This window comes from Suncus etruscus, chromosome 13, assembly GCF_024139225.1.
Source record: "Suncus etruscus isolate mSunEtr1 chromosome 13, mSunEtr1.pri.cur, whole genome shotgun sequence".
NCBI lineage: Eukaryota > Metazoa > Chordata > Mammalia > Eulipotyphla > Soricidae > Suncus > Suncus etruscus.
The window spans coordinates 92,584,972-92,639,186 of NC_064860.1; the positions used below are offsets into that span (position 1 = coordinate 92,584,972).

General features: G+C 38.1%; 1 protein-coding gene across 2 annotated transcripts; it reads left to right on the forward strand.

The window, feature by feature from the left end:
• The first annotated feature begins 5,851 nt into the window (after positions 1 to 5,851).
• Positions 5,852 to 48,668, forward strand: TMPRSS7 (transmembrane serine protease 7). Of its 2 annotated transcripts, XM_049785391.1 has the most exons (18): positions 5,852 to 5,905; positions 8,522 to 8,729; positions 10,568 to 10,698; positions 14,747 to 14,814; positions 15,482 to 15,675; positions 17,505 to 17,543; positions 18,282 to 18,510; positions 20,399 to 20,529; positions 22,590 to 22,702; positions 25,311 to 25,417; positions 33,284 to 33,420; positions 35,147 to 35,254; positions 37,926 to 38,036; positions 39,000 to 39,116; positions 40,297 to 40,468; positions 42,674 to 42,942; positions 44,945 to 45,081; positions 48,366 to 48,668. In XM_049785391.1, the coding sequence occupies exons 1-18, from the start codon at positions 5,858 to 5,860 to the stop codon at positions 48,534 to 48,536; spliced, it is 2,490 nt and encodes an 829-aa protein (XP_049641348.1). In that variant the 5' UTR covers positions 5,852 to 5,857; the 3' UTR covers positions 48,537 to 48,668. The 2 variants fall into 2 exon arrangements, with proteins under 2 accessions (XP_049641348.1, XP_049641347.1); XM_049785390.1 differs by lacking the exons at positions 5,852 to 5,905; positions 8,522 to 8,729; positions 17,505 to 17,543 and having other exon boundaries at positions 10,606 to 10,698; positions 15,485 to 15,675.
• The last annotated feature ends 5,547 nt before the right edge of the window (positions 48,669 to 54,215 follow it).

Here is a 54,215-nt window from a genome sequence, read left to right on the forward strand (position 1 = left end):
ACATATTCTAGCCGCCCTGGGGGTGAGGGAAGAGGAAATGGGAGGTAGGACAAAAACGGATGGGTAGGGAGGACAATTTGGAGATGGGAATCCCCCCTGATTTTATGTAAATATGTACCTAAAATACTATTGTCAACAATATGTAAGCCACTATGATCAAAATAAAAATTATATTAAAAAGAAATATGCAGCATGGAGAGATGAGAGACAGGTTGGGTGCAGAGAGGCTGCTTAGCTTAGAAGTCATGTGAGATATGGACATGGCAGTTAGGGCCTTATTAATAAAACTTCATGTCTCCTAAAAAAAAAGAAGAATGGCAACACAGGATAGAGTCCTTTGTGACTAAAAGGACAGAGACTAAAGTGGTGTAACTAGAGCCACGGAATCTTGATGACCACCAGGAGTCAAGAAGAGGAAAAGAAAGATTCAGCCTGATGTATTTCAGGAAGAGCATGGCCTTGCCAACAATTTTTGATATCTAGAATCTAGAACTGTGATATAATAAATATTTATTGTTTAAAGGCCACCAGTTTGTGGTAGTTTGTCACTAAAGCCCCAGAAAAATCAAAACATTGAGAATGCCAGGAAGGCAATGTCCCAGTTACTCTCTCTGGTCAATTCTCTTAAGTGTCTTTGGGAAAAAACTTGGAGGCTAATGTTATGTCTCCATTTTGGACAATGCTTATTTCTTATTATAAAAACGATGACTTAAATAAGCTCAACATTCGTCAGCTATGACCTGAGCTACTGCATTAATCTGAATCATTTTTGTCATCTCTGTGGAAATCACTCCTGGCAAACTCGGGGACCATATGGATGCTTTGGATCAAACCCAGGTCAGCCGGATGCAAGGCAAACACTCTACTTGCTGTGCTATCACTCCAGCTCCTGAAATTTCATTTTTTTAAAAGATCCATGTAAGGTAATACAAATACTCCCTATGAGTTAGCAAGAGATGGGAAGTCAGGATCACTGTTGTGTTGTTTTAATACAGAGCACAAGGGTAATGTGTTAAGTGGTTGGCTGGCTCCCCAATCGCCAATGAAACCTTGTGACTCCTCAAAATTCACCTCTACTTTGCAGAAAATTCAGTGATGAGTAGTTATCAGATGGCCACTCAGCACATGGCCGTTTATCATAATAGAAAAGTGTGTTCTAAGTAGCAGAAACAAGCTTATCTGTTTCTAGTGAGCTGGCAAGGATGTAAATGTCACCTCTCAGTGCCTTCTTTGCCAAGACTCAGACCTTGCTTGTAGTAGATGGATGACTTGGCCCTAGTTCCAGACTTTCAGTCTCTCTGACTCACCTCTGAGACAGTAGGTTGAAATATTTTAAATGTTTTGTGTGTTGAATTGATGTATATTGGCTAAGTAATGTGCTCCTAGAGGCCACCGTAGATGCCATCAGAGAAATATTTTTCTTATTTATGTATATCACTTCTCTCTGCTCACCAAAGTATAGATACCGGCTTTACTTCCTTCTACACAGAGGTCATTTTCTAGATAGAAATCTTCATACTATTTTTCAAAATGCTTCCAATAGGAAGAACCAAATGACAGCTGGCTATTGTGATTGTTTTGGCCCTGTCTTTCGGGTATGAAAAGTTCATATCATAATTTCCATGTCACTAAAATCAACAAGGTGATGGCTATGAGATCCATCATTAAGATTTCATCCTATCTTTTTTTGTCATCAACTTACAAAACTAGAATATTTGATAACGATAGCCTAGAGTATTTGACTCCTTACGATTGTCATCTTCCCAACATTTTTTTCCTTTGGAAGGGGGCTTCTCCAAATGGGTCAGCAATTCAGTGTCTGAGCTTTGCACTGTGGTGTTGCTTGCTGCCTCAGTAGTATTATGGTCCTCCAGGGTCATGGTTTTCAATTCTGGGTGACCATATTTTATGGAAATTAAACTTTGGATCAATTTGCATGCAGTGCATATACCCTTGACTCCTCTAAGCATATATCTTCAAACCTTCCTCTCAATAATACATCAAGAAAATTTTCAGACATGTTGTATTTATCAGGTTTAGGTGTGTTTACTAAAAGTTGTAGGTGGATAGATTTTCTTTCCTGATCCATCCAGCTACTTTATGCCTTTTTATAGGAAAGTTTGGTGTATTGACATTGAGCGAGATTAATTACATATAGAACAATGTTATCATTTCTTAGTATGTGTAGTTGTTTTTGCTCAAGCCTGCTTTTTATAGGTAGCCTTTTAATAATTCTTGGAGTATTAGTCTAGTTGTCACTAGTTGTCAGTTTTTGTGTGTCTGAGAAGGCTCTTATCTGTTCCTCAAGTCTAAAGATAAAGATAAAGTCTAAAGATTAGCAAGATAGTGGATTTTAGGTTGGAAATTTTTTCCTTTAATTGAATATATCATTCCACTCATCTGGTGTGTAGGATATCATAGGGAAGGTCTTTTACCATTTTTATGTTGTTTCTCTTACTTTTTAGGTGTTTTTTTCTTTCTTATTGCTTTAAGTAGTCTGTCTTTGTCTTTTGATTTTACCATTTTTATTACTATGTGTCTTGCTGTTGTTTCATTTGAGTTTATTTTGTTTGGGCCTCTTGAATCTCTTCAGAGATTTAAAAGCACAAGTCTCTCTACAGACATCAGGAAGGTTCTCAGTGATTTTTTCTTTTGCTTGCTGTCTTTCCCCTTCTCCTTTCCCTTTCTTCTAGTAGTTATATGATTTTATTCCTTTTTCCATTATCTGGCACAGATCTTACATTCTTTTCTGTTCATTTATTTCTTTTCTTTTGTCACTTCATTCTTGGTGATGGGCAGTCTTTTGTCTTCAATATTACTGTTATGGGCTTCTACATGTTGAATTCTTTTGTTATCCCTGGCTATTGTGCTTTTTAACTCCTTAATTTCCATTTCTATGAACTCTTTGACACCCCAGATTCATTTATCTTTAAGTTGGTTGCATTGTTCTTCCAAGGATTGCCTTATTTCCATGGCCTTTACATGAAGCATTGCTTTCAATTTCTCATTGATCAGGGTTAAGGCTTTGTTGAGCTCAATGATTTGGCAGAACTAGTTACCTTGACTACCAAAGCATGTGAGTTTCTATGTTTCTTCATTGTTTGTAAAGATTTTTGGCTTTAAAGACTGTGATTAAGACCCCAATTGTTTGAGATCTGAACTCTCTTTTTATATTTTACCCCAATGTTACTTTCTATACGCTATTAATTTAACAAGGTCAGTGCCCAAACCTACTATTTCAGTTTTCATACAGGAGAATAACTAGCTCTCTGTTTGCCTAAAGGGCAATTGTGGAGGGATTTGAGGCAAGATATAAAACCCAGAAATGTTGGAGTTAGTGGCATGGAAACGATGAAATTTCCATGTGATTCTGAGAGGTAGGTTATGGAGCTGCGGCTTCCTGGTGCAGGGCAACCAAGGAAAAGTGGCATATGGCGTGGGGACTTTGAGGGGGGGGGGCAGGAATCAAAGCCTTGGATACACCTAGATAACAAAAGAAACCAAAGTCTGCATTATGGGTCCTTCTGAGTGTATCTTTGTTTTGCAAGCTGGCATACATACAGTCTTCCTGTGTAGGGCAACCAGGAAAAAGTGGCACTTCGTATGGGGACTCTGAGGTAGTTGGTGCTTGAAGCCCTGGATGCACCTAGAAGACAAAATAAGCCCAGCATCTGCATTATGGATCAATCCCCTGGGTGTATCCTGGATTTTATAGGTTGACATGTGGGCTTCCGGTGCAGGGCATCCAGGCAGAAAGCACAAGCATGGCACAGGAACGATTGGTTTTGTATATAATCCTTAGGTGCCTTCTATGCTTCTTTGTTATCTAACCCGGTGTGTTCTTATTAGGGTATCAGTATTAAAAATTGTGGAGGTATTGCATGGCCTTGTATGCAGCTGCTTGGTTCAGGAATTTTTACTTCTGTGGCTGATATGGCTGTGGCTTTGGAGTTTCCAGGGCTTCTGGAGATACAAAAAGGCAGGAAGAGGACTGAAGCTATAGCACAGCGGGTAGGTGGTTCACCTTGAATACAGTTGATCTTGGTTTGATTCCCGGCATTCCATATGGTCCCCAGCCTGCCAGGAGTAATTTCTGAGAGCAGAGACAGTAGTAATCCCTGAATGCTGCAGGTATAGACCCAAAACAAACAAGCAAAGGCAGGGAGGTAGGCATTGGATTCCTATACTCATTCCAACAAAGTTCTGGAGATCACAGCTCAAATATTCATATTTTGGTCAGTTAATATCTCTTCAGAGATCAGAGGTAAAGTAATGAAGCTGGATCACTGGCAGGACAATGAGTGTGGATTGTGGGTGCAAATTTGAGGCTTCAGCAGAATAGGGACTTGACTTGCCCCTTTTCTCCCAAGAGTGTCTCAGTGTCAGTTGTGTGACTGATACTCCATGATTTTTTTTTGTAACTTGGTTGCATCATTTTGAAAATAAAATGATTCTATGAATCTGGCTGCTGACTAGACATAGAAGTAACTCTGGGGGGTGTTTATGGCTGCCAAAACTTCTGGAAGGACATAAAAGACTGAGAGAGGAGTAATTTCTGAGCCTTGCCAGGTGTGGCCCAGAAACAAACAAATAAAAATGAACAAACAAAACAAAAAGGATAGATTTCATTAAAAATCACAATCTTATAATATATTTATATATAAATATAAATTATATAAATATAATTATTTACCCCAGTGCTATTAATAAATGACTAAATTTAGGACTACTTTTGTACAGTAGGACAATATCTGTCACTTCATCTTTCCTAAACTAGTCTCTCACTTTTATTTTAACTTTTATGTATTTATTTATTTAGGTTTTTGGGCCACACCAAAAGCTCTCAGGAATTACTCCTGGCTCTGTGCTCAGAAATAGCTCCTGGCAGGCTCAGAGGACCATGCCAGGAGTTGAATCCGGATTCATCTCGAATCAGCTACATGCAAGGCAAATGCCCTACCACTGTGCTATTATTCAGGCCCTATTCTTTTACTTTTAGCAGTTGCTACTCATCTGCTGACTTCTGACTGGCCCTGAATGAAGCCTGAATTTATGTCCTAGTCCACAGTTTCCCCTTTAAAGTGTGATTAAAAACCTAACTCTTCATGCCCAGTACCTACAGAGTTGCATGTCTGTTCCCGGAAACATGATGTGCAAAGTACATTCATCCTAGCCATTTGCCTCCCGTTTGCTAAGAAAAGTCTGACAGTGCCTGTCTGGATTCTCTTTCTCTCCCTCACCCCCTTTCTTGAACCATTTTATATTGATATCAAGAAGAACAGGAGAAAAGGGAACAGTGGATTTCTGTCAGAAAAGACATGGATTTGCTGAGAACTATAAGAGGAGGGAGAAGAAAGGGAGAAACCTTTATCAAGAAAGGTTAAGAGTCAGATTGCAGAGAGAGGGGCACCTAAGGCTGGTATAAGACATGAACAATAGAAAGAACAGGGATGGAATTTCTAAGAAGAGGTGCTGAGGAATATACATAATATCTCCTTATATATGGGAGATGCAGGTAAAACTTTTAAGGACAGAAATATTTTTGACCGGTTGAACTCTAGGTCCTTGTAAGGCAACCATGCCTGGAGGACTGGCTGTGTGACAACTGACTTATTCCAGAGTGACATGAAGAAACAGTTCATTTGGAGTATGAAGCTGACAGCTGGGTCCCTTTAACATTCACTATATAGCAGCAAGGCAGCTTCAGTTTCTGAACTGGACCTGCTGGAGGTAAATTGATTCCTTTACTCTGCAAGCTAGCTAGAATACTGTGGCCATCTCTTCTCTAGCAAGAATGTAAGCGGGAGAAAACTGGCCTTGAGACACGTCTGGATGTTCACAACCACAACACCTAAAAATGGACAAAGAAAACCATGACACTACAGCTAAACCTGCTGATGTGAATGTAAGTACAGCTCTGAAAGTCTCTTTTATTCCCAGGCAATTTCTTGTTGACCTTGTTAGTAAAATGAGATAGGGTTACCTTCTAAAAAGAAAGGGAACACCAGCAAAGTATTTTATATTTCTCTGGTTCTTAATGGGTTTTGCAAATATGAACTGGTTTGAAAGTGAGGTGGTGAACCATGGGCTTGCAACTGTTTTTCTTCAACTCTAGGAAAATTGTACTGCGTTCTACACAAAATTCCATTTTAAAATTTAATCAGTGCCAACTGAGACTGCCTATAATGTGTTCCTGCATTTAAAGCCCCAACTTTGGCCTTGTCAGTGTGTATTAATGGCCTTCTCAGTGGTCTGTATGAATGTATTAACATTCTACTGGGTTGTCTTTTGCGTCTTTGGGAGAATATCTGAAAGTGGTTCAACACCATGGCCAACTCCTTCTACAATGGAATGTCTTTTTCCCCCATTAGAAAGGAGAGCCTCATTCCTACAGGCCACCACATTGAATAAGGTCTTGTCCAGCTCAGTTGCTCTGGGAGGGATAAAAGCTACATCTCACTTCAAGAGGTTGACAGGGATATTTGGCAAAAAGAATGAGAGTCATGAATAATTCAGAATGTACTTGGCTACATATTATCCCCGTAATTGGTAGGATTAAAGACAGGAAGACAAGTACTCTGAAGTGAAGAGTAGGGAGAGAAAGAGAGAACTCTAAGCTTGAAAGAGACTGCTGCTTTGGAAATGGTGATCTAGATTGTTGCCTTTAAAGGAATGTGTGTTTAAAAGTTATTTCATCAAGGGAGTTTAGTTACCCTGACATGCATAAATCTTTCCTTCAAGGAAGCTAAACTCTTCCTTCCATTATTAATGAATTCACAGAATCAAATGGCAGAGTAGGGAGCAGGAATGGGGGAGAAAAAAATAAAAGGAAAACAGATCATGTATTTTTTCTTTTGCACATAATACACTAAATAAAAATTTTAATATAAGTCATCTTCTTTAAATTATTTTAAAATCATTGTGATTCATTATGATTCATAAACAAATTTACTGAAAAAATCATTGAGTGTCTTAACAGTACATGTATGTAACCAGCCGCAAATCAAATACTTTGATTTAGTACAGGTATGCCCCTAAACACATCATTGTTAAATTTTTCTTCCTGGTAGCTAGAGTAATATAATACAACAGCTAAAGTGTTTGCCTTGCATATGGCTGATCTGGGTTTGATCCTTGACACCCCGTATGACCCCCACAGTTTGCTATGAGTGATCACTGGAGTTAAATTCTGGAGTCAATACTGAGCATACACTGCGTGTGGCTCAAAAGCAAAAAGAAAAAAATTTTTCCTTCCAGTCTTTTAAATAAAAACTTAGAAACTCAATTTCTTTGAGGGACTTATACTCATATTTTCAATCCCATCTTATGCTTATGGGGAAAAATGTCCCGTCCTGCAGGACTCCGTTATTCTGTGGGTGTATAGAGGGGTTCCAGCCTGTAAAAAGAATGGGGTGGGGAAGAAGAGACGGAGACCAAGTAAAGTGTCTTATCAAGGTCTCACTTTATTGAAGGGTACAGGCTCTTTTAAGCATGATTAAAACAGAGGAAGCAAAATGGAACAGCCAGCATTACAGGCAGTCTCTACAGGGTGCATCCTGTAATTAAACTTTACATGTTATCTTTACACAGGAACCAATTTTCACCTGAAGATAGTAAAGCTTCAAAGATGTCTCAAGCTTCCTGGAATGTATGCCTGATAGGAAACTGTGATATTTCTTAGGGCTTTGGGGCTAGTCATTGCCTTAGGTTATGTACTCTTGCCACACAGACTGGTTTGTCCTGCTGAATTCCATATCAGGGTTTGGTCTCTGGCTGTCTCTGACAGAAAAATTTGTATGTTATAAACAAACAACTGAAACACACACATGCATCCCCACAGTTTTTAAAAGATAAATTGACCAACAGAGATTCCTAACCCCTAATCTCATACATTTGTTCTCATATAACTGGTTCCTTTGTATGTTTGTTTTCGACTTGGATTTACTCCAACTCCAAAACAGAGATTGTCTTATTTGTAAACTTGGGTGGGAGTGGCTCAGGATAGCCTGAGCTATTTATTCTTACTCTCCATCCAGGGGTGGTCTCTGTATTCAATAAAAAAAACAACAGTTCTGGCAGGCCACTGGCTCTCCATACGAGGTAAAAGACTGCCAGACTACATGTGTTTCGCCCTCAACCTGGTTTGGATTATTTCATGCAAGACCCTGATTCAGACTCATTCACCTGAGTTTGGAGATGCAGCGCATTGAGTGAGGTGATTTTACATATATCATTCTACTTCAATATACACTCCATGAGATTTATGCCTAACCTCTACAACATCAGTGGAGTTGGAGTGCTGAGGAGAGAATTGGGAATTCTTTCATTATGGTACTTTAGAATGGCTGTGTTTCCTGCTGTTAATTGCGTGGTTTAATTCAAGTCAATTTTAATGCTTCTATAAATAATTGGATTTACTTAGGTCTTTGAGCATCAAGCACTTCTAACTGAGTGGTTCCATTTAAGTTTAGGGTTACTTCTAATTGATAATACATCTTTCTTTCTTTTTTTTTTTCTAAAGATATCCAATATCTCAGTACATGTGGTCAGTGCCCAAGGGAAGCTGCCTGGCAGACGACCACTGCGAAAACCCATCAACAAAGCCAAACCCAGGAAGCAATCCAAGAAGAAGGCTCCCTTTTGGAATGTCCAAAATAAAATTATTATTTTTACAGTATTTTTATTCATCCTGGCGGTCATAGCCTGGACGCTACTGTGGCTGTACATCAGTAAGTTAAACTCGGTGATATTTAGGGCTTTAGATTGCCCTGTGAGTTTAGCATCAGCAATGTAGACCTGTTTTTCCTGCCCTTAAATATATCTGATAGAATTTTTCTACTAGCTACATGGCAAGCTTAACCGTTAAGCCCCACTGGGCCTGGAAGGGAAAAAATGGCAGAATTGTCTTTTGTGTTTTTCCATAAGAAAGCAAGATGAAGAGGTAGGGGACAGGATGAAAAAAATAAATGGAAGATGTTTAGAGCTGTTGATTAGTTGGGAAATACCATGCATGTATAGCTTTAAAAATTGAATGTAATGCCAAACTGTTTCATTTCCTCATCCACCCACCCACTCACAGTCTGTTTCTAGGCAACCATATGTTTCTAGCCCTCTGAGCTCCATTTCACTCACGCTTTTTCCCCTCTCTGTTTTTATGATCTGCTGATCTCATTGCTTATTTTTCTGACTCTATGATGGGTCTTTGGGACAGAAGCCATAAGCTTCTTGCAGGGTCTTCTTTATGTTGTTTAGTAATAATATAGCATTTGTGAACTTACACTGACTTTCTACTTATGCAACTGAATATACTGACACAAGATATGTGTATTCTCAAGGATATTAAAATTTAGTTGGAAAGCAAGGTTTATAGGCAAATAATGAATATTTAAACGGTGACTATTATTTTCTATAAGTAATAATGAATATTATTTGCCTATACTAAATAATGTCTTGAACAGTTACTTACGGATCAGCAGACAAATTCCCTAAATCTATGTGGCATAATATAAGTCATTTATACCGAGATGCTTCTCCTATAGTCATGGAGCTCATGTATGCATTTTTCACTTTCAATATTTTCATAGTTCAGTACTACAGAGGAAAGTGAGTTTGTTATTTGGCTAAAAGTAAAAGCAATTACTCTCAGATGAGAGACATTCAATCTGAAGTCCGAGAAATTCATGAACTAGTTCTTGAAAATTCATTTGTTCAATCTTGAATTGCCTAAGAAGTGGGTTGGTAATGGGCTTGGGGACAGACTTATAGGCAAGAAAGTCCTCAAGGAACTTTACAGACAACTGGGAGAAGTCAAGTCAATGGACTAGTCTGACAGAACTCACACAACCTTAACTTAGAACAAGTCATTTTCTCTTCCATCTGTTCTCTACCAGTCCTTAGCTGATTTGCACTTTCTTAGCACTTTTGTGTGAAGTTTTGGAATATGATTTAGAAGAAGGCAAGGGCCATTTGAGGACAGATTAGTATGAGTAAAGGGAAACAGGTATGAACAAGAACTGATCAACAAACAGGTTAGTTTTGATACATGAATTGTGGGTATAGAGGGGACACTTAGGAAATGAGATGGCCTGCTGTTGAACTGGGTTGATCCCTGGCATTCTATATGATTTTTCAAGTCCTGCCAGGAGTGATCTCTGAGTGCAGAGTTAGGTTCCCTAAGCACAGTCAAATAAGGCCCCAAAATACAAACAGAAAAAATGGGATTGAAACTATAGTTTAGGGGTAGAGCATTTGCCTTACATAGGCTGAACTGGGTTTGATTTGCAGCAATCAATATGGTCCCCTGAGCCCCACCAGGCATCCTGCATGGACCCCTAGGCCCCCCAGAAGTGCCCTCGAGCACAAAGCCAGAAATGAGCCTGAGCACCACTGCATGCTGCCCCCCCCAAAAAAAATTCAATCAAAAATAAATAAATAAATTCCCAGGTTGCAAACTAGTCCTGTACATAGTTACTTAAAGTAAGATCATTTTAGGAGCAATAATAAGAGCAGACACCATCATTCAGTATTGTCTGACAGTATCCTAATTCACTCCTCTCCTGTCTTACAGGTAAGACAGAAAGTAGAGATGCTTTTTACTTCGTTGGAATGTTTCGCGTCACCAACATTGAGTTTATCCCTGAATACCGACAGAAGGAATCCAGGGAATTTCTGTCAGTGGCAAGAAAAGTGCAACAAGTGGTGAGGTGATGGGGTGGGGAAGGGTGGGAAAAGTGGGGTCAGTGATATGCAGGGATGGGGGCTTTGGTGACCATGAGTGACCCAAGAAACTAGGGGAAAAAAAAACTAGGGGAAAAAAAACAAGGAGTAGGGTAAATAAAAAATTTAAGTCAGCTTATCTATAAAAAAATGTTGATTTGGACCGGAGCAATGGCACAGTGGTAGGGTATTTGCCTTGCACGCAACTGACCCAGGATGGACCACAGTTCCATCCCTTGGGGTTCCATATGGTCCCCTGAGCCAGGGGCGATTTCTGAGTGCATAGCCAGGAGTAACCCCTAGGTGTCACCGGTTGTGGCCCAAAAAAATAAAAAGAAAATGATCATTTGATAAAATTGTCTATTTTGTTTATTTTTCTGTCAAGAGTATAAAGAAATGGCTTTTTGAACTTCAGGTTTTGCTGTCAAAATTATTTTAGGTGTTCTTATTCTGCCTCATATTTCTATGTCTTCCCACAAACTGAGAGGAAAAAAAAGTGGATGGTACCAGGGGCAAAGCAGTCTCATGAACATTGAGTGGAAATAAAAAATGATCAGTCTTTAATACCCAACTCAAAGCTAATGATAATAGAATCAAGTGACCCAAACCACAACAAGCTAGACACAAAAGGCACTTGCTACACTAGCAGTCCAGGAAACTAAGGGTGGAGGCACGGAATGCATGCTGGGAACAGTGGCAGAGGGACGTCATCATTGGTGGTGGGAATGGCCCGAATTCACTCTCACTATGTACCTTAAATATAACTGTGAAAAACTTGTAATTCACACTGATCTCAATAAAAGTTTAAAAAAATTATTTTAGGTGTTCTTTAGAATGCCTTTATGACTGAAGTTCCTTGCACACTGATAAGCTTGTGAGCTATACTAGTTCTAAATCTTCTCTTCACTTAAGAATTTTCTAAAAAAAAAAAAAAAAAAAAAAAGAATTTTCTGTTGGGCCCGGAGAGATAGCACAGCGGCGTTTGTCTTGCAAGCAGCCAATCCAGGACCAAAGGTGGTTGGTTTGAATCCCAGTGTCCCATATGGTCCCCCGTGCCTGCCAGGAGCTATTTCTGAGCAGATAGCCAGGAGAAACCCCTGAGCACTGCCGGGTGTGGCCCCCCCCCCCAAAAAAAAAAGATCCTCAAGAATTTTCTGTTATACAATTAATATGTATGCATCATAAATATATACAAAACTATAACATAGGAAATTATATCATACTGGACTCCAAGCACTGTATAACATTCATGTTATAATCTGGTTTTCCTGTTCCTTAGATTGCAAATTTCTGTGCAAATAACTAATCTGTAGATTTAATAACAACAAAGTTAGTCACTCCCATTGACTGGACATTTAGATTGTTTCCATTTTTTTGCTACTATAAATAATGTTGCAGTGAAATTATTATCTAAATTGTGTATATCTCTGATATGTCCTTGGATGATGGATATAAAAGAAAAATTGTCCAAGTCAGAAAATTTTGATGTATGATTTTTAGTATTATATGACCAATGAGCAAATGTAGACCAATCTGTACCTGCAAGATAGAGGGCATGTGGTTTTTATGTAATGGCACTAAGGCAATGATGGGTTCACAGGCAGGAGGATGAAGGCTGGATGAGATGAGAGAGAATGAAGGATGCTGGGAGGGGGCATCAATAGCTCTTCTGGGCAGAAAACTATTTTTTTTTTTTGAGGGATCACATCTGGTGAGGCTCAGGAGTTACTCCTGGCTATGCACTCAGAAATCGCTCCTGGCTTGGGGGACCATATGGTACGCCAGGGGATCGAACCCGATGTCCTTCCTGGGTTAGCCAAGTGCAAGGCAAACGCCCTACTGCTATGTTATCGCTCCTGTCCCTGGGCTGAAAACCTTTGTTGCCTGCCTTCCCTTTAATTTCTACCAGTCATTCCTCAAATTAGCCCCCAAATACTTTTAAAATATTATTAATTTTTTAAAAAAGGAAGGAGAGAAAAACAAACACTGTGAGTTCAATAGGTCTAGATATCATGGTCTATGTTGCATAATGATTTGAAACACCATAGCTCATATTTTTGGCATTCTACTTTATTCTTTATTTTTCTTTCTTTTTTCTTTCTTTCTTTCTTTCTTTCTTTCTTCTTTCTTTCTTTCTTTCTTTCCTTTTTTCTTTCTTTCTTTCCTTTTTTCTTTCTTTCTTTCTTTCTTTCCTTTTTTCTTTCTTTCTTTCTTTCTTTCTTTCTTTCTTTCTTTCTTTCTTTCTTTCTTTCTTTCTTTCTTTCTTTCTTTCTTTCTTTCTTTCTTTTTCCTTCCTTCCTTCTTTCCTTCCTTCCTTTCTTTTTTTTTTTCTTTTGCTTCTGGGCTACACTCAGTTGGTGCTCAGGGTTTACGCCTGGTCCTGCCCTCAGAAATCGCTCCTTGCAGGCTCTGGGACCATATGGGATGCCAGGGATCGAACCTGGGTCCATCCCAGATGTCTGAGTGCAAGACAAACATCTTGTCGCTGTGATATCACTCCAGTTCCTTATTATTTTTTTTTATATTTAATTTTTGTTGAGACCAATGTGAATTACAAATCTTTCACAGTTGTATTTCTATGTCATTCCCTTTCCCCCTCCTGGGCAATTAGGTGAATGGTTTTTCCATTTAAAGAAGAAAAATTCAAGAGGAGATGAAGATTTGACAAAAGTCAATTCAAAATTCTAGTTCAAAGCAAAGTAAATTGAAATAGCAGTCTTCTGAGATGGGGTTATGGGGCTATAAAAGGATTGATTTCAGTGTTGGGGCCAAAATAATACAGTATAGTGGGTAGGGTGGTTTGCCTTGTAAGCAACCAATTTTGTTCAGTCCTCAGCATCCTTTATGGTTCACCTAGCGCAGCCTGAAGTAATTCTTGAGTGAAGATTCAGCAGTAACCCCTGATTACTGCTGGGTGTGGCCCCATAACAAAGCAAAACAAAGGGGAGTGCTTCCTTGGAAGGGGAATGGGAGCCCGACCGTGGGCCGCACGCGCCACCTAGTGGCTTTTACAGGCATGTGTTCCAAACAAGTTTTCAACACTAAGCATCATTACAAAGAAAAGCCAATGACTTTAAAAATATGCTAAAATTTGATTTATTCTGCACAAAGTAGTATGCAGAATATGGAAGCTAGAATAAATAGAGAAGTTAAGTTTACTTTGACTTAGCTCTTTGGGGTGGAAAAATACCCTTGGAATTATGCAAAACACAGAATTGGAGATAAATCAGGATGCTTTTACAGCAAGCAACACATGAATGAAGGTGACTCAATATTCTTCGCAGATAAAAGGATAAAAGAAATGAGTACAAGACTTGTAGAAGAAACAATAATTTGTTTGAATCAAAAAATGCAAAGATGATATCAATATAATATTGAGGGAGCCTTGATTTTTTTTCCTTGCTCACTGTCAGCAGTTGACTGACAGCATGTATTCTATATAACTTTTTTAAATTTTTATTGTAATCAATGTGAATTATAAGTCTTTCACAGTTACATTTAAGGTTCATAGTCACAGTGGATTAGGGCCATTCCCACCACCAGTGTTGTCCTTCCCCCCCTCCCACCCCTGTTCCCGGCATGCATCCCACACCTTCCCACTTTGCCCCCTGAACTGCTAGTGTTATGGGTTCTCTTTGTGTATAGCTTGCTGTAGATTGGGAATCTTGATTCTGTTGTCATTGACCTTGGGTTTGGTACTTAGACCTGATCATTTTTTTTTTTATTTCCATTCAATGTTTCATGCAACTGTTTGCTCCTGGTCCCATCTACTTTTTCCGCCCCCTCAATTTATGTGGCAGAACAAGATGATTCAAGTTCTGTGGTTTTGTTGGGGGGATAAAAAAGAAGGCTGGAAAGAGTCCGTTTAGGAGCTCTCAATATCAATTTAAAAGAAGAAAGGGAAAAGAAAAAAAAAGAAAAAACACCCAAACAGACAATAAACAACAACTAAACAACAACAGCAACATGTGTTCTATTTAAATGAAGTCAACATTGAGAGGCTTTTGATACCTTAGTTCTTCTTTTTCAGGTAAACCTGGTTTATACAACATCGGCCTTCTCCAAATTTTATAAGCAATCTGTTGTTGCAGATGTCAGGTAATATATACCCTTTTTCTCAAAATTCCTATTCTTACTGCTATTATTTCTTCTCTGGACTGGAAAAACTGAGACCTCACCCTTCTCAAATAAAAAAATTTTTTTTTGTTTTTGTTTTTGTTTTTTGGGCCACACCGTTACTCCTGGTTGTCTGCTCAGAAATAGCTCCTGGCAGGCACGGGGGACCATATGGGACACCGGGATTCAAACCAACCACCTTTGGTCCTGGATCGGCTGCTTGCAAGGCAAACACCGCTATACTATCTCTCCGGGCCCTCAAATAAAATTTTTGATGGTTGTGAATATGATTGAAAGTGTCTTAGTACAGTGAGATATCAAAAATCAGAACTGTTGTTATTTGTCTTGACAGTGAATACTGACTTATATATACAGATAATTTACTTTCTATGAATATATAGTTATTGCCATAATAGTTCTAGCTCTATATACATCACAAATATTACACCATTATCCTTTCTCTTCTTAATCATCATAATAAAAGTCAGTGACTTTCTAATAAGGAAGTATGATTCAATTAAAGGACATATCCTTCACATATCCTTCTTAGAGCTTACCTTGAATCTATCCATCAGGTCATTAATAAAATAAGTCTACTTTCTGAAAGGTATTTCTAAGCAGCTCTCTCTCTTTATTTTTGTTACTATAGCAGCAATAATAAAGGAGGCATACTAGTCCACTTTTGGATTGTGTTTGTCATGCCACATGCAAAGGGCCACATCTTCTGTGAGGACTGTGTGGCTGCTATCTTGAAGGACTCCATCCAAACAAGCATCATTAACAGGACCTCTGTGGGCAGTTTGCAGGATCTGGCTGTGGACATGGATTCTGTGATACTAAATGGTAAAAGTTGGATGATTCTTATTTAATAATTCCTTCAGATAAAACTCCTGATATTGCTATTATCATAGTCAATAAAATTAATGAAGTCACTTACACAATTCCAGTGGAACAAGATTAGCTGAAAACTGAAACTGTTGGCAAAAGAGATTGCTAAATGTTATATATAATGTTTGGGCAATAGAATTGAGATAAAATATTAGGCAATTAGATTTATTATACCGTACTCCTCTCTATATTTAATTGGGCTCCATGTATCTTCAAACTAATGCTCCAAGTTCAGAAAAGAGGGACAATTTTTTTTCAGAGGCTTGTCTAGTCTCTTTTGTCCAGGTATAACTATGTCTAATATGTAGTTAGTTTCATGTCCTACACTAGCTTATTTTAAAGTCTTTTTGAAATGTAATTGCATCACTTTTCTTTAGAGTAAGATTATTTACTGTAAAACTCAAAATTAGTGCAGGTTTCTCATTTGATTTAATGTCTAAGCATATAATAGGTGACTAAAACTTACTATTATTGATATATAAATTAATATATAAGTTTTGAGTAGAAAATTCTGTTCTATGTATACTATTTCAGATATAGTACTAATGTATTATTATTATTATTATTATTATTATTATTTTTGGTTTTTGGGCCACACCCTGTGGTGCTTAGGGGTTACTCCTGGCTCTATGCTCAGAAATCACTCCTGGCAGGCTCAGGGGACCATTTGGGATTCGAACCACTGACCCTCTGCATGAAAGGCAAACGCAATACCTCCATGCTATCTCTTTCCCCCCTAGTACTTATATCTTATTCTTTTGGTTGTTTTATTTTTATTTTAAAGGTTCTTATCACAGAGTGGAGTGATCGTATATTGGGTAGGGTAGTTGCTTGGCATGTAGCCAATCCTGATTCAATTCCCTGTACCAGATATGGTTACTCAAGTCTACCAGAATTGATCCCTGAATGCAGAGCCAGGAGTAAGCCCTGAGCACTGCTGGGTGTGGCCCAAAGTAAAAAGCAAAACAAAACAAAACAAAACAAAAAAACCCTTAAAACTTGTTATTATTAATTACTTCACATATACAATGTTCCGACCCACAGGACACTTTTCTCGTTGGTATTTCTTGGGGGGGGGCATGCAATTGAATACAAAACAAACAATAAACACAAGATAGACAAACAAAAAGACACAGAGACAAAGAGAGAATGAGAAGTTTCCATTTATTAAAACAGCAAAAGCACCTTAAATAGGTTATAGACTAGCTAACAAGCAAATATGGGCAGACAAAATATTCATGATAAGAGGAGCTATTAAAACACAGACAAATGTACAATAAGCTGTCAAAATTCCTTTCTCAGAGAGGTCAGGATGTTTCCAAGGTGCCCCTTGCCACAGACACCCACAGCCTAGCAAAACATCTATAATTATTTTACTGCCTAGAGAAATTTTCTTCAGTTAAGTTTTCCTAAAAGGACTTTTCTTAGCTCTGATCTTACTAGAACTCTTTGCTTCAGTTGAGTTTTCCTAACAGGACATTCCTTAGCTCTGACCTTACTAGAATTTTGGCTCCTAACAATCCAAAATTCAGAATAGTATAATGAAATTGTGAGTACTCTATATACATCTTGCAATAAGATTTATTGTATAGCCATAGCCATTCTATTTTATTTCTAGATACCTAAAATATAGCCTTAACCCTCACTATATTATTTAAAATAAAATCCCAAATATGTCAAATTGCTTTTAATAGATTGAAAATGTGTTGATAAACATAATTCTAACAAAATAAAATGCTGGGACTGATGGTCTCTTTTTCTTTTTCTTTTTTTCCACACTACAGCTGGTCTTCGGTCAGATTACTCTTCAACCATAGAATCTGGTAAATTATATGATGTGGTTTTGCCCTTTTGATATTTTCCTTCAAATATTTTTAGCTATAGTTTTCCTTTTACATTGTAATATTTGTTAGTGTTTCGGATGTAAGTGACAGAAACATACTTAAACTAGTTTAAGTGCAAAAAAGCTTTATTAATTTATAAAACTGGGGCATACATAATTTCAGTATCTAATATCACTGAGATTGTGATTTCAGTGATCTAAGTTAAGTCATGACTGAATGCAGATGCTAATATAAATTGTCAGGACTTTACATTTCTTCATTCTTTTTGTGAGGCTTCATCAAGTGTATCCTTTAAATATGGTGGTATGCTCATCACTAGCAGATCCAAATTTACAACTTATAACTATAGTAGCCTTATTGAAAACAAAACCATATATGTTTCCTAGTGGTTCCTGCAGTAATCCCAAGATTGACTTTTTTTCCCACAATGGTTGGTATATCCATCTCCAAACCAGTTTCCTTGACTCTGATTGCCAGAATATGCCATGCAATTACCTCAAATCTTAGAGTTTTACCCCAATCGCATCCTAGGGATAAGGTAGGAACAGTTTCTCAAAATAAAATTTAGGTACTAATTCTAGAAGAGAGGAGAGTGTAAGCTAGAACAGGCAAAGACAACACATGTCCTTATGAACTCTTCTACTCTTTACTCTTCCATAAATATTTCTAGAACAATCATAACTAGAACAGAACAAATCATATGTACTCTCTCCACAGGTAAAGGCTGTTCGCAGTACTTCTATGCCGATGATCCATCTCTCCGTTACCCCCTGGGAATCTCTGCCCTGTCAGGGAGACTGATGTGTCACTTTAAGCTGGTGGCCACAGTGGGCTATCTGGTTCGTCTCTCCATTGAGTCCATCCAGATAGAAGCTGACAACTGCATCACCGACTCCCTGACCATTTATGACTCCCTCTTGCCAATCCGGAGCACTATCTTGTATAGGTATATGTATGGGCACACTGGCTGGCCAGTGAAAAGGACATTTTAAATTAATTAATTTATTTATTTTTGTAAATAATTTTTATTTTGACCAACGTGAATTACAAGTATTTCACAGTAATATTTGCGGTACATAGTGGCATTGAATCAGGGGTATCCCATCACCAATGTTATCCTCCCTCCACCCCAGTTTTTATGATGTATGTTTTGCAAATCTGGGTTGTCCTTTTTGGTTTTTGGACCACACCCAGTGATGTCCAGGGGTTATTCCTGGCTATGTACTCAGAAATTGCTCCTGGCTTGCAGGACTATATGGGACACCAAAGTTTGAACCCAGGTCGGTCCTGGGCAATTGCATGCAAGGCTATCACTCTGGCCCCTGGATTGTCCCCTTTTAAAAAACTTTATTGGTGTGTGTATAATCAAAAGAGAGTCCTGTATCCAGAATAACGTATTATCTATCAGACTGAAATCTGTATCCTAAAATCAAAATAAGTACAGCAGAAACTTACACTGATATTTCTAAAATGAAAGCCTTTTTGTCTAATTTTATATTTATGCAATCACAGTGATAACTTTTAAGTAGAGTAATTAGATTTTTGTGCCAATTGCATAGCAATAGAAAAATACAATTTTCTCTATTATAAAGATAAAAACATTGTTCATGGAGCCAGAATGATAGCACAGTGGTGGGGCGTTTGCCTTGCATGAGGTCGACTCAGGACTGACCCAGGTTAGATTCTGGATATCCCATATGGTAGCTCGATTTCTGAGTGCAGAGGCAGGAGTAACTCCTGAGCACTGCTGGGCCCAAAAAAAAACCCTACCAAAAAAAAAAATAATAAAGGCATCATTCCTGTGATGCCAATAAGAGAAATAAAGCAATTCTTTCTTAATTCCATTATTCAAACATATGTCTATTGTATTTTTGCATAATTTCCTTCTTTCATATACGTACTCATTTATATGTTTATGATAAAGCTTTAGTATTTTATTTGCTACAGATATATTTATGAGTAATATTTTGATAATCTAGAATATTAAGAATATACTATTTGGTGCTGTTTGAACTAGGAACCTGGGTTACATTTTTATTTTTAAAGTATGTATTCATGTTTTAGGTAGAATTATTACATTTAGTACATTTTAGTAATACATATACATTTTAAAGTTTATTAAGAATATTGAAAAATATTTTAACTATGCAATTACAAATAAATTCGTTGCTGACTCATTTTTTCACAATGGTTTTTATTGTTTTATTCTCATCTTCCCAGCCAGGTTTAGTTATCTCACTTACTCTTCACAACAATGCCTGAAGGAATAAACTGCTATTATTTCTGTCATGTTATAGAAGGGAAACTGGTATTTATGAAGATTTAGTGACGTGGTTGCCCAGTCTTTCAGCCAGTTAAGTAGCAGAGCTGAGTTCTAAGTCCATTTTATTTTATTTTTGATTTTTGGGCCACACCCGGTGACGCTCAGGGGTTACTCCTGGCTATGCACTCAGAAATGGTTCCTGGCTTGGGGGACCATATGGAAAGTCAGGGGATCGAACCCAGGTCCGTCCTGGGTCAGCCACATGCAATGCAGTCGCCCTATCGCTGTGCCATTGCTTCAGTCCCCTAACTCCATTTTAATCCCAGTAAAGTCCAAGGTTTTAAGAAGAACCCAGAGATGGTCATTCACTAGAATTCACTGCTATTTTCCAAATTGTTATAGCTCCTCTCCCTATTTTGTGCCTTGTAGTCATCAATTGATGAAAACCTGCTAGACTGAGTATGACTCAGGAAATGTGGAGGGCCCAGGAAATGCACAGAATTAGTGGTGGGTGAAGTCCGCATCTCAATGACCTCTTAGTCATGTGTTTAATTTTGTTATCTGGTTTCAGAATTTGTGAACCCACAAGAACATTAATGTCCTTTGTTTCTACCAATAATCATGTACTGGTGACATTTAAGTCTCCTCAAATAAGAAGGCTGTCAGGAATCCGGGCATATTTTGAGGTCATTCCAGAAAGAAGTAAGTTTTCCCTAAATGAAAAATAAGCAAACAAGCAAACGAACAAAACCGGTCACTTTTAGAAATATTTGGTATGGTATTTCAGTTTAATTTTCCTCAAACTGTGTTTTCATATTACTTGCATTAGAAAGAAACCCTGATTCAGAACACAGACAGAAAAAAAATCCTAAAAGAATTTTTTAAAAATAACATCTTTATTTAAGCACTTTGATTACAGACATGTTTGTAGTTGAGTTTCAGTCATATAAGGAACATCCCCCTTCACCAGTGCAACATTTCCGTCACCAATGCCCCCCATATCTTTAGTATTGTAAACAAAGATGCTGAAAATCTAGCCAAAAGCCTGTCATAGAGGCTTGCTGGGTTTGGTAGAGAAATTGGGGAGATTGTTGGAGGGAAGTTGATAGTGGTGAAGGGATTGGTGTTAGAACATTGTATTCCTGAAACTCAGTCATGAATAACTTTGCAAATTATGGTGTCTTAATACAATTTTTTTTTAACAAAAATGAGAAATAAAAAAATATATTTAAAAATAAGACAACAGGATCAAGTGGCCAGAGAAATAGTACTGGGGTTAAATGCTTATCTTGCATGTGACCAACCTGGTTTGGATCCATAATACTTCATAACCCCTGAAACACCCAAGAATGAATCTTGAACACACAACTAGGAGTGAGCCCTGAGCAATGCTTGGTATGCCCTCCCCCCAAAGAATGGCCATATCTATAAAAATCACATGGGGGGAGGGAGACTGGAGAGATGGTACAGAGGTAAGATACTTACCCCGCAAGTGGTCAGCCCAGGTTTGATACCCAGAACAACATATGGTTCTCCAAGCCCTGTCAGCCAGGAGTGATCCCTAAGTGCAGAGTCAGGAATAAGCCCTAATCATGGCTGGGTATACTCCGTTTTACCCCCAGTCACCAAATAAGCATTAGGAAACCTTGCTTAAACAGAAAGAAATGTATGTAAACTATATATTAAATATAGGGGGTTTTGTTTGTTTGTTTATTTTTTGTTTTGGGGTCACACCCGGCAGCACTCAGAGGTTACTCCAGGCTCTGTGCTCAGAAGTCACTCCTGGCAGGGTTGAAGAGCCATATGGAATGCTGGGATTCGAACCGGGTCTGTCCTGTGTTGGCCACGTGCAAGGCAAATGCCTTACCACTGTGCTATTGCTCGGGCCCCTATTAAATATAGTTTAAACTAAACTATAATATATTTAACTAAATATATTTTCTTCAAATATATATATATATATATATATATATATATATTTAAATAAGCTCAGCAACTTGTTTGTTTTTTGGGTCATACCTGGCAGTGCTTGAAGGTTAGTCCTGGCTCTGTGCTCAGAATCACTCCTAGCAGGCTCAGGGGATCATATGGGATACCAGGAACCGAACCTGAGTGTGTCCCAGGTCAGCCGCAGGCAAAGCAAACACCCTACCTCTGTACTATCTCTCTGGCCTCAGCTCAGCTACTTTAAAATATATTCAGGGATGGGAGCAGGTAAGATGCTTGCCTTGCTCCAGCTGAGCCAGGTTTGATCCCCAGCACCCCCTCTGATCCACTGCGAACTACCAGGAGTTATCCCTGAGTGCAGAGAGCCAGGAGTAAGAAATGAGCAGGGTCTGGTGTGGCCCCAAAACAAACAAACAAAGAAAACAAATATGATGTCAACAATATAATATATATACTTTTTAAAAGTATGTCTTTAAAGAAATTAATATTACTCTACAGTCAAAATTATATCTGAACCCCTAACACCACTGGGTCTGATTGAACTGTCCAGTCTGGTTGGCTAAGTGTCACCAGGACTACTCCCATCTGCCGTCAATATTGTTGATATGTATTTGAAAACAATTATAGCATTCATCAAGTAACTCCTATATGCCTGCATATATTTTTCTTTTTAAAAATGAGCTAAAATATCGAGAAATTCATAAATTTGTTGACAAAGGATGTGTGAATTCACACAAAAATATATGTGTTGTATTTATTTCACATGTAATTGCATAACTATAAATCAGTTTGTTGCTGCATCTTTTATTTTTCAGAGTGTGAAACTACAGTATTGGTTAAAGAAGTCACTGGCTTTGAAGGGAAAATTTCAAGTCCATATTACCCAAGCTACTATCCTCCAAAGTGCAAGTGTACCTGGAAATTTCAGGTAACTTCATTTTACTAGTATCTTAGACAAATATTATTATCCTATTTAGTGGCAGGTTATTTCTGAATATCAATGTTATTCACTAAAATACAAGGTCAGGGCCCAGAGAGATAGCACAGCGGCGTTTGCCTTGCAAGCAGCCGATCCAGGACCAAAGGTGGTTGGTTTGAATCCCGGTGTCCCATATGGTCACCCGTGCTTGCCAGGAGCTATTTCTGAGCAGACAGCCAGGAGTAACCCCTGAGCACCGCTGGGTGTGACCAAAAAAAAACAAAACAAAACAAAAAAAAAATACAAGGTCAATATTATTTATCTTATATTTTAAAATTATTATAATATACTATGTAAAGAATATTTGCATGTTCTCAGTATGTAATTTCAATGTTTTTTTTTTCACAAAGTTTTCAGACTGGGGTATTATTTATTATCCTCTCATATATATTCAAAAGCAAGGATGTTGTTATAGTATTTTATTATGATGGAACTGATTTATTAACTCTATTGAATTTTAAAATGATATATATTTTAAACAAAAATCACAGTGAAGATTATTCCTGTTTTTTTTTAAAGAATTTTCCTAAATTTGGTAGTTTCTGTGAGAGTTTTATCAACCAGATAAATGGATAGAAGCATCCTTAAATCAAATGATAGTTTAAGGTTTTACTCTCAGCTGTTATAAAAGTGAGACTCAGGGGATGCTCACTTACATCGATTTGGCAAGAGGCTTAACATTTATTAATTTTTAACAACATCATCAATATTATAACAGATTGAACAAAGAAATAATAAGTTGGATTAGACAACACATTTCAGTTGTACAAGCAAGCCAAAATGTAAATTTATATGAAATAACTCTCTGGTGATAGAGTCTTACTGAATTAAAATTATTTTTTCAGGGCCGGAGAGATAGCATGGAGGTAAGGCATTTGCCTTTCATGCAGGAGGTCATCAGTTCGAATCCCATATGGTCCCCCGTGCCTGCCAGGAACAATTTCTGAGCCTGGGGCCAGGAATAACCCCTGAGCACTGCTGGGTGTGACCCAAAAACCACACACACACACACACACACACACACACATATTTTTTCCAAAAAACACAAAAACAACAGCAACAACAACAAAAGAACTTGGACCAGAGCGGTAGCACAGTGGTAGGACATTTGCCTTGCATGTGGTCAACCCAGGACTGATCTGGGTTCTATTCCCGGCATCCCATATGGTTCCCTGAGGCTGCCAGGAGTGATTTTTGAGCGCATAGCTGGGAGTAACCCCTGAGCATCACTGGGTGTGGCCCAAAAAACAAAACAAAAAAAAAGAAGAATATTACAAATATTGAATAAGAAATTATCTTTCTAAGTAAAAGAGCATTATACTGAAAGAGTAGGCAAGGAGTTATATACTCATTAGGGAAAAAGTTCTGACATCAGTCTTCAGAGATCATGGTTGGTTGTCTTCAATTAAGAGGTTAAATAGGACCTGGAGAGATAGCACAGCGGTGTTTGCCTTGCAAGCAGCGAATCCAGGACCAAAGGTGGTTGGTTCGAATCCCGGTGTACCATATGGTCCCCCGTGCCTGCCAGGAGCTATTTCTGAGCAGACAGCCAGGAGTAACCCCTGAGCACTGCCGGGTGTGGCCCAAAAACCAAAAAAAAAAAAAAAAAAGGTTAAATAATGCTGTTCCTTTTTCAGAAGATACTAAACCATCACCAATACCTGTGTGAGAGCATGTATATGATAATATATGTATATGATAGTGGACATCTTTTAAATCTTGATTTTCCATACAATAGTTTAGAATTTATGACTAATGACTAAGACCTAGATGACATAAGAAACAAATGTACTGATTCAATTGTGTTTATAAAAACAAGATGATGGCTGTCATCCTCACGTCCTTAGTGTTCAATGTTATTTCCAAATTGACTAAAAAAGCAATAACTCACTTTATTATATGAAAAAGATTAACTGTTGCTTCAGATTAAGATACATTTGACTTTTCTCCCAACCTCTTTTATTCACTTTACACTTATTGATGTATGTGAATTATGCCTCAGGCATCATGTTTAGTGACAAATCCTTATAGAGTTTGTAGTCTGTAGAGGAAAAAGAACAAAGAAATTAACCGAAAGAGAGAGAGAGAGAGAGAGAGAGAGAGAGGAGAGAGAGAGAGAGAGACCCCTGGGGGACACCCCCCCCCCAGCGTGCCAGGTGCAATTTCTGAGCAAGCCAAACCAAGGATGTGGCTTATCGGTAGAACACATGCTTTGCATGTGTAAGGTCCTGGGCTTCATCCCCAGAACCACAAAAGCCAACAAAAATATCAGAACAATGGAAGAGGGGGCTGGAGGGATAGTGCAGGGTAGGGCATTGACCTTGCATGTGGCTGACCCAGGGTAGACCGTGGTTCAATCCCGCGGTGTCCATATGGTCCCACAAGCCAGGAGCGATTTCTGAGCACATAGCCAGGAGTAACTCCTGAGCCTTACCAGGTGTGGCCCCCAAAACCCAAATAACAAAACAAAACAAAACAATGGAAGAAACTTCCTAGGAAGGATTTAAAACATGCCCTTAAGTGAAAGTACTTACTTACTTTTACTCGATTTTCACAGACTACCCTATCAACTCTTGGCATAGCCCTGAAATTCCATAATTATTCAATAACCAAGAAGAATGTGAAAGGCTGTGACCATGGATGGTGGGAAATTAATGAACACATGTAAGTAAGTGGTTTCCATATTTGGAATCTGATAAAAAGCTTTCTTCAACTGGACTGGTGTAAGCTCCGATAAGGATGTGGTGTTGAAGGGGCCCTGTGGAACCAGGGGATTAATTACCAGGCCACCTGGGGCCTCCAGGCTCACACCCTGTGGTGCTCTGGTACCTCCAGAAATGCATCTGTGATGTTTGGGAATGTTATTCAAGGAACCATGTCATACTGGGGTAGAACTGGGGTTGGCATCAAGCAAAACACATGCCTTAATCCCTATAATATCTCTCCAGCCTGGGATTTGATTAAAGTTTTCTTTTTAAGTTTTATAATTTATATATAAATATATATAGTTTAATATATACATATATAGTTTATATACACAATGTATGTATACATATAAGTATGTATACTTTATATGTAAAGCATATATGTATACTTTATATGTGTATACATGTATATACATACATACATATGTATATACATATATACTTTAAAAACATTCTCATTTTCTTTACTTTTTATGGCCAGAATGACCAGAATGACCAGTTGCATTGCTTCTACTGTTGAAGTACATGGGAAACTGCAGACTTTCTTATATTGTCAGGAATTTTAAATTGTGGAGCTGCCTGAGTATTTTGGGGTTCAGGTGGATGGGTTCTTGGGTCCAGATTCATAGCTTCATGCTTGCCAGGAAGGTATGTTGCCTGCAAAATGATTAAATTGGGTGATGTCACATCCATTATCTTCTGGCTCCCAGGTTCTTATTTCACCTCTGTTCTATGTTTTTGTTCTCTGCATGCTTTGCTTGATACTTGACAAAGGTAGTTTAGCATATAGTCTTTCAAATCATCATCCAAGCTATGGAGGAAAGTAGTAACAAGGAGTCCTGGGGTCCAGAGGATACCATTTGCCAGTTCTGTGCAAAAGAGGAGACCCTATTGGCCTGGCTGTATACTAAAACTAGAATATGGGCCAAAGCTGATTAGAAAGAGGGAGAGAAATCTGGACACTTGGTATTTTGTAGCCAACTTCTAAGTCCTTCTCTTACTCTTGATTTGTTGTTTAGTTGTCCTATTTATTTGCTGTAAAAGTTAAACAGTATTTAGTAGGTCTTGTTCTGGATAGAGAGGGTGGAGTAGCTGCCCTGTCTTGGCAGCCAACACTCTTCTAGGTTTCTGTTGAGATAAGAATCCTTGTAAAATGAGTCTAAGGTGTTCACTTGTTAATTTTCTCAGTGTTATTATGTGGAAAAAAACATTGACTTTCTAAATGTTTTTACTGAACAACTTTTTTAAATGTTCTTGGTTTTAATAATCATTGGTGTGGCCTTATTAAGATTAGACTGGATTTAAAGGCATTCTTGGATTTGTTTAAGATACTATTTGTACTCCTTTGGGGAGTGTTTCTGAATAAAGGGACTATTGTGTAGAAAGTAAAAGACCTAGGTTCAAATTCCAGCAACATTATATGATAACAACTATATCAACTAGGATAAATTATTTAACCCCTTAGACTTTTAACCTGTAAAATAAGGTAATAATTAAGGGACAGGAGAGAGCTCAAATGAGTGCATGCTTTGTATGTTCAGTCTCCAGCACCACAGTATGATTAGGAGCAAATCCTAAGCAGAGAATTGGGAGTAAAAATAAAATACCAATAAAGAAAATTGGGAGTAAAAATAAAGTACCAATAAATGTGGCCTTGGCCAAAACCTACTTAATATGGTGATTGTTGTGATAGGGTTTGAATGGAACAATGTATACTATACAACATGAGTATTCATAATTTTTATAAAGTTGAAAATGTAAGATAGAACTGTGCTTTGGAAATGAGATACTATCTTCCCTTTAATAATAACCACTTAAAATGTATAAAAATTAAGACCTGGATCCCTTATCAACTATTACCCCTGAAATCTTTACATTGTTGTGTGTGCTGGCTGAGATCCTATGATATTTTTTTTCCTTACTCATAAGTTTAAGGTATTATGATTTTTTTTGATTTTTTTTTTTTTTTTTTTTTTTTTGGTATTTGGGTCATACCTGGCAGCACTCAGAAATTGCTCCTGGCAGGCTCGGGGACCATATGGGATGTCAGGATTCGAACCACCATCCTTCTACATGCAAGGCAAACACCTTACCTCCATGTTATCTCTCTGGCCCCTATGATATTTTTTGATGCTAATTTCTTCCTGGAGATTTAAAATGACACTCTTTCATCTTATCAGCTTTTTTTTTTTATCTAAAAAGGAACAACTTGTGTTCAATTAATTTTGGATACCCTGGTGCAAGTTTGCCTAATGGTTTTTGTTCTGTAATGGAAGGAGAAAATTGTAATGTTCAGATATTTTGGGTTCAGAGAACATGTGTGTGTGTGTGTGTGTGTGTGTGTGTGTGTGTGTGTGTGTGTTGTTCACTCTAGTTGTTCAGAACAAATAGAATTCATTATATGAATTTGAAGGAAATGAATGGCCTTTTACAAAGCATTAGCAGAGCAATATGTCTGAGGGGAAAGCTACCTGGAGATAATAGCACATAGTTTCTAGTAGCCTGTGTCTAAATCCTATTTGACAGGTTACTTTACAAGTTATGTCTCTGTTTTCTTTTTTTTTTTTTTTTTTTTTTGTGGCTTTTTGGGTCACACCCGGCAGTGCTCAGGGGTTACTCCTGGCTCCATGCTCAGAAATTGCTCCTGGCAGGCACGGGGGACCATATGGGACGCCGGGATTCGAACCGATGACCTTCTGCATGAAAGGCAAACGCCTTACCTCCATGCTATCTCTCCGGCCCATGTCTCTGTTTTCTTAACTGCCGTGGATCCTTACATATAAATGAACTCTTGTTGGATTTCTCCCATCTCAACTCCTTCCGTTCCATAGCCAACACCAGGCCCCTTTGCCTTTTGTTTCCATCTAAATTCCAGTGCAAGCTGGATTCAGTGAGCCTTTCTTCTGGAGAATTTCTCAACAAATTAAGTGGAGTTGATCTTTACAAGAAAATTCTAATACATAGTACTGTGCAACATGAGTAATGTTCATATGAAACACAGTTAACTTTTCTTTTTTCAATAATATCTTTATTTAAGCACCATAATTACAAACATGTTTGTAGTTGAGTTTCAGTTATAAAAAAAAGAACACTCCCCTTCACCAGTGCAACCTTCCTTCCCATCACCAATGTTCCCCATCTCCCTCCTTCTCACCCCCTGCCTGTATTTGAGACAAGCAATCTATTTCTCTCACTCACTATCATCATCATGTTAGTGTAGTAATTTGTAGTTATTTCTCTAACTGCACTTAACACTCTTTTCGTGGGCTTGACCTTCCAGTCCTCATCTCTATTGTCTCTGGATATTATTACCATAGTGTCTTTTCTTTTTCTTTTTTTTTTTTTTTTTTTTTTTTGTGGTTTGGGTCACACCCAGCAGTTATTCCTGGCTCCATACTCAGAAATTGCTCCTCGCAGGCATGGGGGACCATATGGGACGCTGGGATTCGAACCGATGACCTCCTGCATGAAGGATACCTCCATGCTATCTCTCCGACCCCATATTTTTCTTAAAACCCATAGATGTTTAAGACTATTCTGTGTCTATTTGTCTCCCTCTGACTTATTCCATTCAGCATAATAGTTTCCATGTCCATTCATGTATAGGAAAATTTCATGACTTCATTTTTCCTGACAGCTGCAAAGTATTCTATTGTCTATATGTACCAGTTTCTTTAGCTACTCATCTGTTGTCAGGGATCTGTTGTTTTTTTTTTCCAGATTCTGGCTATATTATAAGTAATGCTGCAATGAATATAGGTGTGCAGAAGGCATTTTTGTTTTTTGTTTTATGTTCCTAGGGTATATCCCTAGGAGTGATATAGCTAGATCATATAGGAACTCAATTTCAAGTTTTTGAAGTATCTCCATATTGTTTTCCATAAAGGCTGCACTAGATGGCATTTCCACCAGCAGTGAATGAGAGTTCCTTTTTCCCCACATCCCTGCCAGCACTGATTGTTCTTTGTGATGTGTGCTAGTCTCTGTGATGTGAGATGGTACCTCATTATTGTTTTGATTTCCATCTCCCTGATGATTAGTGATGCAGAGCATACAGATAACTTTTCAATATTAAAAGATTTTGATGACTAATAAAATAAACTCTGGCATCAGACATTTGTCCCAAGAGTCTGGAGAGATAGTACATGCCTTGCAAGTAGTTGATCCAAGTTTGATCTCCAGCATCCCATTTGGTCCCATGAGCATGCTAGGAGCAAATCCTGAATGCAGAGCAGGAGTCACCACTGAGCTTAGCCCGATGTGGGCCCAAAACTAAAGAACAAAACAAGACATTTGTCTGAGCTTTCAGGTGTCTCTGAAACTGATTTATTTTCATTTACCAGATGTCCTTGTTTTTCCTCATATTCCTAGGGCTGAATCCCATTAGGCCTTGAACTTCAGCCAACTACAAAAGATTATTCCAGAAATATAAGTGAATCATTTTAATTCTAAGAACCTTAAAATCATGAGTTATTTCTGTGCTTCTGCAAGTAAATGTCAGTGTTGAAATCTGAAATGTTTGGAAGCCTGTAGAGATTAGCATTCAGATTCCAGTTGAGGTAATATTAAGTTTTATCTGCTGCTCTAGTTAAAGTCTTGCAGGTCTTGCTTTAGGAAGAACTTTACCTTATGGAGATGAGATACAGACTAACATGGCCCTCAGTGTAGTAATACTTCACTTTAGATAACCATCAGTCCATTTACCACAATTAAGAATTAGTAACAACAGGGTGTTGCCTTAAACACAGAACTCACAGGTAGCTTCTCCAAAAACAGAGATTGTCATAGTTAGTTTCTTTTTCCCTTCATCCACCCCTTTTAAAATCTAAAAGACCCACCTAAGCTTGATTAGCAGAGATAGGTACTTTGGTCTGTTACATTTGTCCCCCACCCCCACCCTCCACCCTCACCCCATATAGACTGAGCCTGAAGAATAAAGATTGTAAGGGAAGGTACACAAGACTGGAAGCCCCTGATCCCTATGCCTTTTCTCTCCCTTAAGACTGTCTTGTTTTATTAATTCCCAAGACAACCCAGCTTCAGACCCATTTTTATAGGGTTGGAGTATGGCAAGTGGAGCTTTACAATTGGGAATTTTATTTTATTTTATTTTGTTTTTGTTTTTGAGTCACACTCAGTGGCGCTCAGGAGTTACTCCTGGTCTGTGCTCAGAAGTTGCTCCTGGCAGGCTTGGGGGACCGTATGGGATGCTGGGAATAAAACCAGAGTACATCTGGGTTGGCCGCGTACATGGCAAATGCCCTACCACTGTGCTATAGCTCCAGCTCCACAATGGGGAATTTTATTTTAGTTGATAAGAGATACGGTAATCAAGGTAGGGAAATATTGTAGATAGACAACACTACTTTGAAATCTTGTCAAGAAAGACCTTCCCCAAAATGCACACCCTGTTTTAATTTAGAGTAAAATGATGCTACCATTTGCTTTAGGTGCCATGATGATGTTATATATTTATACATTTCCATTGTAACTCATGAATTCCACATTTTTTAAAAATAGTTTTCATTGAGGCCAAGGTGAATTACAAGTCTTTCACAGTTATGTTTAATGTGCATAGTGCCAGTGAATTTGGGCAATTCCCTCCACCAGTGTTGACCTCCCTACACCATTGCTCCCAGCATGCATCCCACACCTCCACCCTTAGTCCCCTGGACTGCTAGTGTAGCAGGTCCTTTTTGTGTATAGTTTGCTGTGGTGTGGGTCTCTGGATTCTATTGTCATTGACTTTGGATTGGGTATTTAGGTCTGATTAATTTTTTTATTTCCACTCAGTGTTCATGAGACTGCTTGTCCCTAGTACCATCCACTTTTTTTTTCTTAATTTATGTGTCAAAACAAGATGATTCAAGTTCTATGGTTCTGTTGATAAGAAAAAAAAGGGAAAATAATAGGGGAAGAGCCCTTGTCTAGAAACTGTGAATATAAATTTAAAAGAGGAAGGAAAAAAGAGAGAGAGAGAGAGAGAGAGAGAGAGAGAGAGAGAGAGAGAGAGAGAGAGAGAGAGAGAGAATAAAAAAAGGAAGGGGGAACTGGTGTGCTAGATTTTTTTTCTTTTTTTCATAGACACAGTAAGTATTGGGGAAATTTGAAAGGAAATTTCCTTGGCCTAAGATTTATAGGGTTTCTCCAACCTTGAAGCATACTGTCATGGGATCTTCTACAGGCTCCAGCCATGTTCACTGTCAATCCCCCAGGTCTTTTTGTGGGGTGAGGAAATGTTCTGCTCAGTTGTGGTTGTCAAAGTCAGTCTTCCGTAATTTGAGATCTTGGTTTTTGCACAGGTCCTAGAACAAAGTCTAGGATAGTGTCCACATTTTAAATTAAGGTTTAGTTGAAAGATTTAGTGAAATAGAAAATCACAAAGTTATTCAGTATTTAGTTTCAGGCATAAAATGTCACAACAACAATCCCTTTACCAGTGTCTACTTTACTCCACCAGTGTCTCTGTTTTCCCTCTCATTATTCCCCCAAGCCTTTCTTGTTTACCCTTTTAGGCACTGCAGATAGGATATTATGCATATAATTTTACCCACATTTGGCATCTAGACCTGGTGCAGAGTGACCACTTCCCTCTATCATTTTCACAGTGGCTTATAGGGGTATTAATGTTTTTCAACTGTGAGCTACCAATTCAACTCAAACCATACCCTGGAGTGCCAGGGAACAAACCCAGTGGCTTGCACATAGAAAGCCTGTGCTCTATCACTTGAGTCACATTCTCAACTCTTGTGCAGATGTTTATGTTAGGCAATTCTTATTTTTTTAATTTTAATTTTTATTGATTTGCTGGAAATTACAAAGGAAATCATGGTTGAGTTCTAGGCATACAATGTGTGACACCAGTATCTTTACCACTGTCCACTTCCTTCCACCAGTTTCCTTTCTACCCTCCAGCCTGCCTCTGTGGAAGGTGCTTTGCTGTTTCCCTTTAAATACTGTGGTTTACAGTACTATTAATGGTAAGGCATCATGCATATTACTTTACCACCTTTCAGAATTTCCTCCCCCACCCACCAGTGACCATTTTCTTGAACCATTCTCCCCATGTTACCTTCCTTGTTCTACCCTCCCTCCTCTTCTAGCCCCCAGTGACAAATTTTCTATTAAGCATCAATTTTCATGTTGTTGTTTTTTTATCTATATTGTCTTTGGATATTTGTTTCTTTATATCCTGCACATGAGAAAGACTATTCAATGTCTGTCCCTCCATCTGACTAACTTCACTCAACATGGTATTCTCTAGGTGTAAGTGATGGACAATCTTATTGTTGCATAGTACATAGTTAATGAGAGAAAAAGAGAGAAAGTGAACTAGAAGAACTGAAACAAGATTTCTTCTGATTTCTTTTTATTTATTTATTTAGGATTTTGGGTCACAGCCAGCAGTGGTCAGGGGTTACTCCTGGCTCTGTGCTTAGAAATCTCTCCTGGCAAACTTGGGGGACCATGTGGGCTACCAGGAATCAAATCCGGGTCAGCCACATGCAAGACAAATGTCCTACAGCTATGCTATCACTCTGGCCTCATTTTCTTCTGTTTTCTTTTGATCAGATTTCTTCTGATTATTATTGATAAAGAGCACAGAGGTAACACTAATGCTATTGGCTTATTTAACAGGAGAGAGAATTGATCAGGCAAACATATTTCATAGTCACTTAGCAGAGAATGTAAAACTGACATTAATTCTATCATAAATATCTATAAAGCTGAATTAATTGATCCAAGTATTTGTGAATTCACTGTCAGTAGTAATGCCATTGACAGGTCTTCAAGCTGTGGGTTCCTGTGACTCTTGTCTCTACAGGTACTGTGGTTCCTACATGGATCATCAGACAATTTTTCGAGTGCCTAGCTCCCTGGTTCATGTTCAGCTTCAGTGCAGCTCACGACTTTCTGACAGGCCACTCTTGGTGGAATACGGCAGTTACAATATTAGTCAACGTAAGTTTGGGATTGGCTCCCTAGAAAACCTTAATAAATGGTTTGAAGATAGTGATATCTTAAATATTACTTTGAACTCAGAATTTAAATAATGAAAAGTACTCTATGTTGTTCTCTAATTTTAAAATAAGCATGCAGCTATAAATCTAGCTAATATATGAAATGTAACATGTAAATTATTTTTATCATTTAAGTCTAGAAGAAATAATATATTATGAATTTTAGCTGAAAAATCATTTTTCTCTTATTACTAAATATCGTGCCTTTTCTAGTTTACTGTATAACTTGCTAGTTATAATTTTTTGTAAATATGATGTTCACACCAGCATTTCTTGGATGTGATGCAATTTGGTCTGTGACACTTTGGAAAAGTGGTGATGGAGAAGAATTCAAGTATTAATCCTCAGAAGGTTGAATTTCACACTGAGAAATGCTGAATTTGTTGGTAGGAAGTGGCCCTCAGAAAGGGCAGTGTTTGAAGGAAGTTGTGTTAGAAGCTGGAGAGAATATACTGGATTCCTCAGGAAATTCTCTCTCTGTGTAAAAAGAGGGACAAAATAAAGGTTAACCACATAGGAATCCATGAAGATTAGGTTTAAGACCATATACATTTGGCTTCAGACAGTTTTTCTTTGCTAATCCCCAGTATACCTATTTCTACATTTTGGAATATCAGAATATTAAAATTTCTAGCAAGATCACAGGTAAATAGTAAACATGCCTTTTTGGGGAGAAGTTGGTGAAAAGGGACTTCCAAGTGGTGTTAAGGGTGTTAGAGTTAGAGTTGCCCATTGCCCTATTGTTGTGGTTGAACTTTTTTTTAACATAAATTCCAAGCAGTAGTCCAACAAAGGGAGGTCTGTGGTCCTTGCTGGTGATATTCTTGGCCTACTGGGCAGGTTCAATATTCAGACCACAGTGTTATGATCTCCTGTGCTGTGGTTGAGGAGCATATGACAAGAGATTGAACTTCAGTTTTAGCACCTGCAAGGCATGTTGCCATCTGCCCTGATCTATCTCCTTAGTCCTGTCTCCCTGTTTCATTTTTCTTTGCTATTTATGCTTGTTTGGGGTTTTTTGGGGGGTGTCAAATGCTATGGTCAAAGCTAGCATTGTTTAGGATTTACAACTGGCTCTGCATTCAGGGATCACTCCTAAAGGCTCATGGGACTCTGTGAGTCCTGAGCATTGAACCTAGGTTGGTCAAGGTTTGCAAGACAAACACGCTACTCTTCAGACTAATGTTCCAGCCCTTTATTTGCTTTTTAAAACCAGAAATAATTTTCCAATTATCTCCTATATCAGGTGTCACCGAGCTGATGTTTGATCTGACCATGGATTCTCCCCCATCTTTTAGAATCTTTAGAACAAAATACCAAAGACAGGGTAGCTTATAAAGATAATAAACGTCTGTCTCATAATTTTGGAGCTTGGAAGTCCAAGATCAAAATGCCAATATGGTCACAAGAGAGATTTCTTTGTGTTCAGGCTTCTTGTTGGTTCTATTAGATTAAATTAGATTAGATGAGATGGCAAAAGGGATTCTCCTTTATAAAGAGATTAATTTTATTTGCAGGGGCTGTGGCCTTCTGGTGGAAGAAATATGTAACTTACTGCTGCATATCTAACTCTTGAATCACTTAACACTTCATAGCTCTTAGTTAAATATGGTAGTCTAGAGACCTAAAGGATCCACACAAGATTTCTTCTTTCTTATTGTCTCTAGCCTGTCCTGCTGGATTTTTTAGATGCTCCTCTGGTTTGTGTGTCCCTCAAACTCAGCGATGTGATGGAGTAAATGATTGCTTTGATGAAAGTGATGAACTTTTCTGTGGTGGGTATTTAACATTCTACAATAACTGTATGAATAAATCTTATCAAGATCATTATTACTGAAGATATACATAAATATATAATCATATATATACTTATACATTTATATATATAATCATTCTAGATGACATATAGAACCACTCCAAAAGTCAGAAGCTTATAACAATCATTTATTCTGAGGATTGGCTTTTCAGCAAGATGATTGGTTCAGTTTCAAGCAGTGAAGTTTGTTCTTCCCAATGTAGGATCAGGTCTATGTCTATGACTCATGTCATTGAAATAATGGGTGAACCATGGAGTGATAAAATCATATTTCTTCTTAAGTCCTTGGCCAGAAACCCAAATACTATTATTTATTTGTTAGTCAAAGTGTGTCATATGGATGAGGCATAGAAAGGGGAAAAGGAAATTTACTTTAAATACCTCGCAGACATGGCAAGAGTAGGAATGAATAATACAACTACAGGAAACATCATGATTAATAATTTAATCATCCATAGGTTTTCAAGACAAAAATTTTCTTTTAAGGTACAGGTTCTAGAGAGATAACTCAAAGGTCTGAAAGCATAATTTGTGTTCAAGGGGTCTCGTTTTGATCCCTGGCATCATCTGATCCCCTGAGAACCTTTGGAAAGAAGCGCCAAGTACAAAACTGAGAGTAGCTCTTGAGTCCCTCCAGGTTTTCCCCATACCCCAAATAAATGACCAAGCATTAATGTATGAATCCGCTATTTAAAGAAGATCAGAATTTGCAAAGAAGTAAGCCCAGTGTGATTGTATGGGTAATGTGTTGTGAATAAGAGAATTAAAAAAAAAACTGTATAGTTTTGGGGCCGGAGCAGTGGCACAAACAGTAAGGCATCTGCCTTGCCCGCGCTAGCATAGGACCGAAGTTCGATCCCCCCTGTGTCCCATATGGTCACCCAAGCCAGGAGCGATTTCTGAGCACATAGCCAGGAGTAACCCCTGAGCATCACCGGGTGTGGCCCAAAACAAAACAAAACAAAAAAACCTGTATAGTTTTCACATACTTCATACTGCTGATGACCAAAGGTAATATATCGGCTAGTCCTATTTTCTGTGAATTTTTTCCCTTGCCTTTATATTACTTTTATTTTTGGTATTCCAAAACCCTCTCTCATGTTTTTTTTGGAGCAAGAGTGGGAAAAGTTAAGTGGAACCTAATGATGTCATTTTGTCTAAAGCTTCAGAGTGTTTAATTTAAATACAATTGTAATATAAAGTTACTTAAGGTCATTTACATACTTGGAGAAGTAATTATTAATATGATATAGATAACTATAAAACATTATATTCATGAATTTTATGCTTTTAACTTAACCAATAAAACAAAATAAAATCTTCTTACTTGTAGTTTGCTGGCAACTTAAGCCATTAAGATATTAAGAAAATAAAAAATAAATACGAGCCATTTTACAGTGATTGAAATGGCTTTACAATTATTGTTTCCTGTTATCTTGCTCCAACCCAAGGAAGCAATTGTTATTTTATAATATGTACAGTTTTTTACCATTATTTATTAAGTGTATCAGGAGTTCTAGATAGTTACTAGTATAAAGATATGAATATAACTTGCCAGTTATTACTATGCCAATATAAAGACAATGTATTAAATTATTCTAAAGAATAAAAATCAGGATAGATTTACACTGATATTTCTTAATTTTGGAGATAATTTCTCAGTATAAAATAATGTTAAAGGGCCGGAGAGATAGCATGGAGGTAAGGCGTTTGCCTTGCATGCAGAAGGATGATGGTTCGAATCCCAGCATCCCATATGGTCCCCCAAACCTGCCAGGAGCATTTTCTGAGCATAGAGCTTAGAGTAATCCCTGAGCACTGCCGAGTGTGACCCAAAAACCAAAATAATAATAATAATAATAATAATAATAATAATAATAATAATAATGTTAAAGAATTTTCCTTACTCGTAGAATACACATATACTGTCCTCCAACATATATTTTAATATATTTAGTAATTAATTAAATAAACTTTTAAGTCAGGGACTGAGATTTAGCAATGAGTGAAACAAACTTTCTAATCTCAACACCTTCCCACTTTGTTAAGGAAATTCAACAGTAAAATTAGATGATCATTTTATTTTTACTTTATACATTTTCAAATTTTCACTTAAATACATCCAAGAATACATAAACTCTTAAATTTAAATTAAAGAAAATAAATAGTACCATAGATGAATACATTTATGTGGAAGTAAAATTGGGCATGATGATTCTGAAGTGCTAAAAATTACCCCAAAGACTGAATATTACCTTTACCTTATGAAAGCACTAGTGTGAAGAAAACACTTTTAATTTTATCTAGATCATCTTAAAGATATTCTGTTTATTTTGAGGGGGCTGCTGCTGTTCAACAGAATCTTGCTAATGTCTTAGGCTCATGAATTTTTTTATTTTTATATATATATATATTTTTTTTTTTTTTTGGTTTTTGGGCCACACTCGGTGACTCTCAGGGGTTACTCCTGGCTATTCGCTCAGAAGTCGCTCCTGGCTTGGGGGACCATATGGGACGCCGGGGGATCGAACCGCGGTCCGTCCTAGGCTAGCGCAGGCAAGGCAGGCACCTTACCTCTAGCGCCACCGCCCGGCCCCAGGCTCATGAATTTTTGTCTGTTCTTATTCTAGTGACTCTCAAGTCTGTCTGCAATGCCAGCTCCTTCAGTCAACACAGCTCTTTGGTGTGTGATGGATTCAGGGATTGTGAAGATGGTCATGATGAGCAGAACTGTACTCAAAGTGAGACTCAACTCTTTGCACTTTAATTTTCTTCATGTGAAACTACTGACAGATTAAGAACACTTTGGTTGGGTTAGGGAAACTGACTTTTCCTTTGTTTCTAGGTCTGCCCTGTGAAGGGTACTCTAAATCCCAAGTTTTGGGAATTAGTCTCAGACAAAATGCACTAGTTAGTCATTAACTTTAATGGGGGGTGGGGGGTGGGGGGGGTGTATGCATGCATGCGCGTGCATATGCAGAAGTAAATATTGGAAGATTTCATTGATTCTTTACTTGCTGCTCAGGAATAAAGAATCCTGAAAGGACTAGAGAGATAGCACAAGGCTTGCCTTGCACTCGGCCAAACTGGGTTCAATCCCTCTGAGCATAACCAGGAGTGATTCCTGAGTGCAGTGCTAGGAATAACCCCTAAGCATCAGATGGTGTGGCAAACAATATTAACAACAATAACAACAACAACAACAAAATACCCCCAAACCAAAAGAAAACTGAATAATTGGTATACAGGAATGCATCAGTTACCATATGGAGCACAGTCTTTATAGCTAGGCAGAAAAACACACCCTAGAGATAAGAATATAATATAAATCAAAAATTCTATCAATTTCTCTATTAAAGTATAAAAGGATCGAGCATGGTAGTTACTTTTGCTCAAAATTCTTCTTGGAGATCTAGATAAAGTAATAGCAAGGAGGCCATTGCCTAAGTCAATGATGAGGTAACTCATTGCATCTCACCTCCAGTGGAAGAAAGAGAGGTCATTCTAGTGTTTTTAATGAACACACCTGCCCCTCTGCCCTTCAATGGCTCTATTGAGGTGAAGGCAAAAGTTTCAGTGAGGATGTTTCATTTGCTTCTCCAAGTGCATCAGATATTAAAATATGGCTGAGCCATTCTTTATAGTTCATTGTCTCAAGTCCTGTTTTGTCTAGGAAAAAGTCTTTTTCTGTCATTTATTTATAGGTATTCCATGCACGAACAGAACTTTTAGATGTGGCAATAATATTTGCTTTAGGAAACAAAATGCCCAATGTGATGGCACTGTGGATTGTCCTGATGGAAGTGATGAAGAAGGCTGCAGTGAGTGAAAATAATTTTTTTTTCTTACTATATTTGCTTCAGTTTATCTGCTTCTCAATTCCATCTTCTTTCTGTAGTTCCTCTGATAGAGGTTGTTGTAGGCCTGGAAAAATACAGAAGATATTAACTAACTGAATCTGAATTTATTTCTTAAAGATTTATTCTCTAGAAATGCTAATTTAAAAAAGGGAAGATTTTAAATAAAAGCTTATAAGAGAGACAGCAGAAAACAATGAATAGCCTGTTAGCTATGCCTCACACTCTAGTCCATACCAAGTGCTGGCTTTTCTTTAAGGATGAAGAGAAAAAAATGTACTAGGTTAAGTTATCTGATTTCTAATTGGACATATGCCAATACATGTTTGTATATTTTCACCAATGCTATTTATAGTGGGGAATAATTGTACTGATAACTAGTTTTTAAAGATAGGTTTTCACTGTCTTGACTTACAAATTCTCTCCCAAATGCATTACTTCAAATTATCACAACTTCAAGACACTTCTATTTATTTTGGGGTGCCTTATAAGCATTTTTTACAGCTTGGAGATCACTTCAAGTGACACTTGGCTGGGCCATCTGTTTCAGTGTTTGGTGCGGCAGTGTGGATTCAACAGCGCTGGAATTCCAAATGACCACCCCAGCAGTGCCAGAGAAGGGCATGCTGTGGCAGGGATTAAACTTCAGCATGCTTGGATATGGTCCTGACTCCTGAGCTCTCTCCAAATCCAAAAGACACCTTTATTTCTTTAAACAATATTTTTATTTAGGCACCATGATTACAAACATGTTTCTACTTGGGTTTCAGTTATAAAAATAGAAGAACACTCCCCATTCACCACTGCAACATTCCCACCACCAAAAGACACTTAATTTTCATCCATTTGAAACTACTTTTCTCTCTTTCTGCCCAAGAACTCAAATTTCCCAACGCTGATGTATTTCTCAGCGCCTCACTCATCTTTTTTTATATGTATTATTGTACCGAGACTGATCAAACTGTATTAAGGGATGGAATGGTTTTTGATTATTTCATTTGGACCCGCATATGTTTCATCTATAGTTGGGCGGGAAATTTCAAATTGTTTACTTGATTCTTCAGTTCCCAATCTGGCTCTAAACTGGAATGACTTTCCAGTTTTTTGCCAAAGTCTCCATGGGGTGACCTTTCCTCTCCTAAAGGCTGCAGCAGGAATTCCTTCACCCTCCACCGAATCATCGGGGGCACTGACACCCAGGAAGGGGGTTGGCCCTGGCAAGTTAGCCTTCATTTTGTTGGATCTGCCTATTGTGGAGCCTCAGTCATCTCTAAGGAGTGGCTTCTCTCTGCAGCCCACTGCTTCCATGGAAACAGGTAGGCCTTTCCTAAGGTAGGCTTCCTCAGGTGGTTTTCTGACCACAGATTTTAAGTCAAGTCTGATGTTGTAGAAAGAAGCACTTTATAGTGAATTTTCTCTTCTCTTCTCTTCTCTTCTCTTCTCTTCTCTTCTCTTCTCTTCTCTTCTCTTCTCTTCTCTTCTCTTCTCTTCTCTTCTCTTCTCTTCTCTTCTCTTCTCTTCTCTTCTCTTCTCTTCTCTTCTCTTCCTTTTGTTTCTATAGCATACATTTCTTCTACAGCTATTAATATAAAGAAAATAGCACAAAAGATAAATAAAAACAAACAGGCCTTTACTAGATCGGGAAAAATAGGATTGGGCTTTCTACTCAGATATGTAGCAATGTTTAGAGAAAATGGAGATCAGTGGGCATCAGAAGGTGATTTGGGTGCTGAGTGAAAAAAATGTTCTAGAAAAGTCTGGAAAGGCTGATTTTAAAATGACTCTGTCTACCTTTACTAGTGGGAAGAACAAAGGATTCCACAAAGGATAAAAGAAAGGCTTGGAAAAAGAAAACTAGCTAAAATTATAACTTCACTGGGAGGGCTGGAGATATACTTCAAAGGGGTGGATTATGATTTATGTGCTCAAGGCCTGAGCAGGATCAATGAGAGTATTTCCACATTTCAGCAGCATTACTTGGAAGCTCTAAGTGCCTTTATTAGGAAAATACTGGTGTAAAATCTTATTCTTTGTTTCTTATTCTGATTCTTTTGGGGGGAACCACACCTGGTGATGCTCAGGGGTTACTCCTGGTTATGTGCTCAGAAATCGCTCCTGGCTTGGGAGCCAGGGATCGAACCACGGTCCATCCTAGGCTAGCGCGGGTAAGGCAGATGCCTTATACCCCTTGTGCCACCGCTCCGGTTCTTTATTCTGAATTTTTAAAAGTTGAATCTTTCCATGAATTTTACAATTAAAATATTTGCTTCTGGAAATTATAGAGTTCATATTGATGATTATTAGTCTCTTAATTCAGCATTTCTCAACCAGGATTCTTATGATTATTATGTATGAGATAATATTATGTATATTCTAAAGGGGGAGGCACAGATAAAAATCAAGTAAGTGGAGGCACAGCAGAAGACTAGGGGTCAACTGGTAGGGAAGTTGGTTACAGTAAACAAACAGGTTGGAAGGGAGTCAGGGTAGGAAAATGTTGAGGAATATTGTTTAGATTGCAAAAATACTTCAGTATGTTAAACCCATCACTCCCCAAGGTTTTCAGTATCCCTCCGGCATGCCAACTTAGCAGATGACTAGCCACACTCTTTGGGCTTTATCCCTATTTTCTTCCAAAGCTCCCGCATTCCATTCATTCTAGAGTTTGCTGTGCTGGTGAAGATGTAATCCTTAAAAGGAAACTGTCAGACTTTTTTTTTGTTTGTTTTTGGTTTTTGGTTTGGGGGCTATACCTGGTGACACTCAGGGGTTACTCCTAGCTAAGCACACAGAAATCACTCCTGGCTCGGGGGGACAAATGGAACTCCGAGAATCAAGCGCAGGTCAGCTCTGGTTCAGTTGCGTGCAAGGCAAACGCTCTACTGTTGTGCCCCAAACTGCCAGACTTTTACTGAGTTTGCTCAAGATCAGGATCTGGATCAGACTTCTAGAATCACTAATCAGAAATGGTATCCTGTGACTGGTCCTGCTTACATTTTAAATTTTGGGTAGTTATAAATAAATACTTTTATTAAAATCTTGCTTATTATACTTACATTTCTAATCTACCTTTGTAATCATATTATGTAATTTTGGTAAAAGAATCACCAGACTTCTGTTTCTGGTCTTGTATTTATCAAATACCATTGTCAGCGAGAATGAGGGGAATGTACCAGACCAAATTCTTACTAGCATTCTTGATCTGTGTACAGTTCATTAAAAGACCAGTGATAAAAAAATTTCTAGTGTTTCCTTAGGATGTTGTGGAGAGGATTTTCTAGAATATAGCTAACATTTGCCACTACCCATAACTTCAGCTCTGGTTTTACTGCAGAGACAAGAAACTCAGAAGAGCTGTCCATTGTACTTGTCATTTCCTTGGACAGAACTAGTGATTTCAGTAGGGACAAGAAGTTAAGCTTCCCTTTTTTAGCCCTCATCTCTCTGCAAAGTGCTTAGTTCCAAACAGCATATAGTTCTTCAAGTCACTAACATTGTGTTACATTTTTTATTCCTACCAGGCTGTCAGACCCAACACCATGGACTGCTCACCTTGGGATGTATGTGCAGGGCAATGCCAAATTTGTCTCCCCGGTGAGAAGAATTGTAGTTCACGAATATTACAACAGCCAGACCCTTGACTATGATATTGCCTTGCTACAGCTTAGTGTTGCCTGGCCTGACACCCTGAAACAGCTCATCCAGCCAATATGCATTCCTCCTTCTCACCAAAAAGTACGCAGTGGTGAGAAATGCTGGGTAACCGGCTGGGGTCGAAGGCACGAAGCAGGTATGTGAGCAAATGAACTGTTAGGTTTTTGCTTCCTGATAATTGGTGTTGAAGTGATGTTTCAGGGTTCATGAAGTGGGTATTATAGTCTCATTTGAGCCTCCTGACAACTCTAAGAAGTAGAAAGGAGGAAGGAATTGCTGGTTCTTGAGGCCCATCTTCAAGAATCAGAATCTACCTCAAATTAAGGCCTTAGAAGAAAAGCAGGTCCGGAGAGATAGCATGGAGATAAGGCATTTGCCTTGCATGCAGAAGGCAGTGGTTCGAATTCTGGCATCCCATATGGTCCCCCTAGCCTGCCAGGAGCGATTTCTGAGCGTAGAGCCAGGAGGAACCCCTGAGCGGTGCTGGGTGTGACCCAAAAACCAAACAAACAAAAGAAAAGCAGGACTGGATAGGTAGTATGACCCTTTTCAAACTTTGATAGTTTTTTTTTTTTCAAAAGATCTGTTCTGTCTGTCTGTCTGTCTCTTTCTCTGTCTCTCTCCCTCTTTCGAAATTTCTTTCTCTTCCCACACCCAGCTGTGCTCAAGTGGTACTCCTGGCTCTGCCTTCAGGAATCGCTTCTGGTGGACTCAGGAGATCATGTAGAATTCTGGGGAATCACACGTAAGTTCACAAAGTACAAGGCAAGGGCCCTATCTGCTGTACTATCTTTCTGGCCCATGTTCTTCCTTATCTTAGGTCACCTTTATTTACTTATTTCTTGAGGGGAATTACACTAAAGTCTATTCTTGGGGGTCACTTCCATAAGACCAACAAATTCAGGCCTGAGGTTACATCAGTTTAGAAATACTCTGACTTGAGGGAATGCTCATTTACAATTCTTTTCTGTAACCCAGTCATATTTTCAATATGTCCCAAGGCTAGACTGTGTGGTAGGGAAGCTTCTAACTGCTCTGCCCAGGATTTCTATGCTTTCTTTTTCCTTTCTTTCTTTTCTTTTATTTCTATGATTTCATATTTGAGGGGACCAAAGCAATTACAGAATGTAAGGTGCTTGCCTTGTTGGGTGACCCTGTTCTATATGGTCTCCAGAAACTGCTGAGAGTAATCCCTAATCACAGAGCCAAGAGTAAGTCCTAAGCACTGCTGAGAATATCCCCAAAACAAAACAAACTAAAAAAAGTCATCGTTTTGTCTAAATATATAGTAAGGGGAAGAGCCTAAAGCTTTATGAATATCTGCCTAAAAGTTAGTGTAATACTGTCCCTTTATCTCCCAACCACCTAAAATCCTGTGCAGTCCTTTCCATTGGTTTGAGGTTGAATATATTCTACAGATCTTTGACACTTTAAAAAGTCACTGTAGATAGTTTCTCACTCTCTACAGTTAGGCAGTTTTTATAGCCTTAAGTTTTTGAAGTGGCAATATTCACTAGCAATGTAAGCATGCTGAGTTCTCAAGTAACAAGTATGGCAAATATAACTTCTGAATACTTTATGAGAACTGTGCTAGAAATTTCATTACATTGTCATAGATTACAAAAGGAAAGATTCCACTCAGCCAAACTCATCATCGAACATTTCTTACAAAAGAATGTTATTTATTTCTCAATCATCATAGCCTGAATCATCAAGCATTCATTCTAACCAGAGGTTAGGAAGGAAGTGAAAAGGTTACATATAATCTTTCGTGTTTTCATGGCTCCTAGGATAGTGATTTCAGTTGGGAAATATGTGACTCTATTTTTGAAGCCTTCGTGACTAGTGAGTATCAGTAATAACTTGCTGACTCACAATCCTACTAGGTGAAGGAGAATGACGTAGTATTTTGGATGATCAAGTCAGATCTGGGTGTGATCACTGTGCTGTCTTCTAGAGTGCTCAGGCAAATACTTTAAGTCTTTATATCTCTGATTTTCCATCAGGAAAATGAGGATCATCAGAAAATGGCCTAAAAAATGGCTGTGAGGATAAGATAAGATAATTTAGTACATTTTTTATTAATGTCCACAAAAGTGTAGTTGTTGCCATAATTTTCACTTAATGTGTTTTTTCAGACAATAAAGGCTCCCCTATTTTGCAGCAAGCAGAAGTAGAGCTTCTTGACCAAACCCTGTGTGTTTCCACCTATGGCATCATCACTTCCCGGATGCTTTGTGCAGGCCTCATGTCAGGCAAGAGGGATGCTTGCAGAGTAAGTCAACTTCTCTTAGCCTTATTTAACCTTTAGTCTATACAAATAATTCCACATTTAATTACATAAAATTGGGGAAAGTAGCCTGGTTAGGTGTTTTATTGGTTTAAAATATTAGTTAAAATCCAATTATTTAAGAGCAGAGAATAAAGTAGTTAAAGAATGGGAGCAATGGCAATTCTATGCCATATATTCTATGGCAAACTGTGTATTTTTCCTGAAACATTTAGAGAATGAGATTAGCATTTTTCATCTGGGTTTTATTATAAAACCAATCCAACACACACACACACACACACACACACACACACACACACACTGTTTTAGGGGTGCTGTTTCCTTAACCATTTACCTTATGAAATAATGAAGATTTTATTCACTTTTTCTATTGACATATAGATTGAAGTGGACATGTAGGGAAGAAATAAGTGAAATGTACTCTAAAATGTGCTTCTGTGGAGGTCTCTTGACAGTTGTAAAGTAGGTCACCTTTAGTGGGATGATCTCTGAGTCTGGAATTCCAATCTATGCAGATATTTACATGAACATCCTTACATGATCAGATAATATAGAGTATGAGTATTACAGTGGGAGCTGTTCTCATATTTTTTTCACAACCTTTGCCACCATCCCACAAGAAAATCATTTAATAGAATAATAATTTTTATCTGTGGAGCTTCTATTTTGTGCCTCTGTGCTAGTTTCTATACACGAATGCATTCAAATAATTCTTTCATTCCCAGGCACACAGAGAGTAAGTGAATTATGAAGGTTACATAGCTCATAAGTAAATGCTTGAGCTAGAATTTGAAACTTCAATACCTTAATTCTAGGGTTGCTATACTTTGGATGCTCTATGCAATGGGTTTGGCTTTAAGTCTTGTTTCCTGTAGGCACCAAAGTTCACAGGTCAAATTAGATTTAGTGTCATTATTGTGGCAACTGATTAAAAATTTCTAAAACCATGGGGCCAGAGAGATAGCATGGAGGTAAGGCGTTTGCCTTTCATGCAGGAGGTCATTGGTTCGAATCCCATCACCCCATATGGTCCCCCGTGCCTGCCAGGAGCAATTTCTGAGCCTGGAGCCAGGAATAACCCCTGAGCACTGCCGGGTGTGACCCAAAAAACACACACAAAAAAAATTCTAAAACCCAATTTCTATTTTCTAATTGTAATTAGATATTTCTAATTTATAATCATAGTCAATTAATCGGCTTTTAAATTGTGTGGGTGCAACATAAGGGCCAATTTGGAACATAAAATATTTTATGAGTAATATTTCAGAGTATAAAACTAAACTATAGACATTATCATTTAAAAGGCAAATATGATATAATTATGCATAAGCTTTGAAGTTGGAGTATTGGTTTTGTGGAGTTGAGATAACAGAAGGGACACTCAAGCGAAGTGATTAATTTGGGGTAACTATAGGTCAGTAAATCTTCTGGTTGCTTTATTGGACCTGGCTAAGTAAACAGAAACTCTTCATCTATTTCTCTGAAGGCCATGAACCAACTACAGAAGTTGTGTGGCCCAGAGATAGAGTTCAAGCTACCAAAATAAGACTTTTGTGAAGGGCATGTGATCAAAGCTATATAAACACTGCCTAGTTGAGGTATTATGTTGAAGGAGGAACACAAGGAAAGGCACATCACAAGCTAAGCCATGAATTTCAAAGTTTTTGTATTCTATCCCCTTGACATAAAGTTATTTTATAAATATTTTTATATAATTTAAGTTCACTACTAATAACAGGTAGAGCTGTTAAAGTATAAAGTTTTTCTCCTCTAACAAACATCTTTTACTGATATCTACCCCCAAATGTGGAAATATCCTCCAATGGAAAAAAAAATGTTGGCCCTAGTCATCATGCCTGTCTGTAAAACAGCTCAGTGAGGATAATGATGGTTCTTCTGAACTTGTACCTATAGTGCAATTAGCATGTTCCTCCAAAGGAATTTAGCAGGGCATTTTTTTTTCCCTGTAACAGACTATGTCTCTTGTATACTGAGCATATTTAATAAATAACTTCTCAGTGGGCCTGTTTTGATGGACTTCCTTGATCTGGCATTTATAGTTAGCAGTCCCAGTTTAATATCTGAGATAATTATCTCAGATGCATAATAAAACTGCTTACTATTAACCTTTGAGGTTGTGAATTGAGCTAAATGACTCTATTTAAATTCAAATTGAGCTAAATTACTCGATGTGATTTAAAATCAAAGTTAAATTGGATTGAATATCAGTTTTACTAGAACTTTGGTAAAAATTACTTACCAATTTTGGAACTTGGTTTCTTTCTCCACAAATTGTAAAAGCAGTGCCTACTCACAAGAGTTATGTAAAATACTTTTAAAACTATAATGCATATAGCTTATATTTTATGCATGTGCATTAATATAAATATCTACATAGAAATATCAAGGAAATTAGATTAGCAGAAAACTATTTATGAAACATTATTGATTTAACATTTGGGCCTATTAAAATGCTAATAATAAAGAATTTCAAAGTTATAAAAACATACTAAACACAAATCCACACTAAGCCAAAGTTAGCACTTTTTTTGGTGGGGGGGTCACACCCGGCAGAGCTAGGGGTTACTCCTGGCTCTATGCTCAGAAATTGCTCCTGGCAGGCTCTGGGGACCATATGGAATGCTGGGACCATCCATCTGCATCTAAAGCAAGCACCTTACTGCTGTGCTATCTCTCCAGCCCTAAAGTTAGCTCTTACTATGATATCATTATTAAAATTATTTGAGGAGTTTGTTTTATGGGATTGTGTTATGGGATTAAGAATTATTTCCCAGGCCCAGAGAGATAGCACAGAGGCGTTTGCCTTGCAAGCAGCCGATCCAGGACCAAAGGTGGTTGGTTTGAATCCCAGTGTCCCATATGGTCCCCCGTGCCTGCCAGGAGCTATTTCTGAGCAGACAACCAGGAGTAACCCCTGAGCACCGCTGGGTGTGGCCCCCCAAAAAAAAAAAACCAAAAAAAAAAAAAGAATTATTTTCCTTATAATAATAGTCTAACACTATACTTGGAACAAGGAATCATGTTTTCCTTGATAAATGCAACTTTTTGATTTTAGGAGGAATAATTCTCAAATGCCATTAGAAGTTTCACATTATTTTCTGATGCTTTCATATCCTTTATATATTCATCAGTCAAATAAAAGATACCAAATTGGAAGTTGTGACCACAATGCACTAGACATGTTAATAACAAAATCAGTGAAGATGGGGTTACTGTACTTTATACTAATGCTATTTTCTGTGCAGGGCGATTCAGGTGGACCTTTATCTTGTCGAAGACAAAGTGATGGAAAATGGATTTTGACTGGCATTGTTAGCTGGGGACATGGATGTGGAAGACCAAACTTTCCTGGGGTTTATACAAGGGTGGCCAACTTTGTTCCCTGGATTCATAAATACGTACCTTCTCTTTTGTAACTGTACAAGTGGGAAGTTTGACTGTAATTTGTATAATTTTTAAAATGGTGTTTCAACAAGAATGCAGCAATGTTAAATAAAATTATACGTATTTCTTTTTCTTCTGGAAATTTCATATTGCATGCATTTTTTATTAAATTATGTACTATTTTCTGTAAAAATGCATCAAGAAATGCCTATCTTTATTCTATTTTTTTTCAGCATTTCTTTTGCCATTTTTTTATGAGAACAAAGATGCAAAGAAAGAGAACAAGGTAAAGTTACAGTGGGAAGACAATCAGCCATAAACAGAATTCTCAGAAGAAATCCCCTTGCTGACACCTTAATTTTGAACATTCAGCCAAAGAACATTAAGAAAAATAAAACAAAACACATGCACAATTACTTTGTCCCTCAAGTCCCCAGATTGTAGTACATCATAACATTTCTTAGCAGTACACAAAGCAATCTAAAGCCACAAAATTTATGTAACTCCTTTAACATTGAAGGCATAGCATTGTTTTTACAGTTCCATGCACATGCATATTAGTTTAAGTTAACCTCAAAAATTTTAAGTGTTTTTTTTTAAGGATTAGAGTCAAAGAAGCACAGCAAAAATGGTGTTAGAGTGGCAATTGCTGTTTGCATAGGCCCAGCAAAATATGGGGGACATGGTAAGGAAAAGCCTTATTAAAGGGTCAACCATTCAGGAATGGAAGCAATATAAAGTATTGTCATGAACTAAGTCTCTAAAAAAATGCATAGAGGGGCTGGAGAGATAGCATGAAGGTAGGGCATTTGCTTTGCATGAGAAGGATAGTGGTTCAAATCCCAGCATCTCATATGGTCCCCAGAGCCTGCCAGGAGCGATTTCTGAGCTTGGAGCTAGGAGTAACCCCTGAGCACTGCTGGGCATGAACCAAAAACCAAAAAGAAAAATAAAAGCATAAAAAGGAAAGAAGTACTCCAATATTCAAAGTCTAAATATTTATGAGGATTTAGAAAAATATGTTTTGTTAAAATAAGAATTCCATAAAACTATGTCTGATCTCAGTTTCTCATATAAAGGAAAGCAAAAATACACCTCCTCATACATGTGAATGAAGAGTTAATTCAGTTATTAGGTAAAGATGAAGTATCTATATTATTGTTTTCTTTTCCATTTTCCTGACCAAATTACAGTGAACTTTCTTCTGTCAAAGAATGTGGAAATACTGTTTCTGCTTTGCTTCTGTGTTTTTGTTTTGTTTTATTTAGTTTTGCTGGGGCTAAACCTGGTTGTGCTCTGGGCTTACTCCTGACTTTGCTCTCAGGGCATGAGGGACTGACTATATGGAATGATGGGTATCAAACCTGGGTTTGCTTTATGAAAAGCAAAGTTCCTGCTCACTGTATTATCACTCCAGCCCTAGAAATATTGTGTAAAGAAAAACTAGTCATCTACCCAACAAAAATGACAGTAATATTCATTTTAATGATTGATAGCATATATAGATATAGATAGCCCTGGCTCTAATTTTTGGCTTTCTGCTCAGGGATCACTTCTGACTGCGTTCAAAGAACTGTATGGGATTCTAGGTATTCATTTTAGTTGGCCAAGTGCAAGCACCTTATCTCCTATATTATTTCACACAGATTCTTGTCTGAGAATTGATTTTTATAAATGTTGATTTAATTTGACTTCTAGAACAACTTAAACAATTGTGTCATTAATAATAACAATTTAACTTATATTTAAAATAATCTGTACAGAAGTAGTTACACTCTGAATAAAAAGTATAATTCTCTAAAAGTTTAGAATTGTGTAAGAACAATCTACTTTCTAAAAGCTACTTTTTTATAATTAAATTCTAAAGAAATTGCTAAAAACCATCTAGGTAGAATTTTCTTTGTTATTCACAAATCCTTATCTTTTAAAAAGAATTAAATTCATTTCTGCCTCCAGGGTAAATCTTTGCTTTCTAACTCTAAATTCAAACTCTTTCTGAGTTTAAGGAGTCAGACTGGTTGAATAAAATTATCCTCAGGTAAGGGCTGGGACAGTCATTTGCATTCACAGGCCAGTCTCTGGAGATTAAGAAATTTGCAGTTGGCAGATACTGGTTTCAAGAAAGAATTTAAGTAGTTCAGGTCAGATTGGCAAGTGTCAGCAAGCCTCAGTGATCAAGAAAATAGGACAGGACAGGAACAAGAATTAGTAGTCAAAGAAAACATTGAATGAAGGTTTCGTGCTTGGTGCCACAGGTTAGGGGTGAGTGGTTATTAATAACACAGGTATTTACAGTCATGGGAAATAAGAGAGTATTACTGGGATTGTATTATATCAGGAGCAAGAATATATGCTTTATACAATTATTTAATCCTCCTAACTCTAAATAAAAGATTCATTGGAATCATCCAATGAAGAAAGAGCTAAATAAGCTAAATAAGCACCTAGACCATGAATACATAGGTTAGTCAAACCCTGTTTGTTTGTAGAAAATTTATTACCACACACATGCTAATTATAAACAAGGGTGAGGCTTTGGAATTCTGGAAATTCATCTAAGTCTAGATTAGACAATACAATAACTTTGATTTTCAGCACCCACTGAGACCTGATTGAAGTGCAATTTTTAACAGGAAATAGGAAGAATGTAATCCTCTGTTCTAGTAAAATTGGTTCTAGGCATATGTTTTTAGAAATCAAACTTGAAAGCTGAGTACAATCCACATAACATGTCAGTGGAATTTCCCATGGAGACTGAATTCTTAGAATCAAACAGAATGAAAAAAAGAATGTCAGTGTCTGAATAAGCACGGAACTAGGGATCTAAGGTGTCTTGGTGCTGCTAATTGTGGTGGGGCCTGGAACTTAATAAACTGTGAGTGCTGAGACTATCATTTAAGTTAATCAGTATGTATAGACTGAACAATTTTCTGCATACAGAGCTAAGTACCAGACTATGTAGATCACCTCAAGAAATTTAAGCAATAAAGTCAGGCAAGAAAAAATATTATGGGCCCGGAGAGATAGCACAGCAGTGTTTGCCTTGCAAGCAGCCGATCCAGGACCAAAGGTGGTTGGTTCAAATCCCGGTGTCCCATATAGTCCCCCGTGCCTGCCAGGAGCTATTTCTGAGCAGACAGCCAGGAGTAACCCCTGAGCACCGCCGGGTGTGACCCAAAAAACTAAATATATATTATTAGTCAACTCACTATCCATTGTGACCTCTTGATTGGCTCTCAATCAAAAACAAAGTTTCTGTTTTTGTCTTTCTCTTCTGTCTGTCTGGATGGTTCCTTTCCCATATTTAATTCTTTGCTCAAATCTCATCTTCTCTATGAAACATAAGTTGATCACCTACTTTGCAATTGCAATTACTCCTTCCTCAACCATCCCAGTTAGCATCCAGTTTACCTATCCTGCTTTAATTTCCACTACAATGCATTCAGTTTTTAATATTTTAAAATGCTGTGTGTTAGGTTTGTTTCACTACCTTATATGTGAACCTTGCAAAAGTTTATTTAGTTATCTCTTGAGACATGTCAAATCACTAAAATGCCACACACATTGTAAGTATTAAATTCTACTTGAACTATTGTTTGTTGAACTTTTTTGAACTGAAAATTAGCGCTTTGGAAGCAGGGGAAATGTGGTTAGTAGAAGAGGGGATTCAGGAAAAGTGTAGTGGAAAGCTTGTTTTAGCTACAATGAAAAGAATGGGAGGGGCTGGAGTGATAGCACAGTGGGGAGGCGCAACCAAGCAGCCTTGGTTTAATCCTCAGCATCCCATATGGTCCCCTTGCACCAGGAGCAATTTCTGAGTGCAGAGCCAGGAGAAACCCCTGAGCATCACAGGGTTGTTTTTTATTTTTGTTTTGTTTTTGTTTTTCCTGGTCCAAAACGCAAAAGAAAAGAAAAGAATGGGAGCTCTTCTGGCAGAAAGTAGGGCAAAGGAGGAAAAACTTTCTGAACCTCAGGGCATCATTCACAGAAACTGGGGATAGCTATGGAATTGGGTCACTAAGGACTAGCCAACAACAGGTATCAGGTTTGACCAGATTGGTTGACTCACAAATATCTTAGAAGAGGACTGATGCTGGCTGTTGCACGAAAAGGTAAACATGCAGATTCCTTTCTCTTTTGTGCTCCAGATTCATTCTCTGTTCTGCTCTACCTTCAATATTTATCACCAGTTTCCAATGGTAAAGACAGGCAGGAAGACTGGTAGGTGGAGAGAGAGGACGATACTTACTTTTCTCTGTCTTCTTCCTCTTGGGTCAGAGTTGAGATTGACTGTAATTTTCTTTAACCACAGTTTGAGTCTCAAGAGGTGACCCTTCCATGACTCCAGTTTGTTTTGTTTTTGCTTTGTTCTTTTTTGAACTGATCTTTGAGGTTTCAATTTTTTTTAATTTTAATTATATGCTCTTCTACATGTCCCCTGTTTCCTTTTGCTGTTGCAATGAGGAGGGGAAAACAGAGGGTCACATGCATACTTAGGTATGGCATTTGTTCATTTTTCCTTAGTAGTGATACAAGCAGGTCTTGGGGGCTGTGTCCTGCTCATGAGGTTGGCCTTGGTACAACACCAAGGCCATTTTGGGGGCCAACACACTGGCCCCACTCAGCCTTGTTGTTTGCTGGGCGGTTTCACTTCTTCCAATGTGGTATTTGGACACATGCTTGATAGGAGTTAGAATGCTCACATGCATTCTAGTTATAGTTCTCTCATAAGTAGCAACTAAAATGTATTTATTTATTTGTTTGGGGGCCACACCCAGCAGTGCTCTGGGGTTACTCCTGGCCCTGCACTCAGAAATCGCTCCTGGCAAGCTCAGGGGACCATAGGAAATGCTGAGAATCGAACCCAGGTCCGCCCTGGGTTTGCAAGGCAAACGGCCTACCACTGTGCTATCTCTAAAATGTGCCCCACTAAACTTTTTATTTCCTGATTTTGTAGTGGGGCTCACTGTGAGGGTTCAACTTCCTTGTTGACCCTCACACACACCTGTGACCGGAAATCGCCTGTGGCACCAGGGATCACAGGCAACAGAGCTGCCATGATCACATTTTTTGCATGTGGGTGACACAGGGATTAAACTCGGGATTGTGCTTGTGAAGTGGGTCTACGTCACTGAAGTATTCCTCTTTTATGAAACTAAAGTTTTTTCCAAATTCCAGCTAAGAAATTAGCCTGACACTTGCAGGGTCTGCCTATTGGAACAAAGGGTATGGACATCAGAGCAGGCCTGTAGCTGCTTAGTTTTAGTTTCTACAATACAAGGCAGATGCAGTCCCAAGTCCAGCAGATTTGTTAAGAGATGAAAGATCACTTAGAGAAGTGCAAGTACTGGCAGCGTGAGCTGTAAGCAGTGAGGGTGTGAGATTTGTGGCACAGTGGATGTATTCTGGAGCTGATTTATGCCTGTTTATCTTGTTTAAACCTCAAAAAGGTCTCAGTATCTGTACGTTTTGGGAGACAGAAAGAAGCAGGCATTTCTGTTCTGAACAGACGCTTGAAAAGATCAACATACACTCTGCTTACCAAACAGAAATCTTGTTCCAGAAAACCAGACAATCTAAAGGATGGATTGTGTGTTTGGCATCTGTACTTTTCCCCTTCGTTTGTTTTGGGGGAGATAGTCTGTGACTTCTTTTTTTTTTTTTTTTTTTTGTGGTTTTTGGGTCACACCCGGCAGTGCTCAGAGATTATT

Excerpts from the sequence above, each read along its gene's own strand:
- TMPRSS7 (XM_049785391.1), top strand. The coding sequence starts at position 5,858 with ATGGACAAAGAAAACCATGACACTACAGCTAAACCTGCTGATGTGAAT. Across the intron at positions 8,730-10,567 it reads GCTACTGTGGCTGTACATCA|GTAAGACAGAAAGTAGAGAT; the intron begins GTAAGTTAAACT and ends CCTGTCTTACAG. Across the intron at positions 40,469-42,673 it reads CACTGCTTCCATGGAAACAG|GCTGTCAGACCCAACACCAT; the intron begins GTAGGCCTTTCC and ends TATTCCTACCAG.